General features: G+C 40.0%; 1 protein-coding gene and 1 long non-coding RNA gene across 4 annotated transcripts; one reads left to right on the top strand and one right to left on the bottom strand.

Moving 5' to 3' along the window:
- Positions 1 to 16,585: 16,585 nt before the first annotated feature.
- Positions 16,586 to 59,551, top strand: LOC137238481 (heterogeneous nuclear ribonucleoprotein 87F-like). 3 transcript variants are annotated; one of them, XR_010949197.1, is made up of 6 exons: positions 16,586 to 16,786; positions 55,009 to 55,545; positions 55,689 to 56,103; positions 56,162 to 56,276; positions 59,112 to 59,245; positions 59,354 to 59,551. XR_010949197.1 is itself a non-coding variant. In XM_067763533.1 (5 exons), exons 1-4 carry the CDS (start codon positions 16,739 to 16,741, stop codon positions 56,266 to 56,268), a joined length of 1,107 nt encoding a protein of 368 aa, XP_067619634.1. In that variant the 5' UTR covers positions 16,586 to 16,738; the 3' UTR covers positions 56,269 to 56,276; positions 59,112 to 59,246. The 3 variants fall into 3 exon arrangements, 2 of the variants coding, with proteins under 2 accessions (XP_067619634.1, XP_067619633.1); XM_067763533.1 differs by lacking the exon at positions 59,354 to 59,551 and having other exon boundaries at positions 59,112 to 59,246; XM_067763532.1 differs by lacking the exons at positions 59,112 to 59,245; positions 59,354 to 59,551 and adding an exon at positions 56,420 to 56,891 and having other exon boundaries at positions 16,587 to 16,786.
- A 5,282-nt stretch (positions 59,552 to 64,833) lies between these two features.
- On the bottom strand, positions 64,834 to 69,637 carry LOC137238480 (uncharacterized). The gene is made up of 3 exons (XR_010949196.1): positions 68,017 to 69,637; positions 65,620 to 65,740; positions 64,834 to 65,185 (listed from the first exon to the last, which is right to left on the bottom strand). It is a non-coding gene; the product is annotated as an uncharacterized lncRNA (long non-coding RNA).
- Positions 69,638 to 72,089: the final 2,452 nt, after the last annotated feature.

Genomic DNA, 72,089 nt, shown 5'->3' with positions numbered 1-72,089 from the left:
TATAAAACTCAAAATAACGTCTAGCCTAGCTCCGATCACCATATTACCTCTTTTCCTTTAGGTTTTTAGTACAAAACTGCAACGTACACCTATCTATATATATGAAAAAAGTGGTTATTATTCATTATATCAAGATATTTAAAATATAACCGAAATCTATCACTATTTTCTCAAATCAACCACTGTTTTTTGGAAAATCTACCACTAATCAAAATTTTCAAGTCCGAACACTGATAACGATACCGATTTCGAAAACATCTGGAATGGCAAAAGTTCTTAAAGTATGTAAGCTCGTCGTATGGGATGAGTGTACTATGGCACACAAGAAATCATTGCAAGCACTTGATAGAACTTTGAAGCCAAACAGTCTTTGGAGGTGCCATGATTTTATTGGCTGGAGATTTCAGGCAAACATTACCTGTGATCCCAAAATCCACGACTGCAGATGAAATCAATGCATGTTTAAAATCATCGTATTTATGGAGACATGTAAACACGCTTACACTTACTACAAACGTACGTGTTCAACTACAAAACGATCAGCAGCTTAATTTTCACAGCCATTACTGAAAATCGGAAATGGCCAAATGTCTGTCGATCCAACAGGAATGATTGCATTGACTAACAATTTCTACACTTTTGCACAGTCTAAAGAGGCATCGATTCAGAGTGTACTTCCAAACATGGTTCAACATTACAAAAAATATGACTGGTTCAGCAAAAGAGCAATTTAAGCTGGCAAAAATAAGGACGTCAATGATATAAATGCAGCTATTCTGGATCAAATAGCTGGTGACATAATTGCATATAAGTCAATGGACACTATTACTGATCACGATGATGTCGTTAATTATCCAACTGAATTCTTAAACTCACTCGATTTGCCAGGGCTACCACCTCATAAATTACAATTAAAAATTGAAGCACCGATTATTATGCTGCGCAACATTAATGTGCCACGACTTTGCAACGGAACCAGACTCGCTGTGAAGAAATTAATGGGTAACGTTAGGTTAGGTTAGGTTAGGTTGCAAGGGCTGAGCTGAGCACTATGGTAACAGCTCACTACTTAGGCCACCAATGGGCCCATTGTAATACCCTATACGGCCTCAAAAGAGGACCCCTACCCTGCCTAAAGCGGGTCAAACCACCTCGTGGAAATTATAAATTTTGCCAGAGCCTTTACTTCATAGCAAGAGACCTCAGCGAGGTCATGTAGAAAAGGTTTACCGGGGATAGCCATCCTACGCCTACTAAGTGCTGCACAGTGACAGTGAAGTGCTGGACGCTCTCTTCCTCTTCTGTACATCTGCAGCTACGACAATAGTCGAAGGTCGTTACCCCCATTCTAGCACCGTGCGTGCCTATTAAGCAATGCCCTGTTAGAACCCTTATCAGGGACGATAGAGCTGATTTGTTTAAAGTCAGAAGCGCTTCTGTGCGCCCCTTGTCATATGATGGCCAGGTTTGCCTGGATGTCTCACACGATGATATGGCTGACCATAGTCCATTTGCGATTCTTATAGTGCTTGTGTTCACACGAAGCCTGAAAGTGGCCATGGGTATGCCTACCGAATCATTTCCCGGAAGGATATGGTAGGTGGTGCCTCTTCTGGCCAGCTCGTCTGCTCTGCAATTGCCCTCAATATCCCTGTGCCCAGTTACCCATATAAGGCTGATACTGAAGTGCTGAGCCATCTCGTTAAGAGATCTGCGGCATTCAGTGACCGACTTTGCGTTGTCGACGAATGAGTTCAGGGCCTTTAATGCGGCCTGGCTGTCTGAGAAAATAAACACCCGTTTACCAACCTTAGGCATAGACCCGAGATGGTTCACAGCCCTGTGTATTGCCAGCATTTCCGCTTGGTAGACACTACAGTGATCTGGTATGCGAAAAGAGACCTCTAGACCCAGATCCGGTGAAAAAGACCTGCTCCCACCTTCCCGTCAAGCTTAGAACCATCCGTGAATATGTTGATGGCACCCGGTACCGTATGTTGTCTGGTATTCCAGTCCTGTCGCGATGGTATATATATACTATAATTTTTAACGAAGACGTTATTTGGCGTGCAGTAGTCAGTGCGCACCGGTATTGGGACTGGGGCGCTCGTGCCCAGGATTGTCGCGTGTCCACTAGATCCATTTGACCAGAGACTTGTTTCCCTTATGCGTAGAGCGGCGATGACCGCTATTTCCTTTGCCACCAGGTCAAGAGGTGCAAGGTACAGCATTGTGTTGAGTGCTTCAGATGGAGTGGAGCCGAGAGCCCCGGTGATGCAGAGCTCCGAACTCCATTGCACCTTTTGAAGCGTCTTAAGATAGGTAGTTTTAGCTAGTGCAGGCCGCCAGACCAAGGCACCATAAAGAAGAATCAGGCGCACAATGGCTGTATAAATCCAGTATGTCACCTTGGGGGAGAATCCCCAGGAGGTGCCAATTGCCCTCTTGCAGGTGAACAGCGCTGCTGCTGCCTTCTTGCATCGCTCCACTATATGGTCACTCTATAATAGCTTCCTATCCAGAATTATTCCCAAATACTTGACTCGATCGCTAAACGCTAAAAACGTACCCCCAATTCTTGGCGGTGTTAGATTTGGTACCTTATACCTCCTCGTGAAGAGGACAAGCTCGGTTTTATCCGGGTTGACTTCCAAGCCTGTGGCTGTGGCCCAGTGCGAGATTTTGGATAGTGCCCCTTCCATTAGGTTGCAATGAGTTTGAGGAAATTTCCCCCGCATGGTGACGCAGATGTCATCTGCTCAGTTTTAATCTGCCTACGCGTAAGCAGATTGTATATAAACTCCACCAGGCACGCGTCCACCCCCAGATCGGTCAGCGCCGAGGAGATGGCCTCTGGGAGAACATTGTTGAAGGCACCCGCTATATCTAGAAATGCCACCAATGTGTATTCCTTGAGGTCTAGTGATCTTTCGATAGCGGATACCAGTGAGTGCAAGGCCGTGTCAGTTGACCTGCCCTTAGTATAGGCATGCTGTGCTTGCGAAAGAAGCGACGGCTCAATCCTCCTCCTGATGTGGTCCTCTAGAAGTCTTTCAAGCGCTTTAAGCAGAAAAGAAGATAAGCTGATAGGCCTATAATCATTTGGTTTAGAGTGGGAGGGTTTCCCTGCCTTGGGAATAAAGACCACGTTGACTTCCCTCCACGATACTGGTACGTAATTGAGCCTAAGACAACCTATAAACATCCCTTTAATCCAGGGCCTTATAAGTTCGGCAGTATACTGGAGCTGAGCCGAAAAAATTCCATCCGGCCCCGGCAATTTATAGGGCTTGAAGGTCTGTAAAGCCCAATCTATCCTTTTATCATCTGTGATTTCGCTTATCAGCTGATCATTAGGTGACACTCCGCTGACAATACTTGAAGACACGCCTGTTCTTGCTGGGAAGTGCGTATCCATTAGCAAGTTTATGGTTTCAGCGCTGGAGTCCGTCCAGTGCCCATCCGGCTTTTGGACGTAACTTAGCTGAGTTGGAGATTTCGATAGCACCTTCCTTAACCGGGAGGCCGCGGATGCGGATTCAATCCTGCCGCAGAAATCCCTCCAGGAGGATCGCTTCCCATTCCGGATTGCTTTTTTATATATATTTATCTTCGCTTTATAAGCATCACATGAGGATTCATGTCCTTCATGCTTTGCTTTATTGAAGGCCGCCCTACATGACTTTCTAAGTTTATCAAGATCAGACGACCACCATGGTGGTTTGTGAGTTTCCAAAACCTTTTTAGCCGGGCAAGCCCTATCTAAAGCATTCCTGCAATTTTGACTGAAATTATTTACAAATACGTCCAGCTCCTCCTCGCTTTCTGGGACTCGTACCTCCTCAGATAGCTTTTTACCTATAATCTTCTTATAGTAGCCCCAGTTAGTTCTTCTAATATTTTGTATATACTTAGGACTTGCGTGCGCCTGCGATATAGAAAAACTTATATATCTATGGTCAGAAAAGGAGTGCTCCTTTAGAACACTCCATGAAACGATCAGGTCACTGAAAGAGTCTGTGACCAGTGTTATGTCAAGGACCTCTTTGCGGTTCCTCGTAATGAAAGTGGGATCATTTCCCCTATTACATATACTCAGATTAGTGCCTAACAGAGAGGTCATTTGTATCTCTGCTGCCCCACTGGGCGTGAAGAGCATTGGCGTCGCCTCCGAGCAGGATAAAATCGTTTCGTGGATTTGCCGCTCTCACGAACTCCTTGAAATTACCCGGTGGTAATGAGCCTTGGTGATCGTGCGCTAGGTAGAAGGAGGCAAGTTTAAAGCTCCTCCCTAGCACCTCGACGCTGACCGCTGTCAAATCCCCATCGCTATAATTGGGCAGAAGAAAAACATTAAGAGTAGACTTAGCCAATATACATGTGCGAGGCTTACCCTTTTCCTGAGCGCTATAAAGCTTATACGCTGGTGTCCGCAGGCCACAGATCCTATTGCCAGTGATCCACGGCTCCTGGACTAGAACGATGTCTACCGCACCTGAAGACAGGTGCAGTGGAGTGCAGCTGATGCTGCCTTGCAGTGATGCAGGTTTATTTGGAGGACCCGGATCACTTGTTTGTGCTCTCCTCCGTGAGCGTCGCGTCGGAATCGTCATCCTCCAGAAGCTGACCCTCAGAGTACATCCCTCTGAGGGCCAAGCTTCCGCTCCAACCTGACGAAGCATAGCCACCAGCTTCTTCGCCCTCGTCTAACTCCATCTCGCCTTCACTGGGGGGAGTTCAGCCACCTCCGTACGAGATGCAAGGTTTACCAAGGCTTCGACATCAGCCTTATAAACCTTAAGGCTTATATTTTTGAAGCCGTAGCTTACCCTGAAATCCTGCCTTTTCAACGCTTCGACGCTTGCGCTGTCGAGCAGCAGGACTATCTGCATCGTGGCCCGTTCAGTCTTCTGCACGTTAACCACCTTCCAGTTTTGGGTCGGTAGACCCGGGTTGTACTCCTGGAGCAGTTCCAGGATATCAGCGGGGTCCGTTGGCGTCACTGGAACCCAGGCTCTCGCCCTTGGTCGTGAGGGGATATCACACGCCTCCACTACCTTGAGGCGCGCGCCCGGATACACCTCCCCTATCAGCGAAACGGCGGCTTTATAAAGCTTCGCCGACCTGGCATCGTCACACGCAATTAGTTTTATATTGCCCTGGAACCACCCCGCATCGGTATAAGAAGGCGGCGGACCAGGGTTATCTTTTTTGACCTTAACGGCCACAGTAGCGAGCGCTGCCTCAATCCACTTCCACTGCTGTTTCGGGATCCTGCCGTCTTCGCTGCTCTCGTTCATAACACCAATGATCTGCCGATCCTTGGCTATTTCGGCGAAAGACCGAGTCCAGCCTCCCTGCACCTTGGCCCTTTTCGGCGCCGTAGGGTTGGATTCATCCATAGACCGCTGGCGCTTCGAGGCTTCATCGCTCTCGACCCAGTCCGACCTGAACTCCGGCAACATTTGCTTCGCCCAAGCAAGATAGCGCTGAACCTTCGCCCAGTCCTCCGCGGAAACTTCCCCCTCCCTTATCGGCGAGGAGGCATTCCTACGCAGGATCCGGGCAGCCCAGCGCTTGTCCTGATGACTTGGCTTTTTGACTCCCTTGACCCTAGAGCCGCTTGACGCTGAGTGGCAGCCGTGCTGGTGGCTACGAGATGGGCGGCAGCCGCCCCAAGGGCCTCCCGGTCGGTGGCCCCTCCCCGAGAGGTGCCGGCCTTTGGAATACCCTGGCTGGATTTTTCCTCAGCCTTTTCCTGCCTAGATTGGCCCTTGGCCCTATAGCCGACCCCTCCCCTCACCCGGAAGCCCCCAGCAGGTGACCCACCAGACGCTTGTCGCTGGGTGGAGGGTTTGCTGGTGGGGCCCAAGGGAGGGGCGGTAGTGGCACTGATGGCCTCCCGGTCAGTACCCCCTCCATGAGAGGTACTGACCATCGGACTGCTCGAACCGGATAAACTCTCGGCCCTTTTCTGCCTATCTGCCGCTGCAGCAGCGAACCTCTGAGGAGTTCTCTCAGCTAATTTTAGGCCCGGCTGAGCCGTAGCCTTTGCGGAGCAAGCTCCTAACGACTTCTTTTTTGGAGAGTCGCCCTCCTTTCCAATTTTGAAACATTTTTCCTCCATACTTAAAACCCACGAGTAGCGGAGAAGGGGAAAGGTCCACCCGGACAGAGATCCGCCATGTCCGGGTAAGGCTTAATAGCATCGAAGGTCGCCCGGTATTCGATGCACTCCGTTAACGACTGGGCTATTTTTGGGCCCCCAGCCAGGCTGATCCTCGGCACGGGTCGTATAACACCTTGATCCAGCCCATTAAGGAGAAGGGGAGAGAAAAAGGGAAAGGAAGAAGAAGGGAAAATAGGGTTTAAGGGGAGTGGGAAGAGAGGTCGCCGCTCGAATTAGCCGCCGAAGCGTTACCAGGTGCCACCACGACGAGGCTCCGCCCCTACATGAGGGAGGGAGGGTGTAAAAACACCTACGAGTCGACGGTTTGGGCTGACGCCGGTGAGTGCAAGGCGCAAACACCCCCATGAAAGGCACCCATGGGTTACGTTATCGAAGCAACAATTTTGAAAGGGAAGTACAAAGGAGAAGACGTTTTGATACCCAGAATTCCACTGATTCCGACGGATTTACCATTCGATTTGAAACGTTTGCAGTTCCCTATTCGCCTTGCCTTCACTATTACAATTAATAAGGCGCAAGGACAGTCTCTACAAATGTGCGGTATTAATTTAGAACACCCAATTTTTTCTCATGGACAATTGTATGTAGCTTGCTCACGAGTAGGCAAACCATCTTCATTATTCAATTACGCGAAAGGCGTAAAACCCAAAAACGTTGTCTACCAAAAAGTGTTACAATAAAGTTCGAATGAAATTGTATCAAAGAATTTGCCTTGTTTCGTATTAATTTTATTCTCTTAGAGCAAATCATTGATTTTATCGCCTAGCGAAACGGGCGAGAGTACGCTAGTAACATATTAAAAACAAGTAAGGAAGGCTAAGTTCGGGTGTAACCGAACATTACATACTCAGTTGAGAGCTATGGAGACAAAATAAGGGAAAATCACCATGTAGGAAAATGAACCTAGGGTAACTCTGGAATGTGTTTGTATGACATGTGTATCAAATGGAAGGTAGTAAAGAGTATTTTAAGAGGGAGTGGGTAATAGTTCTATAGGTGAACGCCATTTAGGGATATCGCCATAAAGGTGGACCAGGGGTGACCCTAGAATTTGTTTGTACGATATGGGTATCAAATGAAAGGTGTTAATGAGTATTTTAAAAGGGCGTGGGTATCAACTGAAAGGTGCTAATGAGTATTTTAAAAGGGAGTGGGCCTTAGTTCTATAGGTGGACGCCTTTTCGAGATATCGCCATAAAGGTTGACCAGGGGTGACTCTATAATGTGTTTGTACGATATGGGTATCAAATTAAAGGTATTAATGAGGGCTTTAAAAGCGAAGGGTGGTAATTGTATATGTGAAGTTGTTTTCGAGATATCGACCAAAATGTGGACCAGGGTGACCCAGAACATCATCTGACGGGTACCGCTAATTTATTTATATATGTAATACCACGAACGGTATTCCTGCCAAGATTCAAAGCCCTTGATTTCGCCCTGCAGAACTTTTTCATTTACTTCTACTTAATATGGTAGGTGTCACACCCATTTTACAAAGTTTTTTTCTAAAGTTATATTTTGCGTCAATAAACCAATCCAATTACCATGTTTCATCCCTTTTTTCGTATTTGGTATAGAATTATGGCATTTTTTTAATTTTTCGTAACTTTCGATATCGAAAAAGTGGGCGTGGTCATAGTCGGATTTCGTCCATTTTTTACACCAATACAAAGTGAGTTCAGATAAGTACGAGAACTGAGTTTAGTAAAGATATATCGATTTTTGCTCAAGTTATCGTATTAACGGCAGAGCGGAAGGACAGACGGACGACTGTGTAAAAAAAATGGGCGTAGCTTCAACCGATTTCACCCTTTTTCACAGAAAACAGCTACCGAAAACAGAATCTAAGCCAATACCAAATTTCACAAGGATTGGAAAATTTTTGTTCGACTTATGGCATTAAAAGTATCCTAGACAAATTAAATGAAAAAGGGCGCAGCCACACCCATTTTGAAATTTTCTTTTATTTTTGTATTTTATTGCACAATATCATTACTGGAGTCGAATGTTGACATAATTTACTTAGATACTGTAAAGATATTGAATTTTTTGTTAAAATTTGACTTAAAAAAAAATTTGTTTTAAAGTAGGCGTGGTCGTTCCCCGATTTTGCTAATTTTTATTAAGCATACATATGGTAATAGGAGTAACGTTCCTGCCAAATTTAATCATGATATCTTCCAGGACTGCCAAATTACAGCTTGCAAAACTTTTAAATTACCTTCTTTTAAAAGTGGGCGGTGTCACGTCCATTGTCCAAAATTTTACTAATTTTCTATTCTGCGTCATAAGGTCAACACACCTACCAAGTTTCATCGCCTTGTCTGTCTTTGGCAATGAATTATCGCATTTCTCCTGTTTTTCGAAATTTTCGATATCGAAAAAGTGGGCGTGGTTTAGTCCGATATCGTTCATTTTAAATAGCGATCTGAGATGAGTCCCCAGGGACCTACATACCAAATTTCATCAAGATACCTCAAAATTTACTCAAGTTATCGTGCTAACGGACAGACGGACGGACGGAATGGCTCAATTAAATTTTTTTTCGATACTGATGATTTTGATATATGGAAGTCTATATCTATCTCGATTCCTTTATACCTGTACAACCAACCGTTATCCAATCAAAGTTAATATACTCTGTGGGCTCTGCTCAACTGAGTATAATAAATATAAACATATACAATAGGTACAACATTATATTAATAGTAAATCAATGGAAGACTTGAATGTATTTCTGGACGCAAAAAAACAATATTTGATCGAGTAGAGAGCTTATTTAATGCTGTAAGGGCGCGGAAAATTGGGCTAAAATGAAAGTATTTTGCCTTACAAGCACTCAAATAAAAAGGCATGAACGGGCAGATTTTTTTGCGGCACATTAAATGATATTCTCGCAAGAAGAGTCGCGCAGTCCAAAGAGCCCATGATAAGGTCGTACACAAACATAACCAAGTGCACCGTTCTCCTCGTTTCAAGTGACTGCAGATTGATCAGTTGACAACGAGAAGAATAAGAAGGCAGCGGTTTATAAAAATGTATGGAGTTCAAAGCAAAACGGAGAAACCTTTTTTGAATTCTTTCTATTCTGGCCGAATGATTTCTGTAGATGGGGTTCCAGATATTGGAAGAATACTCAAGTTTAGAGCGAACTAACGATATATATATCATTGTGAATGATAAATAAGTGTGATATCTTCTACATAGACGCCAAAATTCCAAAATGATTGGATCACCTGATTTGTAATTGACTATCGCTATCTCATTCTGCATCTCTTTCTATCACCCGCTGAAGATATGCGCCTACATTTTGAACACCCTGCCAAAACGCTAAAAAGTAGCCATATTGAACATCCTGTCAGGCAGTTGACAGATAAGATATCACACTTAGTTATCATTCACAATGATATATATGGCTTTCTTAGTATACGGATCTTTAAATTCCCTTGCATATCTGCGAAGAAACGCGAGGGGCATTGGAAGCACATAGCATATGTAATTGGTGAATGTGAATATGAAATTTTAGTCAAAGGCAACGCCTAGATCAACATGTTTGTTAATAGAGTACAACGAAGAATAGGAGCTCATGGATTTTGAGAAAGACATACTAAAGCATCCACATTATTAAGGTCAATTTGCAGAAGGCAGGAATCTGAAGGGGCATTGATTCTACGCAAAAATTTTTATATCATCGGCAAATAGCAGAAAATTGGAGTTTTTGAAGCAGGAACAAATATCATTTATGAAAATCACAAACAGGAGGGGACCAAGAATACTGCCCTGAGGCACTCCAGATGTTGCGACAAATGAGTGGGACTTACGATTTTCGATTTTAACGCACAAGAGTCTATTCGTCAGGTAGGATTTCAACCAGCGTAAAATCACTGAGTGAAAGCCAATACACTTTTCAGCCTTTTAGTCGCTTCAACAATGTCCAACCAAGCTTTTGTGGTTTTGAATACTCTTTTTCGCTTTGGTAATATGCCTTTCACGCACTTTGTATGTTTGTATTTATTTGAAAATTTGTTCCTAGCACAACAATTTTGAAAACTATTTAACAGTGCTAGTCATGAATAGCATGAGCTATAAAAATTGAACATTTATAATAATAATAAATTAGATTAATCAAATTAAATTAAATATAACGGACAATAGTGAAATATTTATGTATGTAAATGTAAATCTTAAAACTAAAGAAAAGTAGTTAATAAATATTAAAAGACAGCAGTAGTGATGATAACCTTTGGCTGGTTATAGATTGAATAGTATTTAACAAATAAAGAAAGAAGACACAGAGAAAGGAAAAGGACTTAGAAATGAACATTTTAACAACAACAATTTGAGATCCAGTTTAAGAGTCGTTAAAAAATGATGTTAGCTCTTTTCTGAAGTGCAGAGCATTACTTAAGAGTCGAAGACTTGTAGGTAGCGAGTTCCAAAGACGTATTGCAGTAACAAAGAATTGGCGCTCAGAGGTAAGCGAGCGGTATCTGATGTGCATAAGAAGAAGCACCGATCTTGATGATTGCAGAAAAATAAGCTAACGATATAGATAGTCAGGTTCCTTCGTGTGTATCAATTTATGGAGGAAGGACAGTGTTTTGACTTTTAAAAGATTTTCGAAAGAAATGTTTAGCAACCTTTCAGCATGTTGAGATACGTGGTCAAATCTTTTCAACCCATAAACATATCTAGCAATGTTGTTATAAACAACATTTAGTTTGTTCTTGCGTAAATCACACAACCATGGAGTAGCGTAGGTATTAAGTACGCTTTAGCCAGAAGTAGTCTTATGTGCAAAAGCGTGAAATACTGTGTTAACCATAGTGAACGAAGCATTCCATACACTTTCCCAACCGTTCTAAAAATATGGTCTTTCCATGTCAATGTTTTGTTAAAAATTACACCTAAGTTTTTCGCCGTATCTACGTATTCTATAACGGAATTGTCGAACACTACATTCTCTAAATCATTAGTGGGAAAAGACCTTCTATGAATAACAATACATTTTGACTTATTCGGGTTTATACATAAGCCATTCATAGCAGCCCATGAAAATATTTTATTCAAATCGTGGTTTAAGTTACTTATGCACAAGCTAATTTGATCACGAGGACAACACGTAAACAATTGCACATCATCAGCGTAGATATGAACATTACAATACTTAAGGACATCGGGTAAGTCATTGATGTACAGAACAAATAACAGAGGACCCAGGATAGAGCCTTGAGGGACGCCTCTTAAGACATGAAGGAAGTCAAACTTTTCACCATCTATACATACTGCTTGAGTCCTATCGCCAAGATATGATCTTATAAGGGCAACTGCATGTCCAGAGAAGTTAAATAGGATTTCCAACTTCCTACAGAGCAGAGTGTGGTCTACAGAATTGAAAGCTTTGGAGTGGTCAAGAAGTGTTAAGAAGGCAATGTAACTCTCATCCACTCGCTCACGAATTTCTTCTGTCACAGATAATAGTGCCGTTGTACGCTCCGCTTTGACCTGAAACCGGACTGACTGTCTGACAGGAGCTTGTATTCATGTACATATGATACGATTTGCCCATGTAGAATACGTTCAACGACCTTAGAGAGGAAAGGGAGTATGGCTATTGGTCGATACTCATTATTTTGTTTACGGATTGGAATAACTTTTGCAGCTTTCCAGTATAATGGGAAGACACCGGTCGTCAAAATTGAGTTGACCAAGTAAGTAATGTGGGGAAGGATTTTGGGAAGAATGACTTTTAAAAACTTTGAACATATACCATCAAGCCCCATTGCGTTAGATTTCACAGAAAGTATGGCTTGGACAACATCACAATTATCGACACAAACAAACTCGAAAGGGCTAGTGTCAACATTAACACGCACGGAGTAGTTATCAATACACACATTGTCGGCTGAGTTTGGTAGTCTTACAAAAGTATTATTTATTTCGTTATTACACAAATTTGCATACAAAAAAATGTTAAAAACATCTTGTTCTTCCTTTTTTTCAAGCGTACGTACGCTCAACAACCAACATTGCTGTACGCTTAGATACATGAAGCTTTAATGCAGTTTGCGCCTCGTGTGCAGCTCTACATCAAGTACATGTGTTCAACATCAAAGCGTACAGATTTCACTTCCAGCGTCTAATACGCGTCTTTGACGCGTAGCCTCATGTGCACCTTGCCTGAAGCTATGGAAACAATGAGCTGCACTGCACTACGCTTCCCAAGGCAGTCGGTTCTATGTACCGGAGCGACTCAGGATTTTTCCCGACCAAGGACTGTCATTTCAGTGTGACCCCATTTAATTTGTTTCGTCCCTCCCACAAATTGTCATCCTCCCAGCAGCTCCTTGCAGCAGGACTGCTACATATTCTCTTACTCCGGGAAGGTATCGAACCCAATCCGGGTCTGTCTCCTGACCCCGGTCCTGAGAAATGGTTTTGCTGCATTTGCCAGAAAAGAATCTTTTTACGACGGTCATACTCTGTTCAGTGTGTCTCGTGCAAGGGATGGTTGCATCGGACAGGTTGTTCTGGGCTTGATCCCAAAACCCGACGCCCACGTAACTTTTATAAATCTTTTGTGGCTCCTTGCTGCTCACGCCCAAGGGCGTCCCGTAGTCTACGCCTAAGCGTATCCCCACTACCTTCCAGCAGCCTCGCTGCTCAGCAAGCCACAACAAGTACCCGCTGCTGCTCGCGCCCCACGGCGCCAACAACTCAAACAGCTGATACCACTCATAACTACTACCTTCGTAGTAGAGCTGGTAGCAATGCTGAGCATCAGCCCCTGCCCCCGTCTTCTTCTCCCCCCCTCTTTTCTGGCAGCAATCGTGCAGGTCAGGGAAACAGACTCTTAGTCCCTGCCTCCGTTTGCACCGTCTGCCAGCACAGAATATATAGGTTTGCGACATCCGCTCAATGCAGCTCCTGCCTTGGGTGGTGCCACTTTCCTAGATGTTCTGGTCTCCGTGACGGCAACCCCTCGACGGGTTTCATCGCGCCATGTTGCCAGGTCGCAAACCCAAATCATCCGGGTACCCCAATGCTTGCCCAAGGGCGCCCAGTCCCAAGGCCACAACAGCAATTGCGTCCTGGCCTTCCACAACCTAGGCGTAGTCACCCGTCACTTACCCCTAGAGTGATCCTGGCATCGACCGCAGGGACAATGTCTTAGAACGCCAAGGCCTATCTGTCCGGTCAGGCGATGCAAATCTAGAAATCATCAACATCTGCATCCCTCCTGTTGCCCAGTGGATACCGCCCTAATATCGAGGCCTTACTCACTGGCAACAATCGCATTATCTTAGGCGATTTCAATGCCCATCACGACCTATGGCATTCAAACTTGCGGGCGGACAGTAGGGGTGAGATGTTGGCGGATCAAATAGACGAAACGACGTTCTGCACAATAAACGGAGACGCCCCACACGTACGGTAGGAAGCTGTCATAGCTCGCCAGATATCTCAATCGTGAGCGCAGAACTCGTAAACTGCGTCAACTGGCAGCCGATGGTAACATTGGCATCCGACCACCTGCCCATACTTATTTCGTTCGAGCGTACCGCCGACTTCATCGTCACCGAAAAACGCACTTTCATAAACTTCAAAAAAGGAAAGTGGGAAGAATATAAATCCGCAACAGACAGCAGCTTTGCTGCCCTCCCTATCCCTACTGATGCCCGCCAAGGGGAGCGTGCCTTCCGTAAGGTCATTGAATCCGCCTCGGCACATTTCATTCCCGCCGGGAGAATTCTCGAAATCCGGCCCACTTCCCGGCGGAGGCCGCGAGCTTAGCGAGGGAACGCGACCTTATAAGACAGCTTGATCCAGGCGACCCCCAAATAAGGGATATAAACCAACGCATCAGATTGCTTGTGGACGAACACAAGCGGGCGAAATGGGAAGAGCACCTAAGAGGTTGTAACCTCTCTACCGGTGTAGGTAAACTTTGGTCCACCGTAAAGTCCCTATCGAATCCGACTAAGCACAAAGACAAAGTTTCCATCGCCTTTGGCGATAAGGTGCTGTCGGATGCGAAAAAATGCGCGAGTGCTTTCTGCCGACAATATATAATGCATCCTACGGTCGACAAAGATAGACGGAGAGCCAATAGACACGCACATAAACACAAATTCAGCGCGTCACCAATCACCATCACCGCTAGAGAGGTTGAGGACGCCATTGGTCGCGCTAAACCATCCAAAGCAGTGGGCGCAGACGGCATAGCCATGCCGATGCTTAAAACCCTAGGGAAAGAGGGTTTCAAATATTTAGCGCATGTCTTCAACCTGTCTCTTTCCACCTTTGTCATACCCGAGAAATGGAAAATGGCCAAGGTGGTCCCGCTACTAAATCCTGGGAAACCAGCTAACGTAGGTGAGTCATATCGGGCGATATCTCTCCTATCGCCAGTGGCAAAGACGCTTGAAGCCATTTTGCTCCCTTATTTCCAAGCACATTTGCAGCTAGCCCCTCATCAGCATGGCTTCAGAAAACTCCATAGCACTACCTCCGCGCTAAATGTCATTAGCACCCAGATAAATTGCGGTTTGAATCAATACCCCCACCATAGAACAGTACCCGTAGCGCTATACCTATCAAAAGCTTTTGATACGGTCAACCATGGCTCGTTACTGCAAGACCTGGAAGGGTCTACCCTTCCCCCATGTCTTAAAAGGTGGACCGCAAATTATCTGGGTGGTCGGCAGGCATCGGTGCAATTCAGAAACGAAACATCAAAACAAAGGAGAATTAAACAAGGGGTGCCACAGGGTGGTGTCCTATCCCCACTTTTGTTTAATTTCTACATATCTAAGCTACCTTCACCACCGGATGGAGTCACAATCGTTTCCTACGCCGATGACTGCACAATAATGGCCACAGGCCCAGGCCCAGAGATCGATGAGCTATGCAATAAAATAAACGGCTATCTCCCTGATCTCTCCAGTTTTTTCGCCTCGCGAAACCTGGCATTGTCACCGACTAAATCTTCCGCGACCTTATTTACAACATGGACGCCCCAAATGTCGACCATATTGAACATCCACGTCGATGGCACTACGCTACCGACTGTCCTACACCCCAAAATCTTGGGTGTGACGTTTGATCAGGATCTACATTTTGGTGCGCACGCAACCGCAATTGTTCCGAGAATTCAGAGCCGTAATAAAATCTTCAAATCCCTTGCTGGCAGTACCTGGGGAAAAGATAAAGATACGCTCTTGACCACATACAAAGCAATTAGCCAGCCGATTACGTGCTACGCGTCACCCATATGGTCGCCAAGCCTAAAAACCACCCACTGGAAGAAACTACAGGCCTGCCAAAATACTGCTCTCAGAATCGCCACGGGCTGTCTTCTTATGTCCCCAGAACACCATCTGCATAATGAGGCGAGAATACTCCCCATCAGGGAGAGAAATGAGATGCTGACCAAACAGTTTCTGTTGAATACCCAGAAACCTGGGCATCCCAACAGACATCTGATTGACGAACCAGCACCGCCTAGGGGCCTAAGGAGTCATCTCCGTAAGCATTTTGAGGAAATACGGCACCTGAGAACCCAGCCGTATGAAGCGAAAAAACACAAGCAGGTCTTTGGTGAACTCCATAGACAGGCGTCGGACCTTTATGTCGGGAATTGCCCGGTGAATCCAGTACTTGAAGAAAAATATCCAGAGCTCGCGGAAGAGGAACGCATACTCCCCAGGGAAACGCGTGTCACTCTTGCTCAACTTCGTTCTGGATACTGTAACAGGTTAAACTCTTACCTATCCAGAATCAACCCCGACATACAAAATGTATGCCCCGCTTGCAATGTGTCCCCACATGACACCAACCATCTCTTTAATTGTAATGTGGAACCAACGCCTCTAACACCCCTTTCCTTATGGTCCACCCCTGTTGAAACGGCAAGTTTCCTTGGACTCCCGTTAGAGGATATTGATGACAATTTGTGATCGGTCGCGGCTATTAGGTGGGGCGAGCATTGCTACAACAACAACAACAACGCGGAAAAATAATTTTGGCATGTATTCTTATAGAGAAATTCACATGAGCCGCAGTGTTGATAAAATAGGCAAAGAAGTGAAGCGCCGCCACATGTTGCTTTATAGTCCGTGCACGCTAGGCGACGCGACACGTTCCATAAAATATTTGCGGCAATTTTGACTAATTGGCCAACTTGGTCGTGTTGTGTAGCCACTGTCGGAAAGTGTGCATGGTTGCTTAAGAATAAATGCAAAGATTATTTTGTCGCTACGTGCCGCGTCGCTAAGTGTGCACGGACTTTAATTCTATTTTTATGAGCATAAGCACGTTGCTTGTGATGTGCACGATTACCGCTTTCGAAACATCTCCTATTCATCGATTGCCGGCTCCGCGTTTCCTTTTAAATTGATTGAATTCGCCATCTTTGCAAGCCAAACCAGCAGTAATTTTTTGGTATACTTCGTGTCGAGTTGAAAATCTAAGTTTATTAGCTTGTTAATATTTAGAACTTTGAAACTAGTATTCCAACTACATATTTAGAACAGAAATATAGCTGAAATGGGGGATCAAGAGAATGGAAACTCAAATGGCAATTACAATGATGAGGTAAGCTTTGGAGTAATATTTTACAATGCAAATAGTTTGCAAAATTGATGTTGATAATTTTATTTATTTAATTTACATAATTGATAACGTTTAATTTCTTATGTATATACCTAATTAATATATTGCGGGATAATATGCAAACATTTATGTGGAAGCATTTATAAGCGTCACAGTGAGATTCAAAATGGCGGATGTAAACCACAGTAATTCTTTAATTTAGCTCACAACTGCTAAAACTCGTCCAAAAATATCGAGACAGGTGTCAAGGGCCCGTATTTGATCCAGGACGACGAATTATTTTGAAAGATATTTTCAAAACCCCTAAAATGGCATCGGAGCGCTCGAGGTGGTATCCATGGTATTTTTGCGCAGAACACTTTTGTATTAGCGGCAGGGCCGTACCAAGACTAGTGCAAGGGTGCGGGGCCAGGGCCCCCAGCTCCGAGGGGTCCCAAACCCGAGTCACAAAAATTTCACGAAAAATGTATACACTAAATTATGGGAAAATTATATTTTTTATTTATTTTATTTATATTCTAATCCAAAAGCAGATGTCGGGATGGACGTCTAGGATAGAAATTGAGTAAAATACCGTATTCTACACATACTAAACGTCGATTTAGACCATCCACTAAAAATTCTCGGCTTTGCTTTGGATTTTGAACTGTGGATGAGCGAAAATGAACGTTTCGAATGTGCCGAATGAGCTACTATTAGTGTTTGAAAATTATCTAATTACACTGGATCACAAATTCCAACTTTTTATCTGCACCAGAGACGCCATTATGAAATTCCTATGTAAAATCACCCCCTGATTCCGAAAATCAAGGTTATTTTTAATTCTATGGTAACGTTTTTGAGATATTTACGAATTACCGTTATTTAAAAAAAATATAATAAAATAAAAAATTGGTCCACAATCATATATATCTCAAGAACGAATTGAGCAATTCCAAAGTTCCAGTTTGAAGTTTTTAAAAGGTAATAAAATTTGCTATAAACTGTACATACATCACTTTTTGCGGGGCCCTGTGTAGGGATTTACTACACATTGTTATGAAATACTTGTTGTTAACACTTTAATTATTCTTTAAAAATCGAGTTTCAAAGTTTTTTATATTTCATGTTATTTTTGATGTGAAAATTTTTATATTGGTTTTTGAATTTATATTGAACAAATATAATTGAACTGTACGTGATTGTTGAATAATATAGTTATTAAAAAATATAATTGAATTGTGCGTGGTCATTATATCAGGAATTTCATGAAATATGGCGATTCTACCAAATCAGCTAAATCTGTAACTGGGAGCCGAAGAGTATAATCCTTGCGCATTTAAGCCGAAATATTACTCAAAGCGGAAATATTACACCAAATCAACCAGCAATCCAAACAATCAAGTTTTTTTTTAGAAAAGCAAAGAAATTAAGCAAAAACATCCAGCAATCCAAACAATCAAGTATTTCTAGAAGGCTTCTCGGTGTTACTCTATCTTCAGACTATCACACGAAATCGTTAAAATTCGGCAGAAGCGAAAGTATTCGAGCAGCACCCCAGCGGGTTAGGGGGTCAGAATATTCCCGCGGAAGGTAGGCCTGTCGTAAGAGGCGACCAAAATAACAGATTCAAGGGGCTGTGCAGCGCAACCCTTCAGGTTGCCAGTGCAATATATAGCTACTCCAAACCCAATTGCCAACCTCACCTATTCGCGGCGAATCCTGTTTCACTAACAGACGAGGCTCTGGCGACCCCAAGCTCCTCATGGAACTTGGTGGTGGCGAGGGAGGGAATGGCTTGATGGTTTAATGTGGCCACATAAATCGTTCCCGAAATGGTCGGTCTAGCACCTTAATGGTGCTGTGTTACCGGAGCGTACCGGATCTGTATCCGGCGAAGGACAATTACATCGATAACACTCGCCAAAGACTTCGGGGAGCAACCTTATCGCTACAACAACAACAGCAGCACAACAAACATCTTACCGACTGCGCCAATGCATCTTCACTCTCTTCAGCTGCTTGATATATGATAAAAACAAGTTGATCCAGCAACACTATAAAATATAGTGCTTCCGATCTAATTTGTATACCATAAGTTAAATCTTGCAGCAGTGTAAGTATCTTTTGTATTTTTTCTTGGTCATGTGAACGTTTGAGGACGAATGCTTGCAACGGTACAAAGCGGATATCGTCAACGACTTATTTTCTGTAGGAGTATAACACAGGCCCAAAATGCATCTGAGTCAGCAGTCAAATTGCCCAACACATACACACATACATATCCTCAATTATACTCACTGCATCTTGAATCACTTAGAAAGTTCTATACATTTTTGCTCTCAATTAGTCACCAACAGATCAGTTATCTATAGAGTAATTCATCACTGCAACAGCAAACGACGGCGCGTATGAGTTACCTTTACATTCGATAAATACGTATATTACAATTTCTGCCATTCTACTATCTTCATCGTTTAAAGAGCTATGACTTGACATAGCAACAATTGCAAAATATCAAGCAGTTCATAATATTTAAAAACAATTTAAAGGCAGAAGAAAAGCAAAAAGAAGCGCATACGTTAATACGCGGATCAGAGCGTCGCTAAAGTGTGTGGTAGTGAATTCAGTCACTGCATTTCGTGAGCAGTCATTCAGCTGTAACGTTACAACATATCCACATCAACTACTAAATATTTATATCTATATATTGATTATATAATTTGATTTTAATTTTATATTATACTTATAGAAGTCTATAGTATTATTGTTAATTTTTATTTTTGTGAACCTTTTTCAAAATGGTTCATTCTCCGCGTGAAACGGGCGCGGGAGATAGGTAAAATAGGTCTCTTATAGATATATAGGATCCATGTGAGTTCTCGTCAGAAAATATACGCAATCCCTACGATAGGAATGAAATTTGTGCCACTTCGGTAAAATTACCGCAATTTTGGTCGAACTGTCCAGAAGGATGGTTCGTACATGCTGAGACGCAATTTGCTACAAAAGGCATAACTTGAGATTTGACTAAATATGAGATTGTAATAACTGCCTTGCCACAAGGCATTATTGCAAATGTATTAGATGTTATTCAAAATCCACCTGAAAGTGGAAAATATGTCAATTTAAAGAAAAATCTTATTGATAGGCACTCCTTAAGCGAACAGAGAATATTGGATAAAATTTTATCAGATACTGAGATAGGTGATCGGAAACCTTCTAAATATTATAGGACCCTTGACCAACTAGCAGGTAATACTATCGATTCAAATTTCCTAAAAAAATCTGTGGTAACGTAAACGTACCAGTTACGCAGTTAGAAATAGAGTTGTTACATCTTCGATTAATATTGATGAATTTGGAAAAATTGTAGAGAATTATTTTCAGTTGAAAATCAATATACAAAGCTTTTGAAAAATTTTCCTTTAACTTCTGAGCCAGATTATAATAAAAAGGTTAACCAATGGACAGTTCATATTATAACAAATAAAGTATTACCTTTTTGTAGGCCAAGAAGTTTAGATCCTGTTAAATTTAAAATAGCAAAGACTGAATTCGATTTTTTATTAAAGTCAGGAATATGTCGTCCATCTAAATCACATGGAATATCGCCATTACATTTAGTACCTAAAAAAGACGCAAATGATTGGCGTCGTTGCGGAGATTATCGTAGGATTAATTTAATCACTGTACATGATCGATACCCTTTGCCACACATAAATGATTTACATATTGATTTCAAAAATAAAACAATATTTTCAAAGACAGATTTGGTTAGGGCTTACCATCAGATACCTGTTGCGGAAGAAGACATTCATAAGACTGCCATAACCACACCTTTTGGAATGTTCGATTTCGTCAGAATACCTTTTGGATTACGAAATTCAGCGCAATAAGTGTTCACGATTTAGATTTTATATTTGTTTATTTGGACGATATACTGATAGCTAGTAAAGATGAATCAGAACATTTACAACATCTTAATATACTATTTCAACGTTTAGATAAGTACGGATTGAATATCAAGCCATCTAAGTGCGTTTTTGGAGTAGGTAAAATTAGTTTCCTAGGTTTTAACATATCAGTTGAAGGTATTCAACCATCAGCGGAGAAAATTCAATCAATTCTTGATTTTGGACGGCCAATTTCAATCAAACAAATGCAAAAGTTTGTGGGAATGGTTAATTTTTGCCATAGGTATATACCAAAGCTTGCTGAAATGCTAGACCCAATACACAGCATGATAACAAAGGCATCAAAGAGTAAAGATAAGGTACTTGATTGGTCTGATGAAACATTGCAAGCATTTGAGAAAGTAAAAGAGAGTTTTGCTAAGAAAACATTACTAACACATTTCAACAGTGAAGCAATTCCCCAGCGGGTTAGGGGATCAGAATATACCCGCGGTAGGTATGCCAGTGGTAAGAGGCGACTAAAGTATCATATTCAAGGCGCTGTGTAGCGCAACCCTTCAGGTTGCCAGCGCAATATATAGCTTCTCCAAACCCAATTGTCAACCTCACCTATCCGCGGCGAATCCTGTTATTGGAACTAATATCAGATCCATTTTTAAATATTCAAATTTGGTGTGAGACGTGACTTAATTTAACAAGGCCATATATACCCCAAGTGTTAAGAAAATTAGTGTTCGAGAAATTACATGGTATAGCCCATGTTGGTATTAAAGCAACACGCCGGTTAATCACTAATAGATATTTTTGGCCAGGAATGAATAAAGATGTAAACCAGTGGGCGAAAGTGCATTAATTGTCAAAAAAAGTAAAATTTGTAGACATACAAAATCGCAAGTTTCGAAAATACCAATTCCAAAAAGGCGGTTTGAGCATGTACATTTAGATATCGCTGGACCTCTTCCTCCATCATATGATTTTAGATATATATTAACTTTAATAGATAGGAATTCTCGTTGGCCGGAGGCATATCTTCAAATGTGGCAAAAAATGTGGCAGAAACTTTTTTTGTGAGTATATTATATCACGATTTGGAGTTCCGTTGACAATTACAACTGATCAGGGAGCGTAATTTACATCGCAGGTTTTTACAGAGCTCTCAAAACTATTAGGAAGTCATAAAATCATAACCGCTGCTTATCATCGCAAGATAATACCCCAGCGGGTTAGGGGATCAGAATATACCCGCGGTAGGTATGCATGTCGTAAGAGGCGACTAAAATACCAGATTCAAAGGGCTGTGTAGCGCAACCATTTAGGTTGCCAGAGCAATATATAGCTTCTCCAAACCCAATTGTCAACCTCACCTATCCGCGGCGAATCCTGTTTCACTAACAGACGAGGCTCTGGCGACCCCAAGCTCCTCATGGAACTTGGGGGTAGGGAGGGAGGTAATGGCCTGAAGGTTTAATGTGGCCACATAAATCGTTCCCGAGATGGTCGGGCTAGCACCTTAATGGTGCTATGGTACCGGAGCGTACCGGATTTGTATCCGGCAAAGGACCATCACATCGATAACTCTCCCCAAAGCCTTCGGGGAGCAACCTTATCGCTACAACAACAACAACATCGCAAGATAATGGAATAGTTGAACGCTTTCATAGGCAACTTAAAGCTTCAACTATGGTGGAAGTGCAGCTGAATGGTATGAGGAGGTACTTATAGTGTTGTTTGGTTTGCGATCATCTTATAAAGAAATCATTCAATCTACAGCTGCAGAGATAGTATATGCGGAAAATCTAAGACTTCCTTCGCAAATGGTAGTTCGATCTGAAAATAAATTTGACTCATCTGATGGTCTGTTAAAATTAAAACAAAATTTCAAGAATTGTGCATCAAACATATCTCACCATAAAAATTCACTAGTTTATGTTCCAAAAGATTTAAATGATTGCAAGTTTGTATTAGTTAGCGTTGATAGAAAGACAACCGGTTTACAGGAGCCATTTGAAGGACCATTTGAGGTAATAGAGAAAACACCAAAGTGGTTCAAAATTAATTATTATAATAAATTCATGAATATTTCTAGAGACAATTAAATCTGCATATTTGGATGCGAGTAAATATAGTTGTTTGGATAAAACAAATATGGAACAATTTGGAAGACGGGAGTAGTGTAGGGATTTACTACACGTTGTTATGAAATACTTGTTGTTGTTAACACTTTAATTATTCTTTAAAAATCGAGTTTCTAGTTTTTTATATTTCATGTTATTTTTGATCTGAAAATTTTTATATTGGTTTTTGAATTTATATTGAACAAATATAATTGAATTGTTCGTGATTGTTGAATAATATAGTTATTAACAAATATAATCGTGATTGTTGAATAATATAGTTATTAACAAATATAATTGAATTGTGCGTGTTCATTATATCAGGAATTTCATGAAACCCTGCAGGTTCAAAGATCATTACGGATTTTTTAAATTTTTTTGTAGAATATAAAAAAATTTGTACTTTGCGAGGACGGATCTCGAAAACTTTATTTTTTTGCAGATTTTTTGTTTGCTCTCTTTTATTACAAAACAAGTAAGGAAGGTTAAGTTCGGGTGTAACCGAACATTACATACTCAGTTGAGAGCTATGGTGACAACATAAGGGAAAATAACCATGTAGGAAAATGAACCGAGGGAAACCCTGGAATGTGTTTGTATGACATGTGTATCAAATGAAAGGCATTAAAGAGTATTTTATGAAGGAGTGGGCCATAGTTCTATAGGTTGACGCTATTTAGGGATATCGCCATAAAGGTGGATCAGGGTTGATTCTAGAATTTGTTTGTACGATATGGGTATCAAATGAAAGGTGTTAATGAGTATTTTAAAAGGGCGTGGGGCTTAGTTCTATAGGTGGATGCCGTTTCGAGATATCGCCATAAAGGTGGACCAGGGGTGACCCTAGAATTTGTTTGTACAATATGTGTATCAAAAGAAAGGTGTTAATGAGTATTTTAAAAGGGAGTAATCCTTAGTTCCATAGGTGGACGCCGTTTCGAGATATCGTCACAAAGGTGGACCAGGGGTGACCCTAGAATTTGTTTGTACAATATGGGTATCAAAAGAAAGGTGTTAATGAGTATTTTAAAAGGGAGTAATCCTTAGTTCCATAGGTGGACGCCGTTTCGAGATATCGCCACAAAGGTGGACCAGGGGTGACCCTAGAATTTGTTTGTACAATATGGGTATCAAAAGAAAGGTGTTAATGAGTATTTTAAAAGGGAGTGATGCTTAGTTCCACAGGTGGACGCCGTTTCGAGATATCGCCATAAAGGTGGACCAGGTGTGACCCTAGAATTTGTTTGTACGATATGGGTATCAAATTAAAGGTATTAATGAGGGTTTTAAAAGGGAGTGGTGGTAGTTGTATAGGTGGTCGCCTTTTCGAGATATCGCCATAAAGGTGGACCAGGGGTGACTCTAGAATGTGTTTGTACGATATGGGTATCAAATGAAAGGTGTTAATGAGTATTTTAAAAGGGAGTGATGCTTAGTTCCACAGGTGGACGCCGTTTCGAGATATCGCCATAAAGGTGGACCAGGTGTGACCCTAGAATTTGTTTGTACGATATGGGTATCAAATTAAAGGTATTAATGAGGGTTTTAAAAGGGAGTGGTGGTAGTTGTATAGGTGGTCGCCTTTTCGAGATATCGCCATAAAGGTGGGCCAGGGGTGACTCTAGAATGTGTTTGTACGATATGGGTATCAAATGAAAGGTGTTAATGAGTATTTTAAAAGGGAGTAATCCTTAGTTCCATAGGTGGACGCCGTTTCGAGATATCGCCACAAAGGTGGACCAGGGGTGACCCTAGGATTTGTTTGTACAATATGGGTATGAAAAGAAAGGTGTTAATGAGTATTTTAAAAGGGAGTGATGCTTAGTTCCACAGGTGGACGCCGTTTCGAGATATCACCATAAAGGTGGACCAGGTGTGACCCTAGAATTTGTTTGTACAATATGGGTATCAAAAGAAAGGTGTTAATGAGTATTTTAAAAGGGAGTAATCCTTAGTTCCATAGGTGGACGCCGTTTCGAGATATCGCCACAAAGGTGGACCAGGGGTGAGCCTAGAATTTGTTTGTACAATACGGGTATCAAAAGAAAGGCGTTAATGAGTATTTTAAAAGGGAGTAATCCTTAGTTCCATAGGTGGACGCCGTTTCGAGATATCGCCACAAAGGTGGACCAGGGGTGACCCTAGAATTTGTTTGTACAATATGGGTATCAAAAGAAAGGTGTTAATGAGTATTTTAAAAGGGAGTGATGCTTAGTTCCACAGGTGGACGCCGTTTCGAGATATCGCCATAAAGGTGGACCAGGTGTGACCCTAGAATTTGTTCGTACGATATGGGTATCAAATTAAAGGTATTAATGAGGGTTTTAAAAGGGAGTGGTGGTAGTTGTATAGGTGGTCGCCTTTTCGAGAAATCGCCATAAAGGTGGACCAGGGGTGACTCTAGATTGTGTTTTTACGATATGGGTATCAAATGAAAGGTGTTAATGAGTATTTTTAAAGGGAGTGATCCTTAGTTCTATAGGTGGAAGGAAGCCTTTTCGAGATATCGCCATAAAGGTGGACCAAGGGTGACTCTAGAATGTTTGTACGATATGGGTATCAAACGAAAGGTGTTACTGAGCATTTTAAGAGGGAGTGGGCATTAGGTCTATAAGTGGACGCCTTTTCGAGATATCGCCATTAGGGTGGGCCAGGGTGACTCTAGGATATGTTTGTACGATATGGGTATCAAATGAAAGGTGGTAATGAGTATTTTAAAAGGGAGTAATCCTTAGTTCTATAGGTTGACGCCTTTTCGAGATATCGCCATAAAGGTGGACCAAGGGTGACTCTAGAATGTTTGTACGATATGGGTATCAAACGAAAGGTGTTACTGAGCATTTTAAGAGGGAGTGGGCATTAGGTCTATAGGTGGACGCCTTTTTGAGATATCGCCATTAGGGTGGGCCAGGGGTGACTCTAGAATGTTTGTACGATATGGGTAAATAACGAAAGGTGTTACTGAGCATTTTAAAGAGTGAGTGGGCATTAGGTCTATAGGTGGACGCCTTTTCGAGATATCGCCATTAGGGTGGGCCAGGGGTGACTCTAGAATGTATTTGTACGATATGGATATCAAATTAAAGGTATTAATAAGGGTTTTAAAAGCGAGTGGCCCTTAGATGTATATGTGAAGGCGTTTTCGCGATATCGACCAAAATGTGGACCAGGTGATCCAGAAAATCTTCTGTCGGGTACTGCTAAATTATTTATATATGCAATACCGCTAACAGTATTCTTGCCAAGATTCCAAACGCTGTTGATTTCGCCTTGTAGAACTTTTTCATTTTCTTCTACTTAATATGGTAGGTGTTACACCCATTTTACAAAGTTTTTTCCAAAGTTATATTTTGCGTCAATAAACCAATCCAATTACCATGTTTCATCCCTTTTTTCGTATTTGGTATAGAATTATGGCATTTTTTTCATTTTTCGTAATTTTCGATATCGATAAAGTGGGCGTGGTTATGGTCGGATTTCGGCCATTTTTTTTATCAAGATAAAGTGATTTCAGATAAGTGCGTGGACTAAGTTTAGTAAAGATATATCGGTTTTTGCTCAAGTTATTGTGTTAACGGCCGAGATGAAGGCCAGACGGTGGACTGTGTATAAAAACTGGGCGTGTCTTCCACCGATTTCGCCCATTTTCACAGAAAACAGTTACCGTCATAGAGTCTATGCTTCTACCAAATTTAAGGATTGGTAAATTTTTGTTCGACTTATGGCATTAAAAGTATTCTAGACAAACTAAATGAAAATGGGCGGAGCCACGCCCATTTTGAAATTTTCTTTTATTTTTATATTTTGTTGCATCATATCATTACTGGAGTTGAATTCTGACTTTATATACTTATATACAGTAAAGATATTAAATTTTTTGTTAAAATTTGAATTAAAAAAAATTTTTTTTTAAAAAGTGGGCGTGTTCTTCATCCAATTTTGCTAATTTTTATTTAGCACATATATAGTAATAGTAGTAACGTTACTGCCAAATTTCATCATGATATCTTCAACGACTGCCAAATTACAGCTTGCAAAACTTTTAGATTACCTTCTTGTAAAAGTGGGCGGTGCCACGCCCATTGTCCAACATCTTACTAATTTTCTATTCTGCGTCATAACATCAACCCATCTACCAAGTTTCATCGCTTTATCCGCCTTTGGCAATGAATTATCGCATTTTTTCGGTTTTTCGAAATTTTCGATATCGAAAAAATGGGCGTGGTTATAGTCCGATATCGTTCATTTTAAATAGCGATCTGAGATGAGTGCCCAGGAATCTACATACCAAATTTCATCAAGATACCTCAAAATTTACTCAAGTTATCGTGTTAACGGACGGACGGACGTGGCTCAATCAAATTTTTTTTCGATCCTGATTATTTTGATATATGGAAGTCTATATCTATCTCGATTCCTTTATATATGTACAACCAACCGTTATCCAATCAAACTTAATATACTCTGTGAGCTCTGCTCAACTGAGTATAAAAATAAGCTTTCATTGAACAAAATCGATGGACTAATACAAAAGTTATAAGCATTGATGTAAATATTCCCATTTAATACTTAAGTACCCTACTGGTACATATGTGTTAGTATTCGTATATCAGTTAGTTTTTGCAGATTTTTTTGTTTTCTCTCTAAGCTCTGTTTTATTACAAAAAAAATAAGCTTTCACTCAACAAAATTGATGGACTAATACATAAGTTATAAGCTCTCTAGTAAATATATCAATTTAATACTAATAAAAAGTTTTCGAGATCCTTCCTCGCAAAGTACAATTTTTTATATATTTTTACAAAAAAAAATTAAAAAATCCGTAATGATTGTTCGTTATCTTTGAACCTGCAGGGCCCGCAAAAAGTGTTGTATGCGCAGTTTATAGCAAATTTTATTACCTTTAAAAACTTCAAACCGTTTTGGAATTGCTCAATTCGTTCTTGAGATATATAATTAAGTGGACCCAATTTATTTTTTTTTTTTTTTTGTGAAATAACGGTAATTCGTAAATATCTCAAAAACGTTACCATAGAATTAAAAATAACCTTGATTTTCGGAATCAGAGGGTGATTTTACATAGGAATTTCATAATGGCATCTCTGGTGCATTTGGGCTGTAAACCAGTGGTATTGAAAGCTTTTAAGTCGTGTAAATGGACACAATGAAATTCCACTTATATGCGAACGACTCGAGAACCGTGCGCGCAGATTATATTTATTTATTTACTTATTAGTCTACGAGTTTAACAATTAATCAGACTAAGTATAATTACGGATTACAGAATAAATTAAAGAAGCATACATGGTGAGCAAAATTATATTATAAAATATGTATATATGTATGTATGTATGTATGATTAAACAATCTTACAGACTAGAATACAAAAGCAAATAAATACTTAAACAAATAATCAACTGAAAACCACAACGAATAACGTAAGTAACATGACTAGCGAAAACAAAAGATAAAAAGATAATGCAAGTAAAGATTATAGGAACTCTTGCAAAGTTGACTTGAAGATGCTTCTCGACAAAGAAAAATCAATAAAAAACCTCCTTGAGAGTCTATTAAATTCATTTAGTGCCCGAAAAATTGGGTCAAAATTACAATAATTATCCCTGCAAGCACTCATGTAAAATGGAAAAAATGTTCGAAGACTCCGATTAGGTACATTAAATTACACCTTCGCTAAGAGAACAGGGCAATCAAGAGAGCCAACTATTAGATCATAGACGAACATTAGCAGATGTTCTATCCTTCTGGATTCGAGAGGTTGGAGATTTATGAGTAAGCAGCGCGAATGATAGGATGGAATTGGGTCGTCAAAGTTGAGTGAAAATAGACAAAAACGAGTAAATTTTCTTTGAACCCTTTCAATTCTGGCAGCATAGCAGCTATAGATAGGATTCCAAACAATTGAGGCGTATTCTAGTTTTGAACGAACGAGAGAGGTATAAAGAGCCTTCCTTGTATAAGGATCCTTAAAGTCTTTTGCATATCTACGAAGAAAGGCAAGGTTTCTGTAAGCCTTGGGAAGCATATAAGAGATATGATTGACAAAAGAGAAAGAGGAATCAAAAACAACACCTAAGTCAATAAATTCATTAACCGAAACCAGTCGAGCACCTGCGATATCGTAGAGGGTGGAATATAAGTTAGATGATTTAGTAAACGACATGTGGAAACATTTATTCACATTGAGGAAGAGATTATTGGCATTACACCATTCAATAAGATTATTTAGGTCATTTTGTAGGAGTAGGGAATCCGACTCGCCATTAACTCTATGAAATAACTTTAAATCATCTGCATATAGAAGGAAAGAGGACGAAAAAAAACAGGAACCAATATCATTTATAACACAAACAACAAAGGCCCGAGAATGCTACCCTGTGGAACTCCAGACGTTGCATAAAAAGGTAGGGACTTGCAGCCCTCGATTTCAACACATAGAGACCGGTTCGATACATACGATTTTAACCAAGATAAGAATACAGAGTGAAATCCAATATACTCAAGTTTAGATAGTAAGATTTGATGTGAAACTTTATCAAAAGCCTTTGAGAAGTCGGTATATATGGTATCAACCTGGCAGCCATCCTTAAATGCAGAGATACAGAAATCAGAAAACGACCCTAGATTAGTGACAGTAGAGCGGCCAGCAACAAACCCATGTTGACGCGGGTTAATCACCCTTTTAATGATAAAAGACAACTTCTCCTTTATGATTTTTTCGAAAAGTTTTGAGCATACTGTGAGTTTGGCAATCGACCTATAGTTAGAAATGACATTTTTATTACCAGATTTAAAAATAGGACAAATTGAGCACCTTTTCCATCTATCGATAAAAGTTCCAGAGGACAGAGATAAATTGAAGATATGGCAAATGGGAGCGCAGAGAGTTAAACTACAGTTCTTCAGTAAAAAGGCGCAAAGGCCATCAGTGTCACAACTTAGCGAGGGTTTAAGGGAAAGCATAGCATTGCGAACATCATCCTCTGAGATAATGAGGGAGCCAAAATCAATCTGATCACAAAGTCCCGAGCGCGAATGAGAGCCAGCCAAACCTACATTGGCATCATCAAAGTTAGATTTAAAGAATTCCGCAAAAAGCTCAACTGTTTCAGTTAGCTACTGGGAGCTTACCCCATTAAAGGTCATACAGATCGGAATATTCGTTGAACCACGTTTGGAGCGGATAAAGTTCCAAAAGGCTATTGGATTTTCTTTAAGCTCATCTTCGAGCCTACGTATGTAGCGAGTATAAAGAAATTTATCGAGAACATTAAACTGCCGCACACTATTAATGTACTGTTCCCTAAGAGAAATGTTTTCCCTATTTGCCTTATATAATTTATTGAATTTGTTACGCTTGTTCTTCAACCTCTTAAGCGTTATGTTATACCAAGGTAATTTATGCAACCTAGGCCTAAAACGAGGCACTGTACTATGAAATATCTCAGACAACTTCGATAAGAAAAGGTCATAACACATGCTGACGTCATTAGAGAGAAATATATTTGCCCAGTTAAGTGCAAGTAAGACATTGTTCAACTCACAGAAATCAGTAAGACGAAAGTTAAAAGGAGAGTTATCCAATGGCGTCAGCGTAGGGATAGCAGCAAAGGTATTTAATTGAATGACAAGCGGTAAGTGATATCTATCAGATGGACACACAGGAAGAGTACTCTCAGAGAGATCAAATATTAAATTCTCATCGACAAACACTAGATCAAGCAACCTCGAAAGAGTATTAAATAAATTATTGATTTGAATCAAATCGCAACTTAAAATATTATCTATAAGATTGATTTCATAAGAACGGGTGACATTCGTAGGAGTTAGAATACCATTACATTGAAAGTCTGACCAAACAATATTAGGCAGATTGAAATCACCAAGTATGCAAAAACTCGCATCAGGGTGGCTTTCGCATAGATTGACGATGTTCTCGACATGAGATGAGTATAAGGAATCACCACTGTTCGGCGGTATGTACGAGCAACATATCAAAGTTGAACTAGAGGAACTGGAAATACAGACGCACAGCTGATCTAGTAATGAATCATGATGTAGAAGTTGACACCTCGATGAATGCAGGTTTCTGTTAACTGCAATCAACACTCCACCCCCTTTCTTTTGACCAGTTTTCACGGAGTCTCGATCTTTCCGGAAGGTTAGGAATAACTTACAGTCAAAGTATTCTTCATCAAAGAAGTCTTCATTGAGCCACGTTTCCACAATGACATAAACGTCATAGTCCATACGAGACGAAGACAAAAGAAAATCATTAGATTTGGTGCGCATGCCGCCGACATTTTGAAAGTAGACTCTCAAACGTGCATTCGATGAGCAAGTGTGGATATTATGATTGTTGTTGAGTTGATCATTACGTGAACCTACGATACCGATGGGTTTTCTCCGATTTTTGGAAAAAACCGAAATGGCTTGATAGTGACATTAGAGGGCCACAGAGCAGGATCAAATAGCTTATTATAATCTGCTGAGCGCACACGAACTTTAAACGAAACTCTCACCAAAGAGTTGATGTCAGCATCCCTCCTTACTAACTTAAAACAAGCCAACGCTGATGTATCAATTTTTTCCTCTGTGACCGAGGGTCTGAAAGATGAAATATGGATCCATTTATATGGTACAAAAACATCCAGCTCAGCATTGTTATTATTGCCATTAACATTTAATTCGTTTGGTGCACGTGCGCTTCGAATAACTGTGGTTGTTGTTGTTGTTGTAGCAATGCTCGCCCCAACTAATAGCCGCGACCGATCACAAATTGTCATCAATATCCTCTAACGGGAGTCCAAGGAAACTTGCCGTTTCAACAGGGGTGGACCATAAGGAAAGGGGTGTTAGAGGCGTTGGTTCCACATTACAATTAAAGAGATGGTTGGTGTCATGTGGGGACACATTGCAAGCAGGGCATACATTTTGTATGTCGGGGTTGATTCTGGATAGGTAAGAGTTTAACCTGTTACAGTATCCAGAACGAAGTTGAGCAAGAGTGACACGCGTTTCCCTGGGGAGTATGCGTTCCTCTTCTGCGAGTTCTGGATATTTTTCTTCAAGTACTGGATTCACCGAGCAATTCCCGACATAAAGGTCCGACGCCTGTCTATGGAGTTCACCAAGGACCTGCTTGTGTTTTTCCGCTTCATACGGCTGGGTTCTCAGGTGCCGTATTTCCTCAAAATGCTTACGGAGATGACTCCTTAGACCCCTAGGCGGTGCTGGTTCGTCAATCAGATGTCTGTTGGGATGCCCAGGTTTCTGGGTATTCAACAGAAACTGTTTGGTCAGCATCTCATTTCTCTCCCTGATGGGGAGTATTCTCGCCTCATTATGCAGATGGTGTTCTGGGGACATAAGAAGACAGCCCGTGGCGATTCTGAGAGCAGTATTTTGGCAGGCCTGTAGTTTCTTCCAGTGGGTGGTTTTTAGGCTTGGCGACCATATGGGTGACGCGTAGCACGTAATCGGCTGGCTAATTGCTTTGTATGTGGTCAAGAGCATTTCTTTATCTTTTCCCCAGGTACTGCCAGCAAGGGATTTGAGGATTTTATTACGGCTCTGAATTCTTGGAACAATTGCGGTTGCGTGCGCACCAAAATGTAGATCCTGATCAAACGTCACACCCAAGATTTTGGGGTGTAGGACAGTCGGTAGCGTAGTGCCATCGACGTGGATGTTCAATATGGTCGACATTTGGGGCGTCCATGTTGTAAATAAGGTCGCGGAAGATTTAGTCGGTGTCAATGACAGGTTTCGCGAGGCGAAAAAACTGGAGAGATCAGGGAGATAGCCGTTTATTTTATTGCATAGCTCATCGATCTTTGGGCTTGGGCCTGTGGCCATTATTGTACAGTCATCGGCGTAGGAAACGATTGTGACTCCTTCCGGTGGTGAAGGTAGCTTAGATATGTAGAAATTAAACAAAAGCGGGGATAGGACACCACCCTGTGGCACCCCTTGTTTAATTCTCCTTTGTTTTGATGTTTCGTCTCTGAATTGCACCGATGCCTGCCGACCACCCAGATAATTTGCGGTCCACCTTTTAAGACATGGGGGAAGGGTGGACCCTTCCAGGTCTTGCAGTAACGAGCCATGGTTGACCGTATCAAAAGCTTTTGATAGGTCTAACGCTACGAGTACTGTTCTATGGTGGGGATATTGATTCAAACCGCAATTTATCTGGGTGCTAATGACATTTAGCGCGGAGGTAGTGTTATGGAGTTTTCTGAAGCCATGCTGATGAGGGGCTAGCTGCAAATGTGCTTGGAAATAAGGGAGCAAAATGGCTTCAAGCGTCTTTGCCACTGGCGATAGGAGAGATATCGGACGATATGACTCACCTACGTTAGCTGGTTTCCCAGGCTTTAGTAGCGGGACCACCTTGGCCATTTTCCATTTCTCGGGTATGACAAAGGTGGAAAGAGACAGGTTGAAGACATGCGCTAAATATTTGAAACCCTCTTTCCCTAGGTTTGTAAGCATCGGCATGGCTATTCCGTCTGGGCCCACTGCTTTGGATGGTTTAGCGCGACCAATGGCGTCCTCAACCTCTCTAGCGGTGATGGTGATTGGTGACGCGCTGAGTTTGTGTTTATGTGCGTGTCTATTGGCTCTCCGTCTATCTTTGTCGACCGTAGGATGCATTATATATTGTCGGCAGAAAGCGCTCGCGCATTTTTTCGCATCCGACAGCACCTTATCGCCAAAGGCGATGGAAACTTTGTCTTTGTGCTTAGTCGGATTCGATAGGGACTTTACGGTGGACCAAAGTTTACCTACACCGGTAGAGAGGTTACAACCTCTTAGGTGCTCTTCCCATTTCGCCCGCTTGTGTTCGTCCACAAGCAGTCTGATGCGTTGGTTTATATCCCTTATTTGGGGGTCGCCTGGATCAAGCTGTCTTATAAGGTCGCGTTCCCTCGCTAAGCTCGCGGCCTCCGCCGGGAAGTGGGGCCGGATTTCGGGAATTCTCCCGGCGGGAATGAAATGTGACGAGGCGGATTCAATGACCTTACGGAAGGCACGCTCCCCTTGGCGGGCATCAGTCGGGATAGGGAGGGCAGCAAAGCTGCTGTCTGTTGCAGATTTATATTCTTCCCACTTTCCTTTTTTGAAGTTTATGAAAGTGCGTTTTTCGGTGACGATGAAGTCGGCGGTACGCTCGAACGAAATAAGTTACCATCGGCTGCCAGTTGACGCAGTTTACGAGTTCTGCGCTCACGATTGAGATATCCTACCATACGTGTGGGGGCGTCTCCGTTTATTGTGCAGAACGTCGTTTCGTCTATTTGATCCGCCAACATCTCACCCCTACTGTCCGCCCGCAAGTTTGAATGCCATAGGTCGTGATGGGCATTGAAATCGCCTAAGATAATGCGATTGTTGCCAGTGAGTAAGGCCTCGATATTAGGGCGGTATCCACTGGGGCAACAGGTGACAGGAGGGATGTAGATGTTGATGATTTCTAGATTTGCATCGCCTGACCGGACAGATAGGCCTTGACGTTCTAAGACATTGTCATTGCGGTCGATGCCAGGATCAAATATATGATATTGCACAGAGTGGTGTATAATAAACGCGAGGCCGCCTCCATTTCCACTCTCGCGGTCTTTCCTGTGGACATTATAACCAGAGCAGGTCTGCAATGCAGATCTTGCTGTGAGTTTAGTCTCTTGAATCGCAGCAATGCGGATGTTGTGCCGCTTCATGAAATCGACTATCTCCGTAATCTTCCCAGTTAGTCCATTACAGTTGAACTGCAGAATTCTGAAGTGCATGAGGGGTGACGCCGCCACTCTAGGGGTGAGTGAGGGGTGACTACGCCTAGGTTGTGGAAGGCCAGGACGCAATTGCTGTTGTGGCCTGGGGACTGGGCGCCCTTGGGCAAGCATTGGGGTACCCGGATGATTTGGGTTTGCGACCTGGCAACATGGCGCGATGAAACCCGTCGAGGGGTTGCCGTCGCGGAGACCAGAACATCTAGGAAAGTGGCACCACCCAAGGCAGGAGCTGCATTGAGCGGATGTCGCAAACCTATATATTCTGTGCTGGCAGACGGTGCAAACGGAGGCAGGGACTAAGAGTCTGTTTCCCTGACCTGCACGATTGCTGCCAGAAAAGAGGGGGGAGAAGAAGACGGGGGCAGGGGCTGATGCTCAGCATTGCTACCAGCTCTACTACGAAGGTAGTAGTTATGAGTGGTATCAGCTGTTTGAGTTGTTGGCGCCGTGGGGCGTGAGCAGCAGCGAGTACTTGTTGTGGCTTGCTGAGCAGCGAAGCTGCTGGAAGGTAGTGGGGATACGCTTAGGCGTAGACTACGGGACGCCCTTGGGCGTGAGCAGCAAGGAGCCACAAAAGATTTATAAAAGTTACGTGGACGTCGGGTTTTGGGATCTAGCCCAGAACAACCTGTCCGATGCAACCATCCCTTGCACGAGACACACTGAACAGAGTATGACCGTCCTAAAAAGATTCTTTTCTGGCAAATGCAGCAAAACCATTTCTCAGGACCGGGGTCAAGAGACGGACCCGGATTGGGTTCGATACCTTCCCGGAGTAAGAGAATATGTAGCAGTCTTGCTGCAAGGAGCTGCTGGGAGGATGACAATTTGTGGGAGGGACGAAACAAATTAAATGGGGTCACACTGAAATGACAGTCCTTGGTCGGGAAAAATCCCGAGTCGCTCCGGTACATAGAACCGACTGCCTTGGGAAGCGAATAACTGTGGTAGGAGCCTTAGGTGAATTGATAGTCGGGCAAGCAGTGACAGTGGCATATGATAGAGTATTTACTGACTCAGTATTAGCAGCAATTGTCGAATAATTAGAATGAGTAATAACAAATCCGCTCTGTATGGAATCGCCCGCTGGGGGTGCAGAGCCTTTCGATCTCACCTTATTTTTTGTTGACGTATTTGAAGAATTGATTATGTTAGATGTCAGAGCATTTGACAATGATTGTGTAATAGTTGCAGGTGAAGAAGTAAATGCATTATTAATGTTGGATGTATGAGCATTTGACAATGTTGACTGAGGATTAGTTGTAGGTGAGGTTGCCAATGTATTTGACAATAATGATTGTGTGATAGTTGCAGGTGTAGAAGTACATGAATTGTTAGTGTTAGTTGTCAGAGCATTTGACAATGATGATAGTGTATTAGTTGCGACTGTAGAAGTAGATGAGGCTGCCAATGTATAAGTGGATTCAGGAACATTATAAGCCAGAGCAAACGAAGATTGTGTTTGTTTATTTGCAAATGTAGATGTGAAAGAAGATGGATGTTGAGAAGAGGCAAATGTAGACAGAGCGCGAAAATTATTAGAATAGGAACCGTTTGATGGTTGCATAGAAATTGTTAGTGGACTATGAACATTAGAGTTGACATTATTTCTGATGTTGAGATCCGGAGAATATGCAGGAACACTCAAATTATTGTTGGACGAATGCAAAGAATTGATTAGTTCTTCCTTTAGCGAGTCAAATTGTTTAGAAAACTTTAGGAATTCATTATCAATAGCACTTGTAATTAGCTCAAAACCAAGCTTTTGAGCGGTGAGCACAGAATCAAGAGCTTTACAGAGCTTATCCGGCATATCTACACACTCTTCACACACGTACAACAAATGACGATTAGATTTAATTAGTCTAATATCATAATCAGAGATATTTTTGCAACAAGCACGATGAAATATTTTTTTGCAAAAGCCGTTACACGGCACAATATTAGAATCCGACTTGGAAAAACATTTATTGCACTTTGCACAGGAATCATCCATGACAAAAAATACAAACAATTAAAGTAAAATTGAGAGAGCGGCAAACAAAAACACGACCGCACACAACGAATATCCAATTCACATTATTAAATCAGTTGTCGAGATGGACTGTGATGCCGAGCAACGGAATTGATTATTAGGGCTGCGATGCGTGGCATTAAATAAGCAGGTAAGGGGTTGACAAAAAAATTGAGCGCAAGTTCTTAGCACAACAGATGGTATTTCATCAGGTCCACTGGAGTATGAAGTTTTCAGACTTTCCAGATGCCTTAGTACCTCATCTGTATGAATATATGGAATACCTACAGAGTTAAGCGAAGGTAGCATATATTGATAATCCACCAGAGAGGAGTCAGGGATAGACAAATAATTAGATTTAAAAAAGTCAGCAAACATATTTGCAATCTCGGAGTCATTACTAGAGATCTGATCCGTTATACTTCATTACAGAAGGAAATCCTTTAATTTTTCTTTTGGAGTTGAAGGAATAAAATGATTTTGGATTGGAAGAGAGCATAATCACTATTAGAACCAGATAATTTGAAACGCTTGCGTGTTTCTTTGTTTTTTAGATAGCTAAGTTCTCTAGAGCTCCAAGTAGTAGCTGGGGGTGCTGAATAAAAAAAAACAGAGGTTTTGCAAAAAGGGACACATTTGAGAAATATTGCATGTAAAAAGTTGGTGAAATGAATGGAGCTTTTCAATATCTCCGTCGTACTCAGGCCACGTTATTTTAGAGACTTCATCGATTAGTAAAGACCAATTGGCCTTCCTAAACAGAAACCAGCGAGAAGGCGCACTCGGATCAGTAGTATTCCGCACCGGTAAACTGAGACAATCCAGGTATATTGAAAGTGCTGGATGATAAACATCCTCAGGCAATACCACTGTATCACATCGAGTAACAGAACAATTCGATGTGTCGTCTGAAAAAATCAAATCAAGATATTTGCCAAATTTATTATGAATTCTGCTAAGTTGATAAAGACCAATGTCTGCAAGGTCATTTAAAAACTCGTAGAATACAACATCAGAAGCAGTGGGAACTAGCATTCCGTCAATAAAATTCCACGACACAAAGGGCAGATTGAAGTCGCCAGCCACTAAGACAGAATCAACATAGCAAATATAAACTTTAATAGGGAAGAGTGTTTTAGGTATATAGAAATATCTGACTGAGGCGGAATATAAGACGCTACAAAATATTTATAAGTAGATAAACGTTTAACTCGCACACAGATGATTTCAACATCAGCAGAATCATCGAAATACACTTCCTCAGCAGAGAACCTGGTATGTACGGCGATTAACAGAGTTGATTTGTCGGTCTTTTCTAAAGATCTCATATGAGTCTGCTAATATCTCAGAGTTAAACACCGTTGGTTTCAACCATGTCTCAGTAAAAACCAAAACGTCATAACAGAAGTCATGACTTCGAAGAAAAAGATCCACTAGTTTAGTACTTAGACCCCTAACTTTCTGATAATAGACATTGAGGTCATTACGAAAGGTATCAGACAAATCTACGACTCCGCGGAAATTTCTACGTCTTTTGGAAAAAAAACGGAAGGGTATATGTATACATTAGTGGGCCAAAGAGAAGCATTGAAAAGTTTGCTGTATTCATTTTCAACCACTCGAACTTTAAAAGAGACTCTCACTAAAGACTTGATGTCAACATCTCTCTTTACTAATTTAAAACAAGTAATATTAGAAGCAGCTATGCAAAAGTGATCAGAGATGTATTTAACAATACTCTCCTCAGTAACAGACGGCTTAAACGAGGACAAATGAATCCATTTATACCGCACAAATACATCTAATTCGGCATTGACATTGCTACCACTAACAACAACATGCTATTTTTGTGTTATTTCTTTTGCTGCACCCTTTTTCTTTGTCTGTCAGAAACCTCAACGGATGGCTCATTTGCATTATTTGCATTATTAACTGCGCTAGCTGCAGCATCAGCATACGATAAATTGCCAGCAGAGCACGACACTGCATTAGTATTTGGATTAGTATATGTCTCATTGTTGTCAACCTTTTGAGCATTAGACTTATTAGTATTATCAGTGGGCATATTTGAATTTGTTTTATGATTGTTAGCGTCAGCTTTAGTGGATTTAGATGAGGACTCAGTAGATTTAGTTTTAGATGTAGAAGTAGTACCAGATGTCGATGTAGTTTTAGACGAATGTGCGACTTTAGAAGATGAGGTGTTTTTAGATGTAGATGCAGGTGAAGAAGTTTTCTTTGTAGTAGAACTAGTAGAGAGAATGTTTGATGTGTGCGTCGTAATAGCAACAGATGATGTAAGAGTAGTAGTAGGTGCAGTTGACGAAGCATTAACTGTGAGATTACAGAGAAATTTACTGCAAATTCTCTTATTTGCAACCTTCTGCTAAGTTCGAATCACTAAACTGTTGAATAAATAACTCCAATATTTAATAATGCAAAATGACATTTATTCAAGTACTTTCAAAATAACACTTCTATTGTTCGACATATAGCGTGCTTAATCGAAACTGACTCTCGCGCCTACTGTTGGTGCTTTTATACTCTATGATTTCCTCGTTGCATCTTCTAGGCGCTTCCAGAATTTACTTAGTTACTCCCATATAATTATAACTACAGATCCACGTGTATAGCTTCTCATATGCGCGTGTATTTGTGAGCGACACTTCCACAATTACAATTGCAGACTTTTGGGAGCATCTCAGATAAGATATCTGCATGTGTTTGTGCGTTGCTTCTCCGCTGCGTGTACGTACATAAGTGTAGACATAATGCTTAATTCGTTTATGTAGATACATAATGATTGATTTATGGATGTGCATACAAGTCACTCTTAGCATCGGCTTAGAGATGACAGTACCCCTTAGTGTTGCTAATATTCGTGACACTGCCCTCCACCTAAGTCTGATCGTCCCGATCAGACAAATCTCTCGGTCTAAACGCTGCCAGACTTTCCAAATGAACCACTTTCATTTTTGTTCGTGGTTTGCCAATGGTTTGTATGCGGTACACTACATCGTTGATCCGTTTTATAACTTTGTATGGGCCTTCCCAATTACACTGCAATTTTGGGGACAAACCTTTTTTTCGTTGTGGGTTGTATAACAGCACCAAATCTCCTTCCTGAAACCCTTCCGAATTAATTGCTTTATCGTACCTCGCTTTCATCTTGTCACTCATAATCTTTGATCGTTGCCTTACAAGATCGTGTATCTCTCTCAGCTCTTTTTCCAAGACACCAGTGGATTTCTTGACATTTCTCTCTGCATCGGCATCTATCCCAAACTTCAAATCAGCTGGCAGTCGAAGGTCATTGCCAAAAATTACCTTTGCGGGAGTTTGGCCCGTTGTCTCATGCACTGCCGATCGGTTAGCCATCAAGAATAATGATATATGTGTATCCCACTCCTTATGGTACTTGTCTACTACTTGATTTATGGATGTGCATACAAGTCACTCTTAGCATCGGCTTAGAGATGACAGTACCCCTTAGTGTTGCTAATATTCGTGACACTGCCCTCCACCTAAGTCTGATCGTCCCGATCAGACAAATCTCTCGGTCTAAACGCTGCCAAACTTTCCAAATAAACCACTTTCATTTTTGTTCGTGGTTTGCCAATGGTTTGTATGCGGTACACTACATCGTTGATCCGTTTTATAACTTTGTATGGGCCTTCCCAATTAAACTGCAATTTCGGGGACAAACCTTTTTTTCGTTGTGGGTTGTATAACAGCACCAAATCTCCTTCCTGAAACCCTTCCGAATTAATTGCTTTATCGTACCTCGCTTTCATCTTGTCACTCATAATCTTTGATCGTTGCCTTACAAGATCGTGTATCTCTCTCAGCTCTTTTTCCAAGACACCAGTGGATTTCTTGACATTTCTCTCTGCATCGGCATCTATCCCAAACTTCAAATCAGCTGGCAGTCGAAGGTCATTGCCAAAAATTACCTTTGCGGGAGTTTGGCCCGTTGTCTCATGCACTGCCGATCGGTTAGCCATCAAGAATAATGATATATGTGTATCCCACTCCTTATGGTACTTTTCTACTACTTTCCTTAAATGCTTCTCCAATGTTCTATTGAATCGTTCCACCATACCATCGGACTGAGGAAGCAATGCAGTTGTCCGTGTTTTTCGAATTTCCAATGATTTACACATTTTCCGGAACACCGCTGATTCAAAATTCCTGCCTTGGTCAGAATATAACTCCTTTGGTACACCATACCTTGCAACCCAATTGTTGTTCTGCTACTGTTTCCGCTTCTTGATTTGGGATTGGGTATACCTCTGGCCATTTGCTGAAATAATCCATAACCACCAGTACATATTTGTTTCCGCAGTTGCTAGTAGGAAATGGACCTGCGGCATCCATAGCGATCCTTCCAAATGGCGCACCTGAGTTATATTGCTTCATCTGGCCATGACTTCGGGTTTTGGGCCCTTTCGCTCTGCTGCAAACCTCGCAGTTCGCAATCCACTCAGTGATCGCCTGACGGCAACCAACCCACTACAATCTCTGTTTAATCTTCTCGAGCGTCTTCGTGATTACCGGATACCAATTCTAAGCTGTTCCACTGTGCCCAATATGACTTCGCAATGGGACTCTGCTGACATCTCTTCTCTGTTTGGTCTTTCGTTTCGTTCGAGCCCTGTTCGAACGTTCGAGCATAACATGTGACAGATCTGTATCTTCTAGCCACACTATCTTCAGACACTTTCTTAGTTGTTCCTTGTCCCATTCATCCGTACACGTTATAGCCATTAGCCGGACATCTATAATGTCTTCTTTAGCCTCGGCCTTTGAACAGTGCTTGCATTCCAAACTACATGGTCTTCGTGACATTGCATCGGCATTCCCATGGGTACTACCTTTCCGATGCTCAATGGAATAGTTTTCTAGCCGCTCGATCCACCGTGCCAATTGTCTTTCTGGATTACGGAACTGCAGAAGCCATTTCAACGCTGCGTGATCTGTCCTGACACAGTATCGCTGGCCGTAGAGGTATTTGTGAAAATGTTTAATGCCCTCTACCATTGCCAACAGCTCTCTCCGTGTAACGCAATAGTTCCTCTCTGGTTTTCCAATCGAACGGCTGTAGTATGCAACTACCTTCTGTCCATCGACCAGTTGTGATAAAACGCCTCCTATAGCATATCCACTCGCATCTGTATCTAGAATGAAGGTTGCTCCTGGAATCGGATATGCCAACATTGGGCAGTGCACAAACGCTCTTTCAATGTTTGAAAAGCCACTTCTTGCTCCTTCCATTCAAAAGCTTTATTTTTTCTTGTAAGCTCATGGAGGCTATGGGCTACGCTGCAAAAGTTTGGTACAAATCGCCGGTCATATGTGCACAGCCCAAGGAAACTTCTTAATTCATGCAAGTTCTGTGGTCTGGGCCAATCCTTTACTGCCTCTATCTTTTCATTCGCTGTACGGATACCTTCTGTCGTTACCTTGTGACCAAAATAATTTACTTCCTTTTTAAGCAGCGCACACTTTATGGGACTTAGTTTCATACCAGCGCCAGCTATTCTCTGGAAAACTTCCTCCAAGTTTTTAAGATGTTCATTGAAGTTCTTGACCAATGCGATGATGTCGTCCAGGTATACCAAGTATGTTTTCCAATGAAGTCCTTTCAATACCTGATCCATGAGTCTCTCAAAAGTAGCTGGTACTTTACAAAGTCCAAAAGGCATTACTGTAAATTGCCAAAGACCATCTCCGACGCTAAAGGCTGTTTTTTCTTTGTCTTCCTCCTTCACCTCCACTTGCCAGTGCCCACTTTTCAAGTCCAGTGTGGAAAATCATTTCGTACCAAAGAGCGAGTTCAGAGTGTCGTCAATTCTTGGCAGCTTGGGTAGCTATACTTTTTCGTGACGTCGTTCAACTTGCGGTAGTCCACGCAAAACCTCATTTTCCCATCCTTCTTCTTCACAAGTACCACAGGTGAGCTCTATGGACTAGCTGATGGTTCGATGACGCCGCTGTCGCTCATTTCTTGTATGATTTGACTCACAACTTCCCGCTTCGCCAGTGTAACACTACGTGGAGCTTGACGGATCGGCCTCGCATCTCCAGTGTCAATTTGATGTTTCACAACGTTGGTGCGGCCTGGTTTGGAGCCATCTTGGTCAAATATGTTCGCGTACTTTAGGAGCAGTTGCTTTGCCTTACTCTGATAGTCTTCCTCTAGTCCCTCTGTCCATGCCATGATGTCATCTGAAAGATCAATATTGCTAGTTGAAACCTCTTCCTGGAGCTGTTCATAATTGATTATTACTTCAGCCTCTTGGCATCTTCCCAAAATAGCTCCTCTGATCAGTTTGAGTGGTGACTTGAACTCATTGAGTACTCCTACCGGGATACGTCCATCCTGTTTTGTTATAGCCAAGGTTTTTCCTACAAGTATTTTCAGTGTTTTTGTTTGCTGCCTCGACAACCCACAATATGTTTGTCCCACAATCTCCATCAACCTTTGCCCAGATGACTGCTTCGGATTTTGGTGGTATTTGCTGACTCTCTTCGACCAGCACTCGCTTACTGCTGTAGCCTCTCTCGTAGCCGAAATTAAGTGGCACATCCATATTCTAATATCGCATCGTCTTGCTTTGCATATCGATCTTGATGCCTTGGTCGATTAAGAAGTCCACTCCAATTATGATTACATCAACAATCTCTGCCACTATAAAATTGTGTACTACCCACGACGTTCCCAATTGCGACTTCACATGCTACTTCACCTAGAACCGTGGTGTCTTCTCCAGTGGCTGTACGCAATCTTGCTCCATGCAATGGTCTTATCTTCTTGTTGACTAAATCCGCTCGAATGATGGAATGAGATGCACCCTTATCTACAGCCAGTAAACGTTCCTTTCCATCCACATGTCCTCCGACAGTAAGATTGCTCGACCTTCTTCCAATTTGCGAGATAGAGATTATGGGGCATTCAATTTCAGCTATCGCCCCTTGCGGCTGACTCGCTTTAGTTCAACGATTGGGCGGATTTGGAGATTTGATCATCTCCTTCAGCTTTGCGTTTACGGCCACCCACATTGCTGGAACTGTTCGGATTGGTACTGCAATAACGTGTAATGTGCCCTGGCTTTCCACATTTAAAGCATTTGACGCCACCATCGTTTTTCTGCTGCATTCCTTTTAATGCTTCCAAAATTGTGTACCCAGTCTGGCCTTTCCACGCTATGAGCTTTGTATGCGGGCTTACTCAAAAGTGACGCTGTTCCTGAGTCAGTGCATAGGATACCGTTTCAGCAAATGTTTGCTTTGGGCTTGCGTATGTAGCTCGCTTTGTTTCGACGTCCCGTATGCCATTTATAAAACTTTGAATCTTTACCCTTTCAGTGTATTCCACAGGTGCGTCCACATTTGCAAGTTGAGCCAATCTTTCAATGTCTGAAGCAAACTCCGGCAAAGTCTCGTTAGATTTTTGGTAGCGGTTTTGCAATTCTATTTGGTAGATTTGTTTCCTGTGCTCGCTTCCGTAACGTCGTTCTACAGCAGCCATCAATGCGTCATAACTGTTCCGTTCGTACTCTGGAATAGTCTGTAAGATTTCGGCAGCTGGTCCTTTCAATGCTACGAAGGGTGCAGCGACTTTATCTTCAGCATTCCAATTGTTCACTGTTGCGGTCTTCTCAAATTGTAGCTTAAAGACCTGGAAAGGAACAGAACCGTCAAAAGATGGAGTTTTTACCTTCGGATTGCTTGCTGAAACAGCTGGGCGATTTAGTTGCAACTCCTGTATACGACCTCTCAAAGCATCCACCTCGGCCTCGATTTTTTCCTCAAACTGTGTTATTTTCTCGTCCATACGCGCTTCGAGTTTTGATGATATACGCGCCTCTTGCGCTTCGAGTTGTACTGTTATGCGTGTCTCTTGTTCTTTCAGCTGTGCTTCCATCTTTGATGTAATCTGTGTCGACATTTCTGAAATTCGTGTTTCTTCTGCTTCAATCTTCGATGTTATGCGTGTCTCCTGCGATTTCAGTTGAGATGACATATATGTTTTCTGTTCTGCCAGTTGAGATGTTATATCTGTCTTTTGCGATTCCAGTTGGGATGACACTGTTGATGTTTGAGCAGATATTGCAGCCAAAATCGTGTTCAAGTCTGTACTCGTAACTGTCTGCTATGTTTCGTTTTTATCTTAAATTTTTGTTATTGTCTCGTCGACATCAAGATGAAAGACATACTCTTCCACGTTAATTCCCTATGCTTCCATTGCCTCTCGTAGTCGTGCCTGAAGTTCGAGTTTAATGCCGCTTGTATTCAATCCATGGCTCTCCAACTCCTTCAGTTGCTGGATCTTCAATTCACTGAACTTTGCCATGTCCAAGTTGTATTCAAAATCTTCGGAATTTATTCAACAATTCCTCTTCTGAAACCAATTGTAACGAACAACAACAACAATTTACTGCAAATCCTCTTATTTTGCAACCTTCTGCTAAGTTCGAATCACTAAACTGTATGTATTGTAAATAAAAAAAAAATTGTATTTATTTGAAAATTTGTTCCTAGCACAACAATGTTGACAAATTGTTTAACAGTGCTAGTCATGAATAGCATGAGCTATAAAAATTTAACATTTATAATAATAATAAATTAGATTAATCAAATTAAATTAAATATAACGGATAATAGTGAAATATTTATGTGTGTAAATGTAAATCTTAAAACTAAAGAAAAGTAATTAATAAATATTAAAAGACAGCAGCAGTGATGATAACCTTTGGCTGGTTATAGATCGAATAGTATTTAACAAATAAAGAAAGAAGACACAGAGAAAGGAAAATGACTTAGAAATGAACAATTTAGCAACAATTTGAGATCCAGTTTAACAGTCGTTAAAAAATGATGTTAGCTCTTTTTTGAAGTGCAGAGCATTACTTAAGAGTCGAAGACTTGTAGGTAGGGAGTTCCAAAGACGTATTGCAGTAACAAAGAATTGGCGCTCAGAGGTTAGCGTGCGGTATCTAATGTGCTTAAGAAGAAGCACCGATCTTGATGATTGTAGAAAAATAAGCTTACGATATAGATAGTCAGGTTCCTTCGTGTGTATCAATTTATGGAGGAAGACAGTGTTTTGACTTTTAAAAGATTTTCGAAAGAAATGTTTAGCAACCTTTCAGCATGTTGTGATACGTGGTCAAGTCTTTTCAACCCATAAACATATCTAGCAATGCGGTTGTAAACAACATTTAGTTTGTTCTTGCACAGATAGTCACGGTTTGAGTAAATCACACAACCATGGAGTAGCGTAGTTATTAAGTACGCTTTAGCCAGAAGTAGTCTTATGTGCAAAGCCGTGAAATACTGTGTTAACCATAGTGTACGAAGCATTCCATACACTTTCCCGATCGTTCTAAAAATATGGTCTTTCCATGTCAATGTTTTGTTAAAAATTACACCAAACTTTTCGCCGTATCTACGTATTCTATAACGGAATTGTCGAACACTACATTCTCTAAATGATTAGTGGGAAAAGACCTTCTATGAATAACAATACATTTTGACTTATTCGGGTTTATACATAAGCCATTCATAGTAGCCCATGAAAATATGTGATTCAAATCGTGGTTTAAGTTACTTATGCACAAGCTAGTTTGATCACGAGGACAACACGTAAACAACTGCACATCATCAGCGTAGATATGAACATTACAATACTTAAGGACATCGGGTAAGTCATTGATATACAGAACAAATAAGAGGACCCAGGATAGAGCCTTGAGGGACCCCTCTTAAGACATGTAGGAAGTCAGACTTTTCACCATCAATACATACTGCTTGAGTCCTATCGCCAAGATATGATCTTATAAGGGCAACTGCATGACCACAGAAGTTAAATAAGTTTACCAGCTTCCTACAGAGCAGAGTTTGGTCTACAGAATAAAATGCTTTAGAGTGGTCAAGAAGTGTTAAGAAGGTAATGTAACTTTCATCCACTCGCTCACGAATTTCTTCTGTCACAGATAATAGTGCCGTTGTACAGCTCCGCTTTGACCTGAAACCGAACTGACTGTCTGACAGGAGCTTGTATTCATGTACATATGATACGATTTGCCCATGTAGAATACGTTCAACGACCTTAGAGAGGAAAGGGAGTACGCCTATTGGTCGATACTCATTATTTTGTTTACGGATTGGAATAACTTTTGCAGCTTTCCAGTATATTGGGAAGACACTGGTCGTCAAAATTGAGTTGACCAAGTAAGTAATGTGGGGAAGGATTTTGGGAAGAATGACTTTTAAAAACTTTGAACATATACCATCAAGCCCCATTGCGTTAGACTTCACAGAAAGTATGGCTTGGACAACATCACAATTATCGACACAAACAAACTCGAAAGGGCTGGTGTCAACATTAACACGCACGGAATAGTTATCAATACACACATTGTCGGCTGAGTTTGGTAGTCTTACAAAAGTATTATTTATTTCGTTGATGTCGACATCAGGGGGATGAAACAGGTCACTTTTGGGCTTACCAATTCCTATTTGTTTGATTTTGTTCCACTTTTCTTTTGTATTCAAAGCAGAATTAAACTTATACTTGAAACAATTTGCCTTGGCCAGCCTTATGGCTTTGTTTGCAGTAAGCCGAGCTGTTTTAAAGCAGCTATGCGCTTCGACTGTTTTGTACCTTTTCCACCGTGAGTAGGCTTGGATACGAAGGTGGATAAGGTGTTTTTAATGTAGCATTGAACCAAGGGCTATTCTTGTATTTAGGTGTTTTTATTTTTAGTGGAACGTGATCATCGAATAACTTATTTATGTTATCCTGCAGAAACTTTGTCTCGTCATCAACCGATGTAAACGTACGAAACAAGCTCCATTCAACCGACTCAACGGACTCAGCAAGAGAATAATAACACTGGTCGACGGCCAAAATTTACCAGAGACGCTGTTATGAAATTCGTATGTAAAACCACCCCCTGATTTTGAAAATCGAGTTCATTTTTGATTCTATGGTACCGTTTTTGAGATATTTGCAATTTACCGTTATTCGAAAAAACCAAAAAGGTGGCTCCCTTTAATTACGTATATCTCACGAACGGGTAAAGCAGTAAAGTTTACAGAATCGGAAAGACAATAAAATTTGCTATAAATGCATAATACATTGTTTTTTGCTCAACCAGATAGTCTTCGAGATATTAGCTTATAATTTCAGATTTTTGTTTTTTATGAAAAAATATGAAAAAAATTACCCTTTGCGAGGGCAGCATTCCAAAACCACAACTTTTTTCCAGATGTTTTTCCTTTACGTAAAGCTCTGTCTAATTAAAAAAAAGATAAGCTATCATCGAAGAAAATCGATGCAAAACTACGTAAGTTATAAGCGATCAAATAAAAATACCCAGGTTGGGCAATTTCAACGTATACCTCAAAACGTATGTATGGTATAAAGAAGAGTGAAATATCTAGCTATGCTCTGTTTCTATTTAGTTAAAAGTTCAATTTATGAATGAAATTTCCCATATTTTTAACTTTTTTTTTTAATTTATTTATGTTTATACTATATTCTAACAATCTTTATCTTATTTGATTTTACTATGTAGTCGAAATAATTATGTGTTCTACTTTGACGCTTATTCAGTTTAGGATCGGTTTCTCTTATGAGAAACCAGCAGTAATCACCCATCATTGCGACGTCCCAGAATCCTTGATATCGATTCTCAATTAATTTCATTTGCTGATGAAACCTTTCGCCATGTTCGTCACTTTCGTCGCCAAGATTTGCCGGAAAAAAGCTCAAATGTGAGTGCAGAAAGTGAATTTTTAAGGACATATTTACGCCGGGAAAGAAAATATTAGTTAGGTAATCAAGTTATAGAATTTTGGGAAACTAATTTTAATAAGCCTTTAAGCCATTTTCGCATAATTATTGATTAAGTCGTTCACTATCTGCTCGTAGTTAGGGCTTTTGTGTCTACCGAGAAAAGAAGCAACGACCTTTTCAAAGGATTCCCACGCTGCTGCCTCTACTGATGAGAGTAGTCTTTTGAATTGATTACTGTTGATCAACTTTTTTATTTGTGCTCCAACAAAAATACCTTCCTTTATCTTGGCTTGAGAAATATCTGGAAAAATTGTTTTCATATAGTCGAATGCTTCGCCTTCCTTGTCCACAGCCTTAACCAAGTTTTTAATGAGACCGAGCTTGATGTGTAAGGGTGGAAGTATGATTTTCTCTTTCTTGACAAGAGGGGTGTATTTGATGTTATCCACACCAACGGTAAAGTCGACTCTTTCCGGCCAATCCTTTCTGACGTAGTGGTCTCTACGAGCTCGGCTATCCCACTTGCAAAGGAAGCAGCAGTGCTTGGTGTAGCCACTTTGTAGACCGCATAGCATTGCAACGACTTTGATATCCGAACATATTTTCCAATCATGCTCTTCATATTTGATAAATTTGAGTAGTTTTAGCGTTTCCTCGTAGGTTTCCTTTGTATTTACTGCATGTACGATCGGGATAGAAGGCTTTTTGTTACAAATATGCAATAATACAGCCTTCAAACTCAGTTTATTGCTGTCTATGAACAGTCGCCAGTCTTTTGAATCATATGTTTGACCAAACTCTTTGAATAAACCAGGAATGTCGTTGCAGTAGCATATACTGCCTTTCTTGGTATAGTGTTTGGAAAATTGTTCGTGACGAGTTCTACAATATATCACCTTAACATCGGATGACACAAATTTAAATTGTTGCATACGAGAAGCGTGGATCTCGGTCTTTTCCTTGGATAGATCCAAATCTCTTATCCAATCATTAAGTTGTGCTTGTAACAGAACGTTTCTCTCGTTTCCCATGCGAAACTTGATTCCCCGCACTCAGATATTACTGTTGACAATGGAACTGGATTCGCAACTGCCGTTGAATGTAGTACTGGTAATGTCACTGTACGAACTTGACCTACATGATGTTTGGAAGTTGTAGTTTAGGAATATCAGGTCGTGTTTTGAGAAGCAGGATATTTGCGTGTAGTGAATCATTTTATGAAGATCATTGACAAAAAAAAACTGTTGAATAAATAACTCCAATATTTAATAATGCAAAATGGCCTTTATTCAAGTACTTTCAAAACAACACTTCTATTGCTCGATAGATAGCGTGCTTAATCGAAACTAACTCTCGCGCCTCTACTGTTGGTGCTTTTATACTCTGTGATTTCCTCGTTGCATCTTCTAGGCGCTTCCAGAATTTACTTAGTTACTGCCATATAATTATAACTACAGATGCACGTGTATTGCTTCTCATATGCTCATGGATTTGTGAGCGACACTTCCACAATTACAATTGCATACTTTTGGGAGCATCTCAGATAAGATATCTGCATGTGTGTGCGTTGCTTCTCCGCTGAGTGTACGTACATAAGTGTAGACATAATGATTGATTCGTTTATGTAGATACATAATGATTGATTTATGGATGTGCATACAAGTCACTCTTAGCATCGGCTTAGAGATGACAGTACCCCTTAGTGTTGCTAATATTCGTAACAATATATACTGACTTCTCAAAGGCGTTCGATAAAGTCCCTAATCATATATATTATTTCTAATTGCTGTTTTTATGTACGGGTCCCTTTTTCGCTCTTATTTGGAATCCAAATCTATAAATAAAGTTTTGATTGTAAAGATAGAGATTCGGGCTATTAGCGAGCCTTGGGCAATTTTGGTGGTAGTGCTTTTGTTTAGATATATTTTATTAAAATAGTTTGTTAAAAATTAAAAATAAACGATTGTAAGCACACAAAGAAATCTATTTGTACTATGGCACTATTGGGAACATTAGCGCTGCATTGCCGGCAGTTGCTACCATACTCTAGATGGCAGCGCAAGCTGTAAGTTTTAATTTATTGATAGAACAGCTGATTTCTGTTGATATTTGATGAGACTTTTATATTGGTTGCGCAAGATGCGCACGGGTCCGGCTCGTCGTATCTTAATTCATAAACTTGAGCACATTGGCTTCCACTCTGTGTTTTTACGTTGGTTGAAATCTTATAACAACATAAACAGTAGAGGAGTTGGAAACGGCAGTAGCTACAGAAAAAGAAATGGTGGCAAATATAGCCGCGACGTGGTGGAAAATAAGCAGCAGTCATTACATCACCTTTGGAAACATTAACAGCAGCGTCAGTATTGGTGGTAGTTTTCACACCATCGGGCTCTAGACCAATTTTCTCAGCATCATCATCATCATCCTCCTCAACTCCTATTGTCGCATAGGGCCTCGACCACCGACTTAAATCTTATTCTGTTAGGTGCAGTTCTTGTGATCTCATTCCACGTATATCCTGCGTCTTCGAGTTCTTTATCCACAGTTCTGCGCCAAGTTTTCACAGGTGCACCAGGTCGTCGGCTTCCTTGTGGATTCCATCGCAATGCTTGTCTGGCTATATTTACTGGAGGTCTTCTGAGAGTGTGATCAATCCACGACCATTTACGCTTGGTTATTTCTGTGGCAGCCTTAGGTTGATTTGTTCTAGACCATAAGTCCTCATTTGAAATTCTTTCCGGCCATCGAATTTTCAGGATTCGGCGCAGACATTTATTAATAAAAACTTGTAGACGTTTCTGAATTGAAGTTGAGCTTTTTTCCACGTCTCGCAAGCATAAAACAGTACTGATTTAACATTCGAATTAAACAGTCGAAGCTTCGTTTTTAAAGATATTTAGCTGGACCTCCACACGTTTACCAGTTGCCCAAAAACCATTCTTGCTTTGTTTATGCGAGACTGAACGTCCTCATCTGCACCTCTCTTATTTGAGACTACCAACATAAACAACGGACTCTACACCTTCGATTTCATTTTCGTCAACCGTAAACATCAATGGCCTTGATGAAATACTATAGCCGCATCTTATGACTTTGGTTTTCGCTGTATTGATGCTTAGTCCGGCCTCCTTTGCATGTGTGTTGACAGCTTCTAAATGGTGTTGAAGGTCAGTACTTCTGTGGCTTAGCAGACAGACATCGTCTGCATATTCTAAATCCCCTAGCTGAGTGAAAGGCGTCCACTGTACACCGTGTCCACCATTTTCTGCGTTCCTCATAATCTCGTCTAATGCCCAGATAAACAAGAGCGGCGAGAGTATGCATCCCTGTCGCACCCCGCTTTTAATTTCGAAGGGTTCTGAGAGGCACCCATCGTGACTGACCCGGCACTTAAATTCGGCATACATTGCCTTTATAATGTTGATTATTTTATTGGGCATCCCTCGTTTTCGTAGTATTTCCCAAATATATTTCCTGTCGAGACTATCAAAAGCCTTTTTAAAGTCGATAAAAAGTAAATAAGCTGATGTTCTGTATTCACAGCATTGTTCAACAATGATTCGGACGGTATTTATTAGATCAACACAGGATCGGTTTTGTCTAAAGCCAAACTGATTTTCTCTTAGAGTTCCGTGCACCGCCTCTTGAATTCGGGACAGTAAGATCGTGGAGAACACTTTGCTAGGAATCGAGAGTAAGGTGATACCTCTGTAGTTGTTACAATCAGAGGTATCTCCCTTTTTTGCGACTTTTACAAGTATGCCTTCATTCCACTGACGAGGGTACGATTCTTCTTCCCATACCTGACGGAAGATTGGAAGTAGTTGGAAGTTTTCTCAGCAGTATTGCAGTATTGAGTGGACCACCGCAATAAATTACGTAGCTGAGCCTTATTAGCGGATGGTGGAAATTCCATATGGATCTCCTGCTTTGGTACTTTTCTTTCTTTAACATCGACTTAAAAATTAACAATATTGGGTAAAAAATTTGTCACCCACATATAATTTTGAAATTACTTCCATGGAATTCTTACCACAAAAAATTGCTCAGTCAATAAAATGTACCAGAACATTGACATTCCACCAAGGCGATTAAAAGAAAAATGTTGGCAAACGTTGTCGTTAATTGTTGATGAAACAAGCAACTTATCAAAAAAAAAAAGTCTTGTTTATAATAATAATGGCTAGATATTTCGATCGGCTATCAAACACTTAGTGAAAGATTTTTGTCACTAGTAGAGTTAAAAGTATGTATTTCAAATGCACATGTACTTACCTAATTTGTGCTTAACCGTTTAAACCATTATGGCAGTCCAACAAGGAGCGTCAGTCACTTCTTCGCTCTGCCATCGGCGCTAATTGGTCACAAGGTGGTTTAAATAGTTTTCCACCTGATCCTTCCAGCCAATTCAGATATAGCGGAATATAGGCAGCTCCTTTTCGTGCTGTCGAAAGCGGCTTTAAAATCGACGAAGAGGTGATGTGTGTCGATTCTTTTTTCGCGGGTTTTTTTTTCCAAGATTACATTGTGAAGTTGTTTTATTTATTATTATTATTATTATTATTATTATTATTATTTATTCAAGTCAACACAGACACAAAGCGGTCGACTACTGGATATAAGATACAATACAAATAACAAGGAAAAAAGTGTAAAAATAAAATTTTAAATAAAAACTTAAATAATAAACAATCAAATTAATTAAGTTAAATTTTAATTAATACATAAATGAAATCAAAATTAGTTAAAATTAATATTGAAATAAAAATTAACATATTACTTAAAAATCTTTTATACTTGACAACTCACTTCAAACTACCGAGAAATATTTAAAGTTTGTGAAGGAATAACTATATCAACGTGCCAAACAAAAAGTAAGGCTGACGAAAGATTGAAATATAAAGATCAAAAGCTGTGAAACTGAATTCTTATGGAAAATTGTAAAAGTTGTCACAGTGACAGAAATGTTCCAAGCATGTAAAATATATGAAAATAAAAATTGCTTCTCGCCTAGCTAAACTTATAGCGAGCACTCTGCCGTGAGCCTCATACCGTTTTCACACAGAAACTTAATCGAATCACAATTCTATTTAATCAAATAATTGAGTTTCCCTTTTCATACAGGGCTTTTTGCTTCATGAAGCGAACATCTGTCAGCCCCAAAAAAATATTTCGTTTTTACAAAAAATAGTTAAAATAGAAAGCAGCCATTTTCTTCTTCTTAACTATAAATACAAAGTAAAATGCATGTGAAACTGCCCATTGAAAGTTTCTTGAAAACTAAGTATCTTGGTACAAGAAATATTTTAACTGGAAGGTAGAAGTACTCCTTGGAGGCGCTAACTTTATAAGTGTACAAAGAATTGTGATAAAAAAAATGTATTTTTAAATTCAGATTTTGAAGCAAATGTAAAAGATATTTCATTTCGGAAGAAATGTTTTGTGTTATATTATTCCCGTAGGTGCTAGCAGAACCCCATTAACCCCTGAGATGATCTCTAAGCCCGTGGGAGGTGTGACCTCTTCAATCAGATGTCTGTTGGGATGTCCAGATTTCTGGGTATTCAACAGAAACTGTTCAGTATTTCATTTCTTTCCCTAATGGGGAGTACTATGACCTCATTGTGTAGGTGGTGATGTTGGGGAGTGTTATCGATGTCGAAGGCCCTTTGCCGGATGCAGATCCAGTACGTACAAGCACCATTAAGGCACCAGCCCGACCATTTCGGGAACGATTTAGTATGACCACATGAAACCCTCAAGGCCATACCGCCATCCCACCCCCTACATTCGTCAGGAACTTGGGTTGCTAGAGCCTCGGCTGTAACAGGACTCGCCACTACCCCCTGCAGGTTAGGGGGTCAGAATATACCCGCGGTAGGTATGCCTATCGTAAGAGGCGACTAAAATACCAGGTTCAAGGGGCTATGTAGCGCAACCCTTCAGGTTGCCAGCACAATATATATCTTCTCCATACCCAATTGTCAACCTCACCTATCCGCGGCGAATCCTGTTTCACTAACAGACGAGGCTCTGGCGACCCCAAGCTCTTCATGGAACTTGAGGGTGGGGAGGGAGGGATGGCCTGAAGATTTAATGTGGCCATATAAATTGTTCCCCAGATGTTCGGCGTAGCACCTTAATGGTGCTGTGTTACCAGAGCGTACCGGATCTGTATCCGCAAAGGACCATCACATCGATAACACTCCCCAGAGCAATCGGGGAACAACCTTATCGCTACAACAACAACAACAGGACTCTCCACGGGTAGGTGAGGTTATATTTTGCGCTAGCAACACCTATGAAGGGTCGCGCTACACAGCCCCTTCAATCAATTTGGTATTTTAGTCCCCTATTACGAGAGGCAATATCTGCCGCGGGTGTATTCTAAGCCCCTGACCCACGGGGACATTATTGTGCGCTTACTGCTTTCAATGTCGCCGGACTGTAAACTGAGCCCTTTATTTCCACTTATTCACTATTAGACAGACACCCTTATTTTAATATTGCTTTTCGTACTTTATTAATATTTACACTTTTTTAAATTTTATTTTACAGCCTATAACTGAACCAGAGCAATTGAGGAAACTTTTTATTGGTGGTTTGGACTATCGCACGACTGATGATGGCTTAAAGGCGCACTTTGAAAAATGGGGTAACATCGTCGATGTTGTTGTAATGAAGGATCCAAAGACAAAGCGTTCACGTGGTTTTGGCTTTATTACTTACTCTCAATCTTACATGATCGACAATGCCCAAAATGCTCGTCCCCATAAAATTGACGGGCGCACAGTGGAGCCGAAAAGAGCTGTACCACGTCAAGACATCGACAATCCTAATGCAGGTGCTACCGTAAAAAAGTTGTTTGTAGGTGGTCTACGTGATGACCACGACGAGGAATGTATACGCGAATACTTTAAGTCGTATGGAAATATTGTTGGAGTTAATTTTGTTACTGACAAAGAAACTGGAAAGAAACGTGGTTTTGCATTTGTCGAATTTGATGACTACGACCCTGTTGACAAAATTATTTTACAAAAGAGCCACACTATCAAAAATAAAGTACTTGACGTAAAAAAAGCAATAGCTAAACAGGCAAGTGAAATATACCAACTAGTGGTGCTACTTCGAAACGATAGTAAATTTTTGGTGCGGGAACCAAAGTTTTAAGCTTTCGATTCGAATAGATTTTTATGTATATGGACATACTAACGAAGTTTTTTAATAAATTGATGTAGGATATGGATCGTCAAGGCGGTGGTGGAGGTGGCGGTGCCGGTGGACGTGCCCAAGGCGGCCGAGGTGGTGGTGGTGGAGGTCGGGGCGCTGAACGTAATCAGGGATGGGGCGGAAATAATAGACAAAATGGAGGCAATTGGGGTGGAAATAGTGGCAACTTTGGTGGAAATCAAGGTGGCGCAGGTGGATGGAATAATCAACCAGCACCTTGGGGCAATCAGGGTGGTAATGATGCAGGTTGGAGTAACGGTGGCGGCTTTGGTGGTCCTAGTAATGGAGCTAATAACAACTGGGGTGGAGCCAGCGGCGGTGGTAATTTTGGTAATGATTATCAACAGAATTACGGTGGCGGCCCCCAGAGAGGCAATAACTTTGGAAACAATCGCCCTGCACCCTATAATCAATTTAATAAAGGTAACGTTGAAAAACAGTAGGACTGCTTTACCTTTAACGAAATATATTTGGAAAGTAGGAAATGCAGCCGCAGTCCCAAATGCCGGCGGTTTTGGCGGAAATAACTTCAACAGTGGTGGGGGCCCTGGTGGAGGTAATATGGGCGGTGGAAATCGCAGATATTAGAGATGGAGGTATGTATCTATTTGGAATGAGACATTTTTTCAATTGCTATAGTTTTTTTTTAATATTTTCAAAGAAAAATTTCTTACTGGTAGATAGCCAGACTAATTTTTTATTAAATATAATTACAATAATTTTTCTTTCTTGTAAATAGGTAAAGTACATAGTACAATTCAGACAGGCAGTCTAGGAAAAGGCAGGCAGGCAGACAGAATGAAAAATTTAATAAGAAGTACAGAGTTATTGCAGACAACTGCAGTTCAAATGCTAAGATATCCACATCTGTATAGGCAACTAAGACAATTTATACAAATAACATTCACATACACGCGAATGCAAAGAAAACACTAAAAACAGAATCTTTGTAGTGAAAGTATTTATTTTAAATTTACTAAAATTACTATATATGCCATAGAGTAACCTATAAAAAAAGGTACGTGCATTACGTACGTTCGATCATATAATTCATGTTTTGTGTATTTAATTATACCTGTCCTTTATGATTTTATTTGTAAGACAATTATAAGTTTTCAACAAGCATTTAATGAAAAGTATTACACAAAATTCGAATGACTTTGAATCAATTTAGACGAAAATAAAGATCATAAATTAATTCAGAAGACCTATTTCAGATACAAAGTTGTCCCTACTCTTTTAGTTAATATAGATTTATGCCCCTATTACCGTTTACAACTCAACTCTGGTTGGGTTGAAATTTCGCAATTTGGTATTACAGATTACAACTCAACCTGTCAAAAAAAATGTCAGTTGAGTTGTCTCATCTAACAACTTTTTGTGGCATTACCGTTTACAACGTTGTGTTAGTGTAGTTGTCAAACGCGTCAAAACCTTACAACTGATTACTAGCAGTTGTCTCATACAATTTTGCAGTTGTTTTGAAAAATGCAACGTTTTAGAAGACGATTCACCACCTAATTTTTAACAAAAATTTTCAAAGTTGGTATCAAAAGACGCGTTTCGACCTCCGATTTAAGAATCCGAAAACAAAAATTAAAAATTTAATTTCTATCATATCATTTCGGTTCAAATTTTCATGTGGATGTATTGTGCCAAATTTTTTGTACACACTAATGCAGAAAGGCGTTGGACCTACCCAGGGTTATTTTTACAAATCGCGGCCATAAGCCGCCAACACAGGAAGATCTTCTGTGTAAAAAAAACCGTGGATCGGACCTCCTATTTCAGACCCTCTTGGGCCATTTTGTGTTTTTTTTTTTTTTAATAATTTGCGACAGAAATACAATTTTTAATTTCCGCTTTCGAATCCTAAAAACGGAGATCGAAACGCGTCTTTTGATACCACCTTTGATAAGAGTTAGATGGTGCACGGGCTCATAAAACGTTACCAAAAAATAGACAAAAACAATTTAAAGCCGGTAGTTGCACATTTTTTAATCAAACAATAATCCAGTTTTGTACAAAAAAAAATAAATGTAAGGCGCGATAACCTCCGAAGAGATCTAAGGTCGAGCTTCTCTTCCAATTTGCGTCGTGCTCCTCTTGATTTTTCCCTACAAATTGGCCGGACGGGACCTACATGTTTTATGCCGACTCCGAACGGCATCTGCAAGACAGATGAGTTTTCACTGAGAGCTTTTCATGGCAGAAATACAATCGGAGCGCTTGCCAGATACTGCCGAGGGGCGACCCCGCTTAGAAAAATTTTCTTCTAATTGAAAGATCTTATTTCTAAAATTTTGATGTTGCTTTGCCCGGGAGTTGAACCCAGGGCATACGGTGTGATAGGCGGAGCACGCCACCATCACACCACGGTGGCCGCCAATTTTGTACACATTTATAGAAAAAACAACATTTAAACGAAGGATTACATTGAATAACTGTTTTACATTATGGAGCGACATTCCGAAGTTGGACGAGGCTGGCCGCAGTGCCATTCGTCAGTCCCATTGATACTAATCACTACTCCTGGGAATCCTGTTTTAGAGTAAAATACAATTTTTGCTGTTTGGGTTTTAATCCACTTCGCACAAATATGCTCCTCAATAATATCTAAAACCTCTTTGACAACTATAGGTGTTGTAGGTTGTGCCAGTCCAACACTAAAATCATTTCCACAGCATTTTTGATAGCTGCCGTCGTTTGCGGCCCTTCATTTCGTTTAGTAAGGAGCAAAATGCTTCCTTACTTAACCGAAAATAGCTTACAAATCTGCAAAATAACTACATAGATCAGAATTTTATCAATAGTTACTTGAACGTTTTCTTACTTAGTGCTTGGTAATTCCAAGGGATTAGAGTGATCGCGTAAATGTTTTCTTATTCGCTGCATATCAATTTTCTCACCATTATTTTCATCATCATACAATAAATCTATGCTAATATCCATTTTACCATTAATAAAAAAATCACTTGCAAATGCTTAATTTTTAGCCACAAATTGATCAGCTGTTCATTTATCTGTCAAGTCATCACTTTTTTAGCTTGGCAGCACCAATTCAACTCCAACTGAAATAAGTTGTAATTCGTAATACCAAACAGGAGTTGAGTTGTCTGAAAGTTGAATTGTTTTAATTACAACCCAACTAAGTTGAGTTGTTTACCGTAATAGGCCCTTTAAATTACATTTATATAATAAAAAAAAGGGAATGGTGTATTAAATGTGTGAAATTATATATATCTAATTCCTTCGATTGAGCATCAAAGAACAACGAATATTTGAGGTAGCGCAGAGACAGCAAGCCGTACAATCCACTAGAAAGTGGGGAAAGGGCTCTGAAAGGAAACTTAGCTTGAGTTGAAGCTGCAACCTAATTTTTATCAACCGCTTTCAACACATATTAATCATTGTATCGTCTTTTTTACAAGACTTATATGCGGTGCGTACGTAATGCCTAATATCGAATAATTACTGTAACGCAAGCACTACGGAAGGCCGGCTTTCGGGAATGTTACACTCGCACAAATTTACTGCTTAATAAGGTTTAAACCAGAAACGTCAGGTAGGTGTATGTAAATAATTATAATTTTTTTTTGCTTGTACCTTCATTAAGAGTTTTTATTTGTATAAAGAAGGAATAAATCGGGTAATTTAAATTTTTTTACTTCAGAAAGCTGCGATCGCAGTAAAAAATTTTTTCAGGTCCATTATGGAGGGATTGCAACGGTACATCGCAACACATGTAACTGGAGTGGCTTGCTGTATTTGGAAATGATGGAATGACTTTTTTGCTTACCGTATAAAACTATATTCCATTGTTAAATAGATGGTTTCTTGATAAAATAAATAATCTTTATTATTTCAGTTATACAGTGCTATTTTTTTTAAATCTAATGCCCATATTACCTTTTACAACTCATTTCTGGTTGGGTTGAAATTTCGCAATTTGGTATTACAGATTACAACTCAACATGTCAAAAAAAATGTCGGTTGAGTTGTCTAGTCTAACAACTTTTTGTGGCATTACCGTTTACAACCTTTTGTTGGTGTAGTTGTCAAAGACGTCAAAATCTTACAACTGTTGTTGTAGCGATTAGGTTGTTGTTGTAGCGATTAGGTTACTCCCCGAAGGCTTTGGGGAGTTTTATCGATGTGATGGTCCTTTGTCGGATACAGATCCGGTACGCTCCGGTAACACAGCACCATTAAGGTGCTGGCCCGACCATCTCGGGAACGATTTATATGGCCACATTGAACCTTCAGGCCATCCCTCTCTCCCCACCCCCAAGTTCCATGAGGAGCTTCGGGTCGCCAGAGCCTCGTCTGTCAATGAAACAGAATTCGCCACGGGTAGGTGAGGTTGGTAATTGGGTTGGAGAAGCTATATATTGCGCTACACAACCCCTTGAATCCCAACTGATTACTAGCAGTTGTCTCATACAATTTTGCAGTTGTTTTGAACAAATTTTACGTTTTAGAAGACGGTTCACTACCTAATTTTTAACAAAAATTTTCAAAGTTGGTATCAAAAGACACGTTTCGACCTCCGATTTAAGAATCCGAAAACAAAAATTTAATTTCTGTCATATCATTTCGGTTCATATTTTCGTGTGGTTGTATTTTGTCAGATTTTTTGTACACATTAATGCAGAAAGGCATTGGACCCACCCAGGGTTATTTTTACAAATCGCGGCCAAAGGCCGCCAACGCAGAAAGATGTTCTGTGCAAACTGTGGATCGGGCCTCATATTTCGTATATATTTTGTGGGTTTTTGTAAATATTTTTCGACAGAAATAAAATTTTTAATTAGTTCCAAAGAATCCTAAAAACGGAGATCGAATCACGTCTTTTGATACCACCTTTGATAAGAGTTAGATGGCGCACGGGCTCATAAAACGTTACCAAAAAAAAAAAACTTAAAGCCGGTAGTTAAACCTTTTTTAATCAAACAATAATCAACAATTTTGTACATATTTATAGAAAAAACAACGTTTAAACGAATATTGAATAACTTTTTGACATTATGGAGCGACATTCCGATGTTGGACGAGGCTGGCCGCAGTTCGGATGCAGCCAAAATGGGTGAAATTGTGCGAACGTTAGTCCCATTGATACTAATCGCTACTGGGAATCCTGTTTTAGAGTAAAATACAATTTTTGCTCTTTGGGTTTTAATCTACTTCGCACAAATATGCTCCTCAATAATATCTAAAACCAGTCCAACACCAAAATCATTTCCACAGCATTTTTTATAGCTGCCATCAGCAAGGAATCTGAGTGTGGCGCATAAAATTAAAATAGGGGTACGGCCTTCCCTGCAAAGGGTTTGCGGAAATGGTCCTTAATTTTGTTTAGTAATGACCAAAATGCTTCCTTTCAAATCTGGAAAATAACTTCATTTGAAGCTCATCATTTGTCACTTAACTCTTTTCTTCATGGTGGCCACTAGAGTTAACCACCTTAATTTTGATGTGTAACTGAAAACAGCGCCATCTTACGGAAACGTTGTGTATTGCGAAGCTTCTTTAAGGCAGCCATAAGATTTCTGTCAAATATTTCAAAATTCCTGGCCCAACGGTCATTTACAGTTATGAAATTTCAATCGAAATTGCGAGTTTCAAGGCCGTCAGCGTTTGTGAATACTTTTTCTTTGCTGGTAAGCAAATACTATATTAAGCCGTTTATTTTTGTGCAAAATACGTATTCTGATATTTCTAAGTGTAAAATTCAACTCAAGCTTGCCAAAATTTTTGCAATAATTTGACTTTTTCAAAGTGGTTAGCAGAGGTAGCCACCGCTCGGCAAGTAGCTAAACTTTACGCGGATTTTAGTGAAATACAATATAGAACAAAAATTTAGGGGTTTTAGAGAAAATGGCCAAGAAGAAGTTATCTGATCGTGAAATTGAAAACTTTGATATATGAAGATATACCTTCAGATACTCATAGCTGTGCGGGTGGAGATGGATCTGATGAAGACGAACCTGATATTGAAGACGTTCCCCTTGACTCGCAACAGTCAACACTTGGTGACAATTTTTTCCATCTGATGATGAGTTTGACTCTGACGATGAAGCTCCCTTATCCCATCTGCTTGGACGTAATCAGCCCACTATAGAAGGTATTCAGCTACTAGCCCTTCTTGTGGGCCTCCAAAATGGAAGAAAGCTTATACAATTTTAGCTCCTGAAAACTTTACAACTTCAAACCATTTGCCGGACCAAAAAACCAGGTCAAACAAACTGCAGGTCAATTTACGTCAGAAGAACGTCTATGCATGTGGGACAGTAGATGAATCTCGTAAACATCTCCCTAATTTGAACCGGTAAAGAATTGAAGCGCGGGGAGTACGATTATAGAGTCAGTGGCAATCAGATGGTTTCCTTTATGAAATGGAAAATCAACCTTGCGTTTTCATTTTGAGTAACTTTCATGATCCCAGAGATCTGGTTCATCTAAGAAGAAAAGAAAAATTGGGGAGAGAGTTGAAGTGTCATGCCCTCTGGCCTTGAAGGCCTACAATGAATATATGAATTTCGTGGATAAATTTGACCAATTGACGGGAAGCTATGCGATTGACCACAAATCAAAAAAATGGTGGCACCGAATATTCTTTCATTTTCTAGAATACCACGGTGCAATTTATAATGCACCATGCTTTTATAATCTATAAAGAGTTACAAAAAGACCCTATCTCAGGATTATAGGAGTTGTGTCTCAAGGATTATAGGCGACATGTTTACCAGGATATGCTGTCACCTGCTTATATAAGTAATAAGAGGAGAATGTCGCGTTCTTTCAGCAGCTCGGCTTCGCCTACCTGTGCTTCTATAAAAAAGCACAAACCGGAAGTATCTGCAACAATAAGGCTTGCTATGGGTAACCATGAGCCTATAAGAGGCACCTCAAGCCGCTGCAGTGTGTATAGCACGAAAAATATGCCTTTGCGTACCGTATGGAGCTGCAAAATATGCAAAGTACCTCTTTGCTACCGGGAAGGAAAAGAGTGTTTTAATTATCACCATAAACATTTATAATACTTGTTTTGAATAAATAATAAAAACTCCTAAATTGTGTATACTTATTTCACAGTGGTTACCTTACCTAACCACCATACAACTCACCCCCCTGCTGATCAATTTAAAAAAAATTCATCCATGGCTTAAATTTGGACCTATAGGCAAGATTATATTGAAATTTACGATTCTACCATTATCAACGAAAAACTGCCGGAAAGAGTTAAACATTCAGACCAATTCTAAATATTCTCGCGGATTTTTTTATTCCCGCGGAAAAATTTCTCCAATTCTTTTCTCCTAGGGAGAAGAAAGAAAAATTGGGGACTAGGAATTTCGAATTTTCGAAGTCAGCAGTTTTGTCAATTGAAATTTCGTTGCGCATTTCTTATTTTGTTTAAAAAATTGAAAAGTTTAATTATTGTTGCGAATTTGTTTGAAATTAAGAAATACGGTATAAACAATGCACATTATTGCATTTCATGTGGTATACACTGAAATGAGTAATGAATTGGTGCCACAGCAACATCAACAGAGGAGCATAAGAAGAAGACGGCGGGTTAACACAAATCCGCCGGAGTTACCTGCTTTCATTCTGCAAAGCAATTTTCTGGCGGCCACGTCGAGTTGAGTTCGCATTTCGCCATATGCCAAAATCTAATTAAGCCTTCTTAAAAAATCCTTGCGCAATTTTTGGATGGCTGCATCAAATATACAAAGAGCTCTTCCGTTGCTTATGATATACTTTTCCACTTAGGTAATAGTCTAGTTGAGGGGTCGACTGCTAATACGCTACCAAAAATATCGAGAGGTGTCAAACGACGCGTCTTGACATCAGTATTAATAATCCGAAGGCGGAAAATAAATATTTTAACGCGTTCCAAAGATATTAACGAAAAACCGAAAAAATGACCCGCGGGTACCTCCGAAACCGGGGGTCGGATCCATAGTATTTTTGCGCAGAACACCTTTCTGCGTTGGCGGCCTTCGGCTGCGCTTATAAAAAATAACCCTGGGCTATGCCATGCCAAGTCCGGGTGTGTGGTATAACCGTGACTACCGCCACGCCAATTTTGAAAAACAGCCTAATCGGATTTTTGACATTAAAATGGCATTTGTTTATTTATCAAAGTAATTAATTCGATAATTGATAAAGTATCAAAGCTGATTAGGTCGAGCTTTCAAAAGGGCAATTCCATTAAAAACCAATCAATCGATAAGCTAAATTTTTCAAATCAATTAAAACTAAGGATTATTGTGATAAGTATCTTTTTAATTCTATTATTTAATAAAGGAACTATTACCTTTTTGATCACTCGATTTAATAAACTTTGATATTTATCAGAGCCAGTCAGTTATTTTTAACAAATGAATGAAAAATACTTGTATAACTTTGCAATTAAATTTCTTACTACAGAGGTGTTTTTCTAAAATATACAAAATTTTGGGATACAACTTTTTGATTCTATTGACAGTACTATCAAAAGTACAATAATTTAATTATATTTCTTTTGGTATATGCTTAAACTTGAAACTCATTTGCAAGGATAAAAAACATACAATTTTCTTACAACTTTACAAAATTAAACGAAGTTTTCCCTAGCTATATACATGTACCTCTTATTTTCCAAAAAATTTAAAAAATCGGACATAGATTTAAACGAAAGTCGTACTGAAAGAAAAGTAATCAAATTACCTTTCTTTTGATATATACTAGCATTTATTACTCGTTTACAATGAGTGAAAAATATTCACTTTTGTTACAACTTTATAAAATTTCTCAACATTTTTACTAGTTACATATATGTGTATCTAAATTTGAAAAACTTTTCAGAAATCGTTTATCAATTTTAACGATAGTAGTACCGAAAGAAAAGTAATCAAATTACCTTACTTTTGATATATACTAGCATTTATTACTCGTTTAGAATGAGTGAAAAATAGTCACTTTCTTTCAACTTTATAAAATTTCTCAACATTTTTACTAGTTACATATATGTGTATCTAAATTTGAAAAAAATTTCAGAAATCGTTTATCAATTTTAACAATAGTAGCATCTAAAGAAAAGTAATCAAATTACCTTACTTTTGATATATACTAGCATTTATTACTCGTTTAGAATGAGTGAAAAATAGTCACTTTCTTTCAACTTTATAAAATTTCTCAACATTTTTACTAGTTACATATATGTGTATCTAAATTTGAAAAAAATTTCAGAAATCGTTTATCAATTTTAACAATAGTAGCATCTAAAGAAAAGTAATCAAATTACCTTTATTTTGATATATACTAGCATTAATTACTCGTTTACAATGAGTGAAAAATATTCACTTTCGTTACAACTTTATACAATTTCTTAACATTATTTCTAGCTATATAAGTTTAATTAATATGCAAAAAAAATATCTTCTCCGTTCACAGCAGATCCATATCACCGTAACTGGTTGTCATGCTGTTCCTTATGCTCCCTAAGATATATTTGCTGCTGGAAAAATAGAAAAAATAAAAGACAAAATTAATTATTGATTCAACATAACTTTCAGAGACGGGCTTTATTTACCCTTTCTTTTCACAAGTAAATAGCCTAACACTAAATTCCTTTAACAATTGTATAGATCCCAATTCCACCCCATTCTGAGCTAAAGTGCCTGTCTCCTCGCAAAATTCTTTTAAAAAATCATTTAGATCTTGTGGCTTACTCATCCCAGGCTATCAAAAATGGTTCCGAATTGGGGAAATCTACAACGTGGCCCAGAATTGGCCATAATAACCTGTTAGAACTTTTGAAAACTTTAAGCCCATCTATCCCCACATCTTCTGAAATTCGCTCTAAACTTTCAAGATAATCAAATTCTTTAAAGTAAAAATTATATTCAATCCCAAAATACAAAAACTTGCTCTTTGAAAAAGGCATAATACTAGTTCCCTGCTTGTACCCAGAATTGTTGTGGCGTCCATTGGCAACCCCTTAGGTCCTGCTCCTTTCTAAAGGTGTTATCCTGTTTTGTTGTGCTCTTCTGCAGTGTGTTGCCCAAAAGAACTGGAAATAAAAAGTTATTTTTTGTTGCAATTTTTTAGTAAATGGGGGTTTTAGTGGTTAAATAAATATATATCAATTTGAAGGTATTTTTAGAAGCTACTTTGGAGTTGTCATCATGTTAAAATTCGTTAACTAGTTTTGAAAATATTTCAGTTTTAAAAAACGATGGTTTGAACGTTTGACGTAGAAATTCCCCTAAAGATTCTATTTGCACAACAAAAAAAAATATACCGTTGGAATCAATGGAAAATTCTCTTTAAAGCCCAATTTTTCTCTTTTCTTTATGTATGTATGCATTTGTTCCAACAAAATAATTTAAGTGCACCAATTTTAAATCATTTTTTAAGTAATCAGCTTTTCCTTTCTAAAAAGATTAAGTAATAAAGCCTACAAATATATCTTTTTATAATATATACTTTACTAGTCCTTCCCGAAAATCATCCAGAAATTAACACGGAAGGGTCCCGAAATGACGCCGACGGGATTACAAATAAGGTGAACCTAATGCATGTAGGTGGCCGCCGTGGTGTGATGGTAGCGTGCTACGCCTACCACACCGAAGTCCCTGGGTTCACACCCCGGGCAAAGCAACATCAAAATTTTATTATGATAACATAAAATCTTTCTGAACTTTGTCAGGGGCCTTGCACTGAACCCGTTTTGACATACACTATTATGTATATATGTACAGGCGCATGCATATCAGCCCTATTCTGCATTTCGACTTGGATTGGAATTTTTTCGATTTGGCAATTTTGGTATTCTGTGTTCCAATCTCTTTCGATCCAACTTTGTATTCTGCGTTTCGATCGTAGTTCCGTTTTTCTAAGTTGCAAATTAGTTGGCGGAAAAATATTTTCTTTTTATTTTTTTATTAATTTTTAACAAAAATGTAAGTAAAACTTGTTAAGAAACGTAGAAGGCTTGATGATGATTGTTTTTATATGTTTCCAGGTCAAAAACAACATGTCGATGTCGAAGTCCTTGGACGTATTTGCCCCGCAAAAGTATCTAACACATACCTGAAAGCATCCTTGTTAAGTCGAAAGTTTTTTTTGAACCTAAATAAGAAAATAAGTCATTAAACTTTACCACTTTTAAGTTCAATTTATTGCATTTCGCACTCATCTCAAATGGATTACACAAATCTCGCAATATTTGCCTTTCCATTCTCGCCTGGCAATTTTCGTATGCGTTGCTTTCCAACTCAATAAATAATGCCGCGGCTATTGATTCCATTATAATAGACAACTATAATTTGTGTCTGTTCGTTGGGCCCAGTTATATGCTAAAGCAAGCTGCCGGCGTAGAGGAAGGTGAAGCGAAAACGTAAAGAATCCTTGCGGAAAGAATAAATAAACCTTTATAAAGTATTTTAGGCCAGTGCAATGAAATTAGCATCCTTAAAATTCAGAAAATATCAACTATATTCGTGCAGGAATCCGTTTTAACAAAACTTGGTGGCCACGGCAGGGAATTGGCCAAAAGAACGACAAAAACACACTTACAATTATGAAAGCACTTCACTCAAAAAAATATAACACTGCGGCAATATATTCTATTGCTTTTTTTGTACAAAATGGCGTGGGTAATAAAATATAAACGTTTTTCAGTGTTTTTTTACAAATTTTCTTTAATTTATTTTGTTCCAATGTTCACACATTCCGTACTAACAGCTGATTTCGAAAAACCATTTGCTCTTCCTCTTCTCTTTACGATTCCGTCGTAATGCAGAATACCAAACTTCGATTAAAGCGGAGCGTAGAACGGGAACGTAATCGAAATGCAGAATAGGGGTGTATATATATTTTATGATAACACCATAAAATCTTCCTGAACTTTGTCAGGGGCCTAGCACTGAACCCGTTTTGACATACACTATTATGCATATATGTACAGGCGCATGCATTTATATATTTTATGATAACAACATAAAATCTTTCTGAACTTTGTCAAGGGCCTTGCACTGAACCCGTTTTGACATACACTATTATGTATATATGTACAGGCGCATGCGTTTATATATTTTATGATAACAACATAAAATCTTCTAGAACTTTGTCAGGGGCCTCGCACTGAATCCATTTTGATATACACCATTATGCACATATATATCTCAGCGCAAGTACAGATATATTTTATGATGACACCATAAAATCTTTCTGAAATTTGTCAGGGACTTAGCACTTCACTTGTTTTGGTGTACATCGTAATATATAGGTGCATCAGCGCATATGCATCTCTATATTATGGTGACACTTTTTTGGAGTACTTACCAAATACTTTGATGATGAAAACTTTAGTTTTTGTATAGGATGACCACCTCCAGCTTTCGCTCACACTTTTTGCCAATTTAATTGCAGAACGTTCAATTTATATCACTATCTTTTTGCAATTTGATTTCAGAACGTTCAATTAAATATTAATATAATTTAAATTTATAATTAATATAACTTTCGCTTTTTCGCGATTTAATTGCTGAACATTTTAATGTTTTCCCGAAAATTTAAATTTCACGTTTAGATTTTCAAATTGTCAAACGAGCGCGTCAAATAATTTTTGTTTATTTCCCATTTTTGGGTTTTTTGTAAACATGACACGTCGTTTCATTCGCACTCATTATATTTATGGGACATTTTCCACCCTGAAAAATATCCCAAAAACTTGAATTTTTTGACACCGAAATTTTCGATGGTGTTGGAATTTCAGGGGAAAGTGGTTAAAGCTGGGTAGTCATGGTTTGCAGGGTGGATAGATGTTCGAACATGTATCTGTTAGTATGCGTGAAGTTAGTTCGTGAAAGTTTATGTCTGTCGTTTCCCGCCAAAATAGGATCGTATGTATTGGTGTCTTTCGTTCTTGAGTGAAAGTGGTGAGAAAGAAAGGCTTTTGATTTATGGGGTACGACCGCCAAACGATTTCAGAGAATGTCTCAAAAGAAAAGTTGACTTAAGTGAGTGCGGAAGCAAGTTTTAATTATATATTTTTTTGTGGAAAAAAAAGTTCGCAATTTTTTTTTCATAAAACCGTGCTAATGGGTAATTTAGCGGAATCCCAAGGAGGAACCGGGATCCATACCCTGCTTGACAACAGCCCCAGATTGCTGCGCAAAAATTTAAAGTAGCCACCATCACGAGCCACAAATGCTAAAATAAAGCAGGGTAGTATTTGTTAAAGGAACTTGCCACATCAGCTACCAACACAGTTCGAAAAACACAAAAGCGGGGTAGTATTTAATATCGAGAAAGGGGAATCATACAGACGGTGCCAGGCTAAACAGCGAAGGAGTAGAGGGGCATCTTGGTGCTCATGTCCTGGCACCGCAATCATAATTGGAGCTGCAGATACAACCACTAATTGGAGGAGAAAAGCAGTCAAGGAGAGAGCCCAAAAGGGGAACATAATTATCCGTGCGCCGCTGCCGGAATTTACATTTGTCTTTTTTGCATTTTTGGATTTTTTTTTTGTTAATTTTAAGCACCATTTCATTTCATTGAATTTGTTTAATTTGAATTTTTAGTTTCGTTAAGGTTTAATTTAACTCAATTCTAGTTCTTGTTTGTGAGTTTTTAATTTTTCGATGAATTTATTTTTCAAATTTTTATAACTTTATAATTGTAACCAATTCTACCTTCATATTCATATTCATTCCGTTTTCTTACTTCTCATTTTTCTCTATCCTTTCAATATTCCACTTGTTACTCATCTACCTATTATCTCCTTAACTTTTTCCCACTGTTGTTGTTGTTGTAGCGATTAGGTTACTCCCCGAAAGCTTTGGGAGTGTTATCCATGTGATGGTCCTTTGTCGGATACAGATCCGATACGCTCCGGTAACACAGCACCATTAAGGTGCTGGCCCGACCATCTCGGGAACGATTTATATGGCCACATTAAACCTTCAGGCCATCCCTCCCTCCCCACCCCCAAGATCCATGAGGAGCTTGGGGTCGCCAGAGCCTCGTCTGTTAGTGAAACGGGATTCGCCGCTCGAAGGTGAGGTTGACAATTGGGTTGGAGAAGCTATATATTGCGTTACACAACCCCTTGAATCCCACTTTTCCCACTCACACACATTCGCACATTTAACCTTTTTCTCATGTCCCGCTTATCCTCTTAAATACCTAATTTTTAAGCATTCCGTTTCTACATGAGTTTTTCACTTTTTGCGTCCCCTTTTTTTACATTTAGTTTAAAGAATACCAATTTCTGTTCCACCTTCCTAACGTTTGTATCTCTTTGCCTTTTAATACGTGTTGCGTTTTGTTGTTTCTAATTAGCGCACTCTTCGGTTATTTTTCACGTCTAGCTTTTGCTTTACGTTTTCTTTTGGCGCTTATATTTTTTTTTTTTTTTTGCAAGGCTATTAGATTTTTTTTTGTTTACCCTCAGTTTCATTTTTTTCACATATCAGTTAAATTTACGATTTCAATTTATCTTTAGGTGTCGCACTATTGAATTTTGCATTTTTTTATTTTTATTACTTAATATTTTTTTATTTTATAATTTTTTGAATCATTATCTTTCACTCTAACGCGCATAAATTCTTTGATCCGGGCCATTGTAAACTTTACCAAGTAGCGCAACTAACAGCTGATCCTCAAAATTTGCACACGCACACAAACATCACTAATGGCCATATTACGGAAATCTTAGGGAAATTGAAGTTAAATTTTTAAACAGACATAAAATGTTATAATTTTGGAATATATAGCATCTAGGACACCTTAATTGCAGTAATTGAAAGAAAATGTTTGCTTATACTCAAGTATGTCATTATTTTTTCTAAATTTATCTTTAACATCGATGCAATGATTGATCCAAAGCAACTCTGGTCTTCCTACTTGTTACGGTCTGCTGCTACGGTCTACGGCTACGACCCACTTGGGAGCGTGTTCACGCGAACACACCTAGCGATGTGGCGAAAGTGGCGATAAAAAAAATATCGAAGACAAGAAAAAAGACAGACCGGCCATCACTACAAAAAAATTCCTTTTTTTAGCACGAGGTTCCAGCAGCGTAAAGTTCGAGTAAGTCATCTTGAGAAGAATTTAAACTCAATGGGTAGAACTTGAACATTTTCCAAAGTTCTATGAAATAATCCTTTACTGGTGCAAGGAAGATTGGAAGAGCAAAAGAAAATATACACAAATACATACAGCGAAGGCTGATGCACAATAAAAGCGGGAACTATTTTGTGGAATTGCTGCTATGTATTGAAAAGTTTAAATGATTCAACTACGCCAATAATTACTTATAAAAGTTATGGTGATCAACGCCAATCAACTAAACCTTAAAACTGCATGTGTTACATATGCACATATTTGTTGAACGTAGAATCAGTCATAAACCAACAATACGGAATCGCGTTAAACAATTGTCGCGGCGCCCTGCTGTTCTAGCAAGTTGGGTGGATCATCATCATACATATATCATTACGTTTATATAGTACATCACTGGTTTCTTGGCTCAGCGTAATAGTGTCTTTATAGATTGCAACAAAGTGGCGTATCACGGGCATAAACAAGAAATAACAGCAGCGTCTTGCTCCTCGTCTTCCCAACGCTTGCGACGACGTGTACGAGATTCAACGCCCTGCCACCATCGCACTTGTATACGCAAAGTGGCTAAAATTCCTAATCCGAGCGCTAAAAATCTTATAATAATCACAAAATTTGGTACTTGCATGATTGGATTAGTACCACAATTACAACCAAGACGGCATACAGGTAAGGGGCCACCGAAATTTTAGGTGCGTCGGTGGCCATGGTTATTTGAGGGTGGGACTAAGCACCGGGCGTCGCAACAACACCCGCGGCGCCCCTCTGTATATTCGGCCCTTTTATTTGTATTTTTATTTTTCAGCTTATTTTTTTCCCCTCTTTGATTTTTCAGATTTAGTAACCGGTCGTTTCCGGTTCGGTTAGTTTTTTGATCGTTAGTTAGTTACTTTTTTTTTGACAGTTTTTTCTTGAATTTAAATTTTGAATGTTTAACGGTCTGTCCGTGGCATCCGGTTCGACCGGATGTTGTTTTAAATTGAATTTTAAGCGTTTTGAGTCGGTCTCTGCGCTTCTGTCAGTTTGTTTTGAATTTGACAGCTGCTCGTTTTGATAGGCATGATATGACCTTTTTTCTGTTTATGTCGCAGGAACAGTAAGGTTGGCAAGGACCCGCCCCAGCCGACAATGACTAGCCACTGTGCACCAACACATCATGCCGACCACCTTCCTTACTGCTTCCATTGTAAATGCGATTCCATAACAGATGGCGCCCAACGCCATTTGGTGCCTGAGGCGCTGTCGCGTTGATCATTCCGGGTCAACTTGTGAAGTTGACCATCCCACCA

The sequence above is a fragment of the Eurosta solidaginis genome, chromosome 1 (assembly GCF_040869045.1).
Source record: "Eurosta solidaginis isolate ZX-2024a chromosome 1, ASM4086904v1, whole genome shotgun sequence".
Taxonomy (NCBI): domain Eukaryota; kingdom Metazoa; phylum Arthropoda; class Insecta; order Diptera; family Tephritidae; genus Eurosta; species Eurosta solidaginis.
Note: the sequence above shows the minus strand (reverse complement) of the source record. Positions and strands in the feature narration are given on the sequence as shown.

Excerpts from the sequence above, each read along its gene's own strand:
- LOC137238481 (XM_067763533.1), top strand. The coding sequence starts at position 16,739 with ATGGGGGATCAAGAGAATGGAAACTCAAATGGCAATTACAATGATGAG. Across the intron at positions 16,787-55,008 it reads ATGGCAATTACAATGATGAG|CCTATAACTGAACCAGAGCA; the intron begins GTAAGCTTTGGA and ends TTTATTTTACAG. Across the intron at positions 55,546-55,688 it reads AAAAAGCAATAGCTAAACAG|GATATGGATCGTCAAGGCGG; the intron begins GCAAGTGAAATA and ends AAATTGATGTAG.